Source organism: Anabrus simplex, chromosome 1 (assembly GCF_040414725.1).
Source record: "Anabrus simplex isolate iqAnaSimp1 chromosome 1, ASM4041472v1, whole genome shotgun sequence".
Lineage (NCBI taxonomy): Eukaryota > Metazoa > Arthropoda > Insecta > Orthoptera > Tettigoniidae > Anabrus > Anabrus simplex.
The window spans coordinates 1,624,927,109-1,624,999,197 of NC_090265.1; positions in this window are offsets into that span (position 1 = coordinate 1,624,927,109).

Consider the following 72,089-nt stretch of genomic DNA (forward strand, 5'->3'; position numbering starts at 1 on the left):
AGGATATTGGAACTGCGCGTCCTAGGATGACCTCTCGTGAATTCGGAGGAGGGGTGAGACGGATATAAATACATGGTCGTGGTGACGGAAATAACGTACTTGTGAAGAATTGTTCGAGCCGTTACTACGCCAAGGTGCGTCCTTACTCATGAAGAATTGTCGAAGCCGTTAATACGCAAGTATGTGTGTGTATTCACTCATGGAGTATTGTTTGAGGTGTTATAATGTTACGTAGCACAGTGATCTATGATGTGAAGTAGTTCGTATTACAGTCTTGAACAGTCTAGTAGCAGGAGTTCGAATATCTACAGAACTTATTAAATCAAGACCGACGGATAGGAGTGTGAAGTTCTATCTCAAGAATAGGATGTATGTTATGTGAGAACGGTCGCGGGTGTTCAGCGTAATTTACCAAGTGAACAGTCAATTACTGATATCTGGTCAGCTGCGCGAACGCGAGACGGGAAAATCGAGTGAGCTCCGGGCCGTTAAAGGTGATATCGAGGTATCACAGGTTCCTAGTGTCCGGGAAAGGAACGAACAATGTATAAAATGTATGTGTTGAATTTAGAGTGGAAATTATTCCAAGTGCAAAATGTTATTTGTTCTTTATATAAGATTTAAAATGTGTAATACTGAAAAGTGTCAAGGATTACCTCTTCAAGCTGGCATGAATACCAGTGCTAAACCTTGGTGAGGGCTTTGCTCCTCGTCCAGTTTAGCAAACTACAAGGCTGAGATGAGTACCCCTTAATATATATTTGTAGATCGCTATCGTTAGCGGAAGGAAATCATATTGTTTAATTACGGTAACTTGATTGTGAAACGAGCCGTTTCTGGCTCGTATAAATTCAGAGATAGATAGACAAAGGGACAAATTAATATGTAAATAGATCAAGCACTCATCATAATTTTGATTATTTAATAGAGTAGAGTAGGGTTTACTTGTTTATTCAAGTGCTTGAATTGTTTGTAATTATATCGGAGCACGTTTCACGTAAAGGAAAGATTAATATTCATTTTAGAAGTGCTCAAATTCGTTTTGTTTCAGTTATCGGAAACTTTATAGATATTAAGGCATTTATTAGTATTATCCAGAGGTAGAGGGTTGCCAAGTGATTTTAATTGTTGTGGGACGGAATTAAGTCCATTGAAGTATCTGTAAATATCGATGATTTTTGCCGCGAAGTTTCACCTGTGGACGGAAATATAGTAATCAGTAGATGTACCGGAGTGTTAAATTAACATGGGAAATGTGTAAACGCGTTTTTAATAATAATGCTTTGTGAATAATGGCACGGGCCTGTTTTGATAGAATGAGTGGAAGTTAAAATAATTTAAATGTGGAGATAACATTTGGCGTGGTAGACTTTAATTCGGGCAGTAAATTTGACTTTAACACTAATTGGTTGACTCCATAATAATCATAAATATTTGTTTAATAGCGATAGAGGCGCTAGTATATGATGGTCACGCTATGTTGAAAGCCCAGAGTGGTTTGAGCCAAATTTTGATGTTTGAAGTCGTGCGGGACAAAAATCCGGCATGATATGAAATTGAATTGTACTGATGTTGATGAAGAAATGGATGGATCTTGGGGCCTACGTCGATATAATATGCCGATTCCGGTGTTACGAGTGGCAGAAGAGTCCACGCACCGATGATTAATTAGTGAATTAAATGTTTGGAAGAGTTCCAATGGAATAAATGGACTTCAAATGAAAAGGAAGGAATTATTTAGCACTTACAGAGATTGGATGTATTTGCCCAACTGCGAGGTGCCATGGGAGTTGAGACTGGTCTTGGGAGGACATGGTGTCCCCATAAATTAACGACAGTACGAAAATAAGGTTGCGGGTTCGAATACCGTTATTTTGTCCCAACCGAGGTAAACTCGGATCTTGGTGGTTCATATTGGGAGATAACATACGTGACTAAATTCTAAAGATGGGAATTTAAAATATAAATTTCGAAAAGAAAATAATATTCCAAGTAAATCATGTCTTAATTGATTGATTAAGTGCCAAACTAGACAAGAATTGTAAAGGGTTATGCATTAAACATAATAATAGTGAACGGCCGTGTAACAAGTGACATTAATTTAAGATAATAATAATAATAATAATAATAATAATAATAATAATAATAATAATAATAATAATAATGTGAAGAGGAATAATAATAAGAATTTATTATATTATTTCTGGAAATGAAAAATTAAATTAAAATATATTCTTCAAACTAAGAATAATTTGAAGAAACATAAGAAGAATTTATTATATTATTTCTGAGAATAATAATAATGGGGAAAAATGAAATTGAAATATTAAATCAATGATGATTACGTGTTACGATAATCATGATATCCACTGATAATAATGAAAATAATAATAATAAAAGTAAAATTAAAATATTATTTTATTATTTCGGATGATGATGTTGAATGATACAAGGGAAGTCAGCTGGCGAAATAGCGTAATAATGTCAAATTTTTGTAAATAATAAATTTGTTATTTGTAAAGTGATGGCAAATCCCTACATCTGGACCATTAGGTTAGAGTCGCTTTGTCGTTTCCTTCAGGTAACAATCAGCATATATTGGTTAGGATTGTGATGATGACGCTTTTTGTCTAAAGGGGCCTAACATCGAGGTCATCGGCCCCTAATGGTACGAAATGAAATAACAATAAGTTCAAATTCATCCACTGACCAAAATAAAATAAAAATGTCATGAAGAATGAATGGAATGACATGAACTCAACAAAAAACAAACAAACAAACACAAACCAGTGGATCAGACTCAAAAAAAGGTCGTAAATAATATTATTACTGACCAAGGGACCACCTATAAAGCGCAATGATGCTTGATGTCTAACGGGGTGCAAAATCCACGTCTAAGGCCCCACAGAATGGTACATGTCGCGAGTAATGTAGAACCATGGCATTTGTCATGTCGGAGTACAAATCAAAAGTAGCAAAGACTCGCGGTGTTCCACAGAAGGTGGTACTACTCACAAGGATTGCACTTCGTACAGGTAACGCAGACCTATGGTGTTTATCACGCAATGGCGCCACTCAGAGCCAACGCAAACTGATAAGGTTCCCCAACTAGGTGTATGCCGGTATTTCCGTGGTGTTCCTCACATAGTTGGTACTAATAACAGGCAACGCAGACCCACGGTGCCGCTCATACAGCGGTACAACTCACAGGTTACGCCCAGACCCGCGGTGTTGCTCACATGGGTACGACGCACGGGTAATGGAAACCCCCAGGCCAGTCTCTTTACTGCTAGCAATCACAAACCTATTTAGTGGTACTACTCGCAAGTACAGGCAACCCATGGTGTTCCCCGCATGATAGTACGAATCAAGAGTAGTTTCGTGGTTCTAATTATATCATCCCTTGGTCGCTCCTTGTAGTCACCTCTTACGACAGGCAGGGGATACCGCGGGTGTATTCTACATGTGCGTCCCCCACCCGCAGGGGGTATCTTGATTAGGAACCCGGGGAAAGTTTTGCAGTATCCCGTGTTGGTCTCATCTCAATAAAAGTGGAGGCGATGACATGATTCATGTGATCGCGCCCACTTGGCCAACAGGTAATTGGTCCATGACCATAAATGGTCATTGTGTTCACGAGGGTCAAATTGAAACTCTCAGAAATCAACGGTTCCATCAACCAAGTGGATGGGTGGTCAACAGTGTAAAATGTTATGTAAAATTTTCAGGAATGATTTGCCAAATTATCGGCAAACGAATTTTTCAACTGAAATAAAATGCTCCTTTAGCATTTGCAAGGAAAGAGTTCCAGGTTATTGTAGCATAGTAAACGCTTTGTGAGAGTTTAAATATCCGTCCCCATTGTAACGGATCAAACACCCCATATATATAATTAAAAACAATTGCACGCTGGACGCCAGGTTTCGAAATTAAATGTAATTTGAAACCGAATTTAGATATTAAAAGTACTAAACATAATTTAATGAGACTATCTCGGTCGTGAGGTTTCGGGTTACTAACCATTAAATACTATGTGGAAAACATAGGGAACCTTTTTTTAAAAAAAACATTATTTAACGACGTAAAAAGTTTTATTTAAAAAGATGAAATTACGTAAAAACGAGTTTTTACCAAAATTAAAAATTGCTGACTGAGATTACAATTCATTACTACACGCGCGGACTTGCGTTAACAGGGATTACTAATGCTCACCGTAGGTTGATCTTTTCGTCGTCTGCTTCCGTGGTTGATCGTTGTCGTCCCTCTTCCACCAGCATCATTCTTGGCATCTGCTTCATGGAATGGATTCCACCCTGAATCTATCACTCCCTATTGTGCTGAGTACCAAAAACATAGTACCAGCCTTACAATGTAAAATTCCACATCGGAATTAATTGAATAGAGAGAACGGAAAACATCCAGTCCTTCTATATTATTTGAACTTGTCTTTCTAAATAATCTGAGTAAGTCTCACAGAGCCGATAAGAAATGTTCAGTATAAGCACATCGTAAGCGATTCACTCAAATAGCAGAGTTGGATGCAGAATGCAGAATCAGAATCAGAATGATGAATCAGAATGGTGAATCAGAATGATCTACACAACGCCGTGTAGATCTACATAAATCGTCTTCAGATTCCCACTTCCTCCCTTGGTGTCACATGACATCTCGTTCCAATGAGAGCCTATATACGTCACCCCCCCCCCCGTCTACATATAGATGAAGTATCTGTCCTTGACAGAAAAAGCCCTCCTGATAGGAGCACGTGATATGGGGTAATTTAACGTCCCAACAACGAAATTAGGTATCTTCCTCTTGCTGTTGCGTACGTTTCCAAGAACCATCCAAAATTAACCTTCCTGGACTATTGCGAGACACCAAGTAGCCTGTTAGCGCAAGACCTGTCTTGACATTACCACGGAATATTCTAATATATTACAATTAAAAATTATATCTCGTTCTTACGTACAGTTACATAAATGATGATGATGGACGTTAATAATGAATAAAATTACATATGATACATGATACATATATATACAATTAATTCGGGTGGGCAATCAAATTATGTACATGTCGTGGTGACCACGATTATTACACCATTCCTAGGACGGAGACTTCATATTTTTCCCTTTGATCTGATTTAATATATTTTTTGTGTATTTTATGATGAGCCTTAAAGTTAATGATTAGAGTGTCCAATTCAACCCTGTAGTACTGATTGGATGGCGCCCATACATTTAATTGGAGATCTTATATCTTCATATTTTTAAAATTATTTATTAGTTGCGATAGATTCGGACCGTAACACCCCCTGAGATAAATGCTGGTTGGGACTCAGGCTTTGAGCGGGTACAGTATATCTATTTATATAAATAACCAGCCCGCGGTCCAGGCGTGCCTGACTCTTAAATGGAGAGCCCCGGGTTCGTTTCCCGGATAGATAAGGGAATTTAACTTGGATCTGAGGTCTGTATTGAGATCTTCTCAGCCTTTGTGAGAACAATAGAGGAGCTATCTGACCGTGAGATAGCGTTCCCGGTCTATAATGCCACGAATAATTACCGAGATGATTCGTTCCACTCACATCGTGTCACTTGTAATCTGCAGAACTTCAGGAAAATCAAAGGACGGATATCAATCAATCACCACTGATCCGCATTTAGGGCAGGCGCGCAGATGCAAAATTTCTCATCAATTGTTGCGGTTGCTTGGTAGGCCAAGGCCCGTCGGGGATGTAGCGCCATGAGGTTTGAGTTTTTTAAATGCATATCATGGAAAGTCTCTACGTTCATTCTCAAAATACTTGGAGATGAGGTTGCTTAATATACTGTCATATTAATGAAGCTAATTAAAGTATAATTTTAAAAAAGGTAGTATGAGAGGAGATATGTAATACATAAAGGAGCACCACTGATACATGCAGAGTAAGGACCTCAGCACTCTAAGAAACTGCTGACCTCATAGGCTGCAGATATAGCAGTGCCATGTCGCCAGAAAGACGACATCCTCAGCCTATTGTTTGGCTTTCATGACCGGGTCTGCTACGTCTCATATCAGGCAACAGCCCAGTTAGTCTCTCAAGGATAAGTGATTTCTGTTCCAGTACTTGGTCCAGAGTTAGAATCCTAGAACCGGCCGGGAATTGAATCCTTGATTCGGGACAAGGGGCTTTCCCTACATAACAAGGCTCACAGTTGATCAGTATATAAATGTATTTAATATATATATATATATATATATACCGAGTGGGTTAGCTGCGTTGAACAGTCCGTGAACTCCACCGATGGTAGCCTAGAAGGTGTTTCTGTTTAGTAGACATGATAGTGTACCTTTTCAGCTTTTGCCGGGTCGAAGCAAACAAGGAGGAATTCTTTACGTTTTGTGGAGACTTGCTTCGCGCCTTGACGAAAGAAAACACGTCTGTCCACGGGGATACTTCTCTGATAATGGTGGTTTCACTTTGAGTACAACTGACCGTTTGTGTATTTTAAAATTTCTTATTTCCTTCGACATTGGAAAAGTCCCAAAGCTGCATATTCACGCCTATAAATACGTGGCGTGAAAGCATCAATATAAATAAGTCTATGATTTTCTTTGGCTTTCCGTTTTCACTCCATGTAAATGCTGGTCCTGTACCTTAGTTAAGTACATGCGCGCTTTCTTCCCATTCGTAGTCCTTTTCTATTCCATCGTTATCTAAGACGTATCTCCAGTTAGTGCGACATCAAGGTGAGAAACATCCAGCTTGAGGTGAAAAAAATAAAATAAAAATTGAGATATTTGGTGCTTCTGCTCATGTTCATTATAGAGAATATAAATGAGCTGATATTTTTAAAACCCTCAAAAATTAAATTTTATGAGACTAAAATCACACAGCTGTACCTTAGGACGACACGCCTACTATAACCGAAGTTCTTATTTACGCCTGTAACTTCCCGAACTATTAGAGACAAATTTCTCAACACACTCTTGTTCCTCTTCAATAAAGCGCTGTCTTTTTATACTGGTAACTATAAAAACATCCGGATTTCTTCGTTTATGTTTGTAAACGGGTGTTCAGTGTCATGGTAGTATTTTGTGGTCTTGCTCTTCGCTTCTAGCCTAATTTTCACTGCATTTTCTTTCTTTTTTATTAGGGTTGTTTATAGTCGCTTTAACTCCAAGGTCTTATCGCGACTCTTACATATGATTACAGAATAATGGTAATAATAATAATAATAATAATAATAATATTAATAATAATAATAATAATAATAATGTAATTATAAAAATGTAAAGAAAAAATAAGTATAATGTAATTACATTTTGGAGTACAAGCCAGTGTCTTTGAGGAAGTTGATGACTTGATGACTCAGTGCTGGAGAAGACAGTGTCAGTTCCATTTCTTTAGGTATGTTGTGGTGTTGGCGCCAATGGTCATACAGTTGACATTCTGAGATGATATGCTTGACAGTGAGAGAGAAGTTACATTTGCTGCAGGTGGGAGGTTGTTTCTTTTCTAGGAGATAGTTGTGGGTGACCTTCGTATGTCCTATCCTTAGTCGGGAGATTAAGACTTGTTCATGTCTGGTGAGGTTTTGGAGAGGATATGTTCTCGTAGATATCATATTAATTTTTTGGAGGTTGCTAGTGGAAGTTTTAAGCCAGTTCATTTTCCATTGTTCGTGTAGTTTGATTTTGATATAAGCGATGATATCAGAATGTGGCGTGGCAATTTGACGGTCGTTGATTGGAAGACTAGTAGCTTCTTTTGCTGCTTGATCAGCTGATTCATTGCCTGGTATTCCTCTGTGAGATGGTATCCACTTAAAAATAACATTTTTTCCTGCAATCTAGATCTTGTGGTACAGCATTTGAATTTCTTTAACAAGTAGGTGTGTTGTTGATGGATTTTGTATTGAAGTTAATGCACTTTTGGAATCAGAGAATATTATGAATGAGTTATTGTAGCTTGCTTTAGAAATATGAATCATGGCCTGTTTAAGAGCATACAGTTCACTTGTAAAAACTGTGAAAAGATCTGGTAATCTGTATAGCTTACTATAGTCTTTATATTTCACTGCAAAACCATTTCTCTCATTGAATTTTGATCCATCAGTATAAATTGCACTATATGATGAGTATCTATTACAAATTTCATTAAATAACTGTTGGAATTTTGCTGTGTCAGTTTGAGCTTTAAGATTGTTGTTCAATTCCCAGTTGACTGGAGGCAACTTAGTTTTCCATGGAGGGGTATCTAGTGAGTTGTGTGGAAATAAAATGGGTGGAAGGCTGAGGTTTATTTCTTTGAGAAGATTGGATATTCTGATGTTAAAGGGTTGGGGTTGAGATCCAGTTAGTTTTCCTTTATGTCTCTTTGAAATTAGGTGTTTTTTCAAGTGTTGGTTACTTGTACCAGCTATCTTGAGTGCGTATGTCAAACTCAGCTGTTTACGTCCGATTTCAAGTGGTGGTTCGTTGGCTTCAATCTCTATACTAGCTATGGGGCTGGTGCGGTGGGCTCCTAGGGCAATTCGAAGAGCGGAAGATTGGATGGTATCAAGGATCTTAAGAGTAGATGGTCTGGCAGAACAATATTCTATACTGCCATAATCCAGTTTGGCTCTGATTGTGGCTCTGTATGTGTTCATTAGGACATGGTAGTCTGCTCCCCAGTTTTTTTCTGAGAGAATTTTCATGATATTCATTCTTCTTTGACACTCGTCTTTAAGATTTTTAAGGTATGGGGTCCAGGTGAGCTTGTTATCAAATAGAAGTCCTAGGATTTTAATAGTTTTAACTGATTCAATTTTATGTTCTTCCATATATAATTCAGGGTTAGCGATAGTATGTTTATTTTTGGAGAAGAGAATACATTTGGTTTTAGTTTTAGAAAATTTGAATCATGTGGTTTTAGTCCAGTTTTGAATATTTACAATTGATTCTTGTAATAGGAGTTGAGTCGTTGTAATGTTTTCCCTGGGCAGAAGAATATCAAATCGTCAGCAAAAAGGCAACACTTAACTGGTGAGTGGATGTTAGAGACTATACCATTAATTGCCACAAGAAACAGTGCTACACTGATAACTGATCCGTGTGGGACTCCATTGTTGATTACTACTTCCTTTGACAGCATTCCATTTACTCTAACTTGAATTCGGCGCATTTGGAGAAAATTATAAATGAAATATAGGATATTTCCAGATATATTATGTGTCATTAGTACTTTGATTACATAGTCTTTCCATACCATGTCATATGCCTTATTAATATCTAAACTGACTACTATTAGGTGTTGATTATTGAGAAACGCTTCCTGTATTTCAGATTCCAGACTTATCAAAGAGTCTGTTGTGGAGTGTGCTTTACGGAACCCGTTTTGCACATTACTGAAGAAATTTATGTGCTAGAGATACCAGCGTAATCTTTTGTTGACTATTTTCTCCATGAGTTTACACATCGCATTAGTTAAAGCAATAGGGCGATAATTTTCTGCAATTGAGTTTTCTTTCCCTGGTTTGGGTATTGGAACTACAATGGCATTTCGCCATTGGTCAGGAAATGTCTTAGAGCTCCATATGTGGTTGAAAATGGCCAGAAGATAATTTATTGCACTTAGTGGAAGCTGTTTTAGAAATTCATAAGGGACCGTGTCTGGGCCAGGACCAGATTTGCCACATTTGTCAAGTTCAGTAATTATTTCCTGCAGTTGAAAAGCATCGTTTAGATTATAGTTGGGGTCAGAGATAGCTTTCCTTAGATCAACGGATTCACTGGATTTCTTTGTATGGAGAAATTCGGGATCATAATTTTTGTCACTAGAGGTCTTGGCAAATGTGTCAGCTAATTTATCAGCGATGTTTTGAGGTTTGTTTATGAAGGTTCCATCAACAGAGTTTCTGAGGGAAGTAATGTACAAGTGATTATATTTGCCATTTATTCCTTGAAGTTTATTCCACATTTCCTTTTGTGGGGTTTGGGAACTTAGCGAGGAGACAAATGATAGCCATGAATTCTTTTTGCTTAGTTTAATTTCTTTTCGAGCGATTGCTCTATATTTCTGAAATTGGGCTTTATTTTCAGGTGTGGGTTTTCTTTTGTAGAGGTAGAAAGCATGATTCTTATTCTTAATAGCCTCCTTACAAGTGTCATTCCACCAAGGTACTGTTTTCTTAAAGGAATTTGAGGTTACTTTTGGAACACTCATGTCTGCAGATTTAACAAGAACTTCTGTGAAATCTTGAACAATGATATTTATGTGCTTAGAAGGGAAATCATTTGGAGGGGTTAAGTCTTTTAAGTGATTATTGACTGTCTGCCTAAATTTTATCCAATCTGCCTTATTTAAGTTCCATTTAGAGTTGTTAATAAATGAGTTGGCAGAAGAATTTTCATTATTGATTAGTATCGGGAAGTGGTCACTATTTCCTTGGAGTGTTGAATAAACAGACCAGTTGAAAAGGGTTGCTACGTCCGGTGTGCAGATGGTTAGGTCTATACTACTACAGGTGCCGTGGGCTATGTCAAAGCGAGTTGGAGCAGTAGAGTTCATTAGAATTAAATCAAATTCATCAAGTATCTTTTCTATCTCTTTTCCTCTTGCATCAGAACTATGGCTACCCCATAACGTGTTGTGGCTGTTGAAGTCGCCTACTAGGATGAATGGTTTAGGTAGTTGGTGGATAAGGTTTCGTAGATCGTCACCTTGAAACAAATAACTGTTTGGAATATAAACATTGCAGATACATAGAGAAGGTGGTAGATGAACTGAAATTGCTACAGCTTCCAAATTAGTGTTAACAGTAATTTCTTTGGCATAGATATTGTTTTTGATATTAGCTACTCCTCCACTCGCATGATTCACATTAGTTCTATTTTTGTGGTAGACACTGTAGAGTCTTAGATTGGCAGCAAAGTCGTTCTGAAAGTTTGTTTCTTGGAGACAGATAACAGATGGTTGGTGTTTGTTTATTAGGAGTTGTAGATATTCTAACTGTGATCGATAACTGTTAAGATTCCATTGGAGTAATGTTGCCATAATAATGATCAAAAGCAGAACGAGGTTTATCTCCATTGTTATACTGGGAAGGAATTGTCGTCACTGGAATAGTCTGGCGTTACATTGATATGCGTTGGGTCTTCACTTTGACTGGCGGATTTCAGTAGTTTTTATACTATTCGAGTGCTTTTGTTTTTTATGCTTTTATCGGTATAGTAAGGATAGAGTTTTTGAAGGGCTTTAGCAAGACCTTCTATGTCTTGTGTGTAGTTTGAAGCAATTTATGATATGTCCTTGGCACCAACTGTATTTTCAAAGAAGGACTGGAGCTGTAGGTAGCCGAGGGGGAATATTGATGGGTCGGCTTCCAGAACTTGTTTTACTGGCAGGAGCATATCACTTATTGATTTTTGCGTGTCTGTCTTGGGTTTCTTGGAAGTGTGATTTGTCTTACGGTTTTCTATTTGTTCACGAGAGGCCAGTATGGATTTGTTGCTATCAGGAGGATTTGGATTAGTTGTTTCACTGCTAGCTAGTGAAATTGGCCTTTTATCCAGGAAAATTCACTGTTGCAGGGGTGGCGTGTGTTTCCATAGGTGCTGCAATTTCTCTCTCAATTTGAATTCTGGAGGAGGGAGGATCATTACAGACTTGGCTAAGTGCTAAGTCAGGGTTGGTCATTGAAGTGGCTTCTTGAGTAGGCCTATCTTTTGGGAGTGAGCTAGAAGAGCTAGAAGTACCGATGTCTGTTTTGGGGTTTTCGACCTGTGACTTTTGTGAAATCTCTTGGAGCTGAGGAAAATTATTCGAAGAGGATTCATCTTTTGGAAGTGATACGTTGTTAGGACAATCTTTGGCCAGCTGTCTTTCGGTATGGCAAAGAAAACAAGTGGGTGAGTCGGATGATAGATAAATCCAGTAGTTTGTACCATCGTATTCGAGATGTAGGGATTCGGGGAGTTTATCATAGTCTTCATTCTGAATGTACATTTGTCTTCGAAAGCTTAAAATGTGGGAGAATCCTGGAATTGACAAACATGCTCGGATTGGGGTAATCCTAGACATGATTTTCACACCGATTTTTAACAATTCCTCTTCAATAACATAGTTTGGGATCACAGGACAGACGTTGGATAATATAATACCTTGTTTTTTGTTAGAAGGGGTCGTATTTCCAGTGATACATTGTTTATTAAGATCTTAGGGTTTGTCAATATCAGATCTTCGACATTTTTCTTACTAGAGAGAAAGATGCATATCCTTCCGTTCGATATACGTGAAACAAATCGAATGTTGCTAGGGGTTGTAAGTTTACCTATAGCTAGCACATAATCCTTGATACTGATCCCGTCATGAGATTCGATTACAATAGCTTGTTCTTTGGGGGGGGGGGGGTACGACTGTATTGCAGCAGAATAGCTTAACTTTGAATTACGTTCGTTACTAGGCCTACTTGTGACGGTTGTCATTTGATTACCTGATGCACTGTTAGGATGTGGAGGGTTATTTACGGTGTTGTTACTATTATTTGTTGGCTTGCATGGTGTCTGTTGAGGAAAAATATCATTGATTTTTTCATTCATTGAATTCGATAAATGCCGACCTCTATCAAGAGAGGTGGCCATTTTGAGTGGGTCAACAAAGGGTTTTAGGTTATCTGTATAGTTCTTCACTTCACACAAGGACCACAGAAATAATGTCAGGTATTTTACTTACAAGAATGTAGTAGGTGATCTAAATATTTACTTCTGATCACTCTTACACTAATGTAACGATTACAAACATCTATTAAATACCAAAACTTGAGCAAGGTAATTACTCGCGAACATCATCAGTCACTGCCTTCTCGATCCAGTGTGCATTTTCTTGTACTTTGTTATTTTTAGCGAAACTTGTTAAGCTAGTCCACTGAAGCTTTGTCTGTGACTTGACATTACCATAGTGTTCTTTTATTATAACAAAGGATTTTCTTGTAAATAATATATACAAACGTATGTCTTTGCATACATTTGGGATGAGGAAATGGAGATATAAAATGTTCACACAAAACAATCCTCATTATTATTAAATCGTAAACTGAAATATAGGAACGAAACACGCTCACTTTCAGTACAATAAAGATTTTAGCGGTGAAGTAAATATATTTTTATATTATCAGTACTATTTTCCACTCATATTCCTAGACAATCAGGGCCAATAAATATTTTTTTTTTGCTAGTTGTTTTACGGCGCACCGACACAGATAGGTCTTACGGTGACGATGGGACAGGAAAGGGCTAGGAGTGGGAAGGAAGCGGCCGTGGCCTTAATTAAGGTACAGCCCCAGCATTTGCCTGGTGTGAAAATGGGAAACCACGGAAAACCATTTTCAGGGCTGCCGACAGTGGAATTCGAACCTACTATCTCCCGAATATTGGATACTGGTCGCACTTAAACGACTGCATCTATCGAGCTCGGTCCAATAAAAAAAAAATTAAAAAAATAAATATGTATAGTACAAGAAAAGCTGTTCGGAAAGGTCAAAGGTGAATAGTACTTTAAAGGAAGGATGGGCCAGACGCTAAGTAATAAGAAAAGCTGACGTCTGTCGCAGGAGCAGAGCAGCAAACGCGACGTGGTGCGGCAGTTTTTGCCTGCGGGAGAAACTTGGTAGCAAGTTAATGAATTCTTGACGTAAGAGGCTTAGTGAGGCGGTAACAACTGGGCTGTTTGCAGGTAGAATTAAGGAACGACGACTCTATGTCACTCAGTTGCGCACGCCACTTCTTCTAACAACTTTATAAGGAGCACTTATTTACACAAACTCCTACAAAGTTAACAAATTAACCCTTCTCCCAATATGAAGAACACTGTCATATCTTTGGCTTTCAGGAGTATGCCGTATGTATGTAAACTGCTATTAAATATTTTGTAGCCGGGATGAGTGGCTCAGATGGTTGAGCCGCTGGCCTTCTGATCCCAACTTGGCAGGTTCGATCCTGGCTCTGTCCGGTGGCATAAGAAGGTGCTCAAATACGTCAGTAAATTTACTGGCACGTAAAAGAACTCCCGCGGGACAAAATTCCGGCACCTCGGAGACTACAAAAACCGTAAAAGTAGTTAGTGGGACATAAAGCAAATAACATTATTATTATTATTATTATTATTATTATTATTATTAACTATTTTGTGGATGTATTCCTAACAAAAGAAACATTTCACAACTTTCAAATGATCATCATCATCATCATCATCATCATCATCATCATCATCATCATCATCATCATGATCTGTTTACCCTCCAGGTTCGGTTTTTCCCTCGGACTTAGCGAGGGATCCCTCCTCTACCGCCTCAAGGGCAGTGTCCTGGAGCTTCAGACTCTTGGTCGGGGGATACAACTGGGGAGTATGGCCAGTACCTCGCCCAGGCGGCCTCACCTGCTATGCTGAACAGGGGCCTTGTGGAGGGATGGGAAGAGTGGAAGGGATAGGCAAGGAAGAGGGAAGGAAGCGGCCGTGGCCTTAAGTTAGGTACCATCCCAGCATTCGCCTGGAGGAGAAGTGGGAAACCACGGAAAACCACTTCCAGGATGGCTGAGGTGGGAATCGAACCCACCTCTACTCAGTTGACCTCCCGAGGCTGAGTGGACCCCGTTCCAGCCCTCGTACCACTTTTCAAATTTCGTAGCAGAGCCGGGAATCGAACCCGGGCCTTCGGGGGTGGCAGCTAATCACGCTAACCACTACACCACAGAGGTGGACAATGAGCATGATGCTGAAGATAATTAATTTTATAGTAACGTTACTTCATTCTTAAAGAAAGAAAAGTAGTAATAGAGGTAATACTATTAAAGGGAGTCTTGACTGAAGTTTTGAAATTCTACTATTTTCTAGTTATCGAAATCAAATTTAATATACAAGGACGTATTAATATGAAGTATCTCCACACAAAATTGAAAGTTGATTAGTTAATCGATCGCAAAGTTATTGACAAATAATTGACAAATAATATTTATTCTTATATGTTGCATGGAAAATGCTCCTTTCGGCAAAGTTTTCATTTTCTGGATTATAATTTGACAAACGTTTCTAAAATACTCATATATTTAAGAACAACTCTTGGTTTCGCAGTGTGTTATAAACTGTTGGAGGTATAATTTGTCATTATTCATTCAAAAGGCAAAAATATAGTTTCGTGCTACTCCAGGTGTAAAAATTTGTCGGTAATAATAAACACCTGATAAAATGCAGAACTAATTTTAATTCGTGTGCACATTCAAACATTATCTGACAATTTCCGGTGAATTCAATAAGAACTCTGCCGCAAGGCAGAGCTGGAAGGAGCTGAAAAAGCTTTAGAGTAGAAGAAAACAATTGAAAGTTTAAGAAACATACTTAATTTAAAACTGCCCTGGTCTGTAAATTACTCCCTCAAATGCCTTTTTCCTCTTACGCACAGCGTAGGGCTACTGAAAGGCAAATATATTCCCGCGGTATTATTGAAATGCCGGCCCCGTGGTGTAGGGGTAGCGTGCCTGCTTCTTACCCGGAGGCCCCGGGTTCGATTCCCGGCCAGGTCTGTGATCTTTACCTGGACCTGAGGGCTGGTTAGATGTCCATTCAGCCTACGTGATTAGAATTCAGGAACTATCTGACGGTCAGATGGCGACCCCAGTCTAGAAAACCAAGAATAACGGCCGAGAGGATTCGTCGTGCTGACCACACGACACCCTGTAATCTGCAGGCCTTCGGGCTGAGCAGCAGTCCCTTGGTAGGCCAAGGCCATTCAAGAGATGTAGTGTCATGGGGTTTGGTATTATTGAAATGGTAGTCCGAAAGAACTTTAAGCTAATTTTGTCTGACAGAGTGAGAGAAAGGGCCTGCACTTGCTCTATATACGCCGAACAGTTGACCGTTAAATCCGGCTTTAGAGCATTAAAATCGCGTAGGGAAAACTGATAACGGGTCTTGCAAGAGGAAGAGTTGGGAATTTTTAAGGTTAAAATTGAAATTTTATTTTTTGGTAAAAAAAAAATCAACATTTCAGTCACGACCCCCCTTAAAGCGAGTTATTATAAAAATTGCCTATGTTGGCCTCCTCGGCGTCGAGGCACCTTTGAGTGTGCGTAGTTCTTTCCTTGCCATGGCGTACTCGGTTGAAAAATCCGGGAGTATTTCGTATTTATTGAAATCCATTTAGGAGATGCTCTCTCAAAATGTCAATATTGGGTACATGTGTTGCATAAACTATGGAGGTCAAAATGTCCCCCAGAGATTTAGGAAAATGCAAATGGATCCTCCTCGACCATTCCATATTTGCAAATATCGGTGATTCAAATGACGACAGGCTCTCAAGAAAAAAGTGAAATGAGCACCTTCTTGTAGATATCGCGTCCAAGAATACATCACTTATTAAATGGTGCAATTCCCTTTGGAGAAACTTCCTATACCTGATAGACACTGCTGTGAAAACTTATAAAATGATCATGAGCGATTCACGAGATCTCACGGGAGCCGGTGTTTCAACACGGCTACGGCCGTTGGCACTGTATAACTCAGACCTCTACAAAATCCGTGTTTAATTCCCACCCAGGATGTGGCGGAGGATGATCGTCATCTGTCTCTCACATTCCAAGAGTGACAGCAATTCCCATTTGCGTCATGCAAATTCTCCCAGATTAACGTTTGCCGATTACTAAAATTTTACTTTTGTAAATATTACTATGATTTTGTACACTCGTCACAATAGTTTACATCCTAAGAATAGTAAATAAATTAATAAATTTCATTAATCAATCAGACTATTAAAGAGGTTTTCTGTTGATTGCGAATTCCAGAATTCTCCTTCATTTCCATTAGCAACCCCGTCCACTGTTTAAAATGCTGATGGAGCATAATGATATAACTCCCATATATCTCTGTGTATCTTGCGACGTATGATTGATGGAACAAGCTCACTCTATCTGATGAAGCTACCATAATTAATCAAAAACGTTCACAATGGGTACTCACTCCGTCTAACTGTATTGTGAACACATTTTTATTTCATTATTACGTGTTCAGAATGGGACAATATAACCCTGAACATGAGCGTCGAGGTTCGGTTTCCATTACGTGTATAATTCATTTCATAATTTTTTCCCATATCCACAACAAGACAAAAAGCATTGCTGTTGTAATCTGTTCATGATGAGGATGGGATTCGGGAAGAGGGAAAAGGGGTAGAGAGGAAGGGGTGATACTGCAAATAGTTTTGCCTGTACCGTGCGTGATTGTTTTGTATACAACAACAGCAAACATTTTGTGGCTTCTAGCTTTCGCTTGTTGAATGTGTTTCTCCTCTCATGCGCATGCCGACTGTTAAATGAAGGCCAACAAATCGAGTTCCATGAAATTGTCATCACGTTTCGTGGTGTGTACATGTCGCAGGCTATTGATCCGACCGATTGAGAGGCTGACGACAACTAAGCGCCCGTAGGGATTGACTACTCCCTGTAGTTCATCCTTCACCTCGCCCGAGACATCCCCTTACAACTGATTGCCATTGGCTACTTCTACTTCTCAATGTACAGTTCACTTCAATCATTTAAAGTGAAATATATTTCTAGTTAGTTTTTCTTTTCTTTCTTTCTTTCTTTCTTTCTTTCTTTGTCACTCCGTTTACCCTCCACGGTTGGTTTTTCCCTCGGACTCAGCGAGGGATCTCACTCCTACCGCCTCAAGTCCAGTGCCTGGAGCGTGAGATATTCGGTCGGGGATACAAGTGAGGAGGAGGACCAGTACCCGCGTCTTATTAAATGGTGCAATTCCCTTTGGAGAAACTTCCTATACCTGATAGACTCTGCTGTGAAGACTTATAAAATGATCATGAGCGATTCCAGACCAAACGCTTAGACTGAACATCTGTTGATGCTTATCCTGTCGTAATGCACGAAGGTTTCCATAGTCTCATATATAACTGTTAAGATAGTTGATACGCCATCACATGTAAACTAGCCATGAATGCAACGTGGTAACATAGCTCATCAAGGATCAATACAAGCATAAACTTCTTGATAACTCAGATACTAAGTAATTTTAGGATCATTAAACATTTCTAATAATTTCAGTGTGATTGGATAAAATTTGATGATGTTATTTTAATAACAAAACGTGTCATTCTATTTTAATTTTATTCTCTTTTAAGTACAATACTGCTACCATAAGTTTTTTTATACATTTATTTTTCAAACTTAATTAACTAATTAATTAATTAACTGTAAAGAGATGGCTTCAAATATTACAAATCAGGTTCATATGGATGTTTTGGTTGTTAAAAACATGTCGTCAAAATATTTGACATCCATTTGCATACACACAACATAGCACTGTTGTTTTCCATTTTCTCACCAGCCAAATGCTGGGTTTGTACCTTATTTAAGGCCTTGGTAACTTCCTTCCCACCGAGAAAGTAGCTGCGTGGTTTGAGCCGTAAGAAAAGTCCTTCCCAGGCCTATACCTGCACTATCCGAACGTCGCCATAAGATCTGTTTCAATCAGTGGTACGTAAAATTAATAGAAACAATATAACACTTGTAGATTAAATGTAACTTACAATCTTTTCAGTCTGTCAAACACACAGGTTAAATATAAATATTACACTACAACATACCTGTAAAAGAAGCACAATTTTAAATAAGGAATAAAAATACACATAGCATTAACTGCGATCAATGCCCACACCAATGACAGAACAACGGTTATCTAAACACCTCACAGTTAGTTCTAGAGTGGAGACCAAGTAGGACATTAGTAATGTGCGTTCTAGAATTCAAGTTCCTAAATATTAAACAGAAATAAACATCAATATTATTTCTAAAAATTTGAGTGTGACTTGAAGCAATCTGATGATGTCCTGCTAAGAATGAAACATGACATACTTTGTTTAATAGTATGTACTTCCATCCCTTGTTTAATAATATGATTGTTTACAGGTATGTTATAGTATAATATTTAACCTGTGTATTCAACAGATTGAAGAGAACCGAGCTCTATAGCTGTGGTCGTTTAAGTGCGACCAGTATCCAGTATTCGGTAGATAGTGGGTTCGAACCCCACTGTCGGCAGCCCTGAAGATGGTTTTCCGTGGTTTCCCATTTTCACAAGAGGCAAATGCTGGGGCTGTACCTTAATTAAAGCCACGGCCGCTTCCTTTCCACTCCTAGCCCATCCCTCTTCTACCGTCGCCATAAGACCTATCTGTGTCGGCGCGACGTAAAGCAACTTGCAGAAAAAGAAAAAAAGATTGAAGAGATTTTGAGTTACGTTTAACGGAGTCGACACTGGAAAGTATGGCTTTCTTCTTTAAAAACTTGTCGATCAGCAAATTTAACATGGCTTCCCCTGAGTTAAAGAACATTCAAACAGATTATCTTGTAAATTTGACACTAAATTACTAGAGAAGAGTTTGAATAAACAAAAATCAATAATTTTTCATGTTTTTTTTTAAATTCATTCTACAAAGATGTAGTACTTCCTGATTAAATTTTTATATCATTACTTGTTAAGAATCTCAGTCTATAAACATGTTTTTGAAGAGTACGGAACTATACTTCCAACATGCCATCCTTTTTTTAAACGCTTCTGTTTAAAACTCTGCAATCGACATGATGTGACCTTATCGGTCATGTACATATTTATTTATTAATTATTTGGCAGTGAAAAACCTTTGTAAAGCTCCCTCGTACTTGTTACAAAAAGTTGCATTAGGTTGCACATGCTTACACAACCTTTGTAACCTGCTAAACACCACTCCGTCTTAACTAAAAGGATACACAGATAGAGAGAGAGGGAAGAAAATCTCAAGCCAGAAAAATCGATAATGATACCGTCACCCGTTAAAAAAAATGGCCGAACACGATGTTGCCAGCTCGCGAATCGCATTATTATGATGAGATTTCGAGACATGCATAATATTTAATATGGGAAACCTCGGGATGTGATATGATTTAATTATAGACATCTGCCAAAATTCTAATTCTTTATAATATATTAACGTGTGGAAGAATACGCAATCGTTGCATTATATAACACGCTAAGCGTCCCTTGTACGCAGCACCTTCATGGAAGACATTGTTGGAGCATTATTTTGATAATTAATTTTGAATAAATGGCCGAACATTTCAGGTTCCGCACATAACCAGACTACTTAAGAATCTGAGTCACACGTTTGAGTGTATTACCGATGTCATACGACACGTGGAACTATTAATTAAAAAAGTAGTGGGGACTATCCATTGTCTCTTGCATGGAAGGGGGAAAGTTTATAAAAGGAATCAGATGATGACAACAGTATCCACTTCACGCGAAGGATCCAAAGCAGAACCACGGTTTGATGGTGTTCTGATCTATTTAGTGTTTCAGACTGTAAATGTACAGTTTATATCTTCGAGAATATTGTAATTGTCTACAAACAATAGTATTTAAAAACAGGTTGAAGTTATGTGATCGCAAGAACGGTATAATTGTAACTTTTTAAGTGATGCAACAAGTATTAATTTCATTATAGTGCTATTAATTGTATTTTTTGTGTTAAAGTGACGCAACAAGTCTTAATCTCATAAAAACTGTTATAAGTGTAGAAGATAACCATTGGAATATGAACGTGCTCAGCGGGAGTAGCAACGGACATGAACCCATGACCAACGTCAACACCATGGAAGCTTAAAAGGAAAGAATGAGGGTCTTACCCGGGACCCGAACCTTGGATTGTTACGACATGATGATAAGTACTAAAATGAAATAATTTTTTAATAAATCCGCGGTTATTCATTATGCAGATCACGTAAATTAGGTTAGACATGTAAATTGCATGTATTTTTTTAATTAGAAAGAGAACTTGTGAGTGGTCTTCATATTCATTTATGTTCATTTCATGGAATTTATAGTCTACTCCATGGGCTTAAATATATATATAATTAACGTAATGCATGTATTTGACGTGATGATAAAATATTAGTTAGTCAGAGTGCTTAGATTAGGTAAATGTAATAGATAGTGGATTTGTTTTTGGCACTGAGCCAAGCCGTAATTTTGTATAATTTATTTACGTGATATCCAAGCTTATTATGATAATGCATGGTGATTATGCTTGTAAAAATGGATTATCGACTGTTAACATTAGGATAGCAAGGCACTCTTATTTTCATGTAATTCGCATGATGATATATTTGTAGATGGCTCTATTAATTATATGCGTAACTTGTGACATGCCTAGACATCGAACAGACGCCTTCCTATTGAGATTAGCGTTTTCCTTTAATGTCGAATATTTTCCCTTTTATATATGAGAATAACATTATGGATATGTTTAAAATCCATATTTGATTTTATTGATTTGATTTTAAAATGTAGGAAAAACCTAGGCTGTATTCTGTAATCGGATGGAATCGAAGCTGGTCATTCTGAGTTGATGGATGTGAATATAAGAAAATGAACAGTGGATTGATATTGTATTATAGAATTATGGCAGGACAGTGAATTTATAAGCCAGTGGACCTTTGGAAATATGATATGAGAATATATAATGAAATAAGATTATTTAACAAATATGTGTTCCAAGGGAAAAGATTTGCTTTCACCTTGAGATGTTGAAAGGATATTTCTGCCACACTGGGCCATTATTTGCCAGGGCTTTGACGTCCAGAGATTTACGATGAGGGGAGAGTGAAGAAGGCTTGTCCCTTTTAAAGGATTACTGTATGCTGTATTGTTCGAGCTGTTCCACTTAGAATGAAGGCCGTGCGACACCGATTATTGTTTAAAGGGTTCTTTGACTTTTTCATGTATGATCTTATAATAATATTTAACTAACTGGAACGCCAGTATTATCATTTATTTGTTGACCATATGATTAATTAAGAAAGGCAGATTTTTTAGTCCCGTTTGTCGATGCTATCTTGGATATCATCGGTTCGAGTTCTGAGGCAACCATGGATTTTTGTTGTCACATTTTTTTAATATACAGCCAATTGCATGTGTATATTGTTATTGTTTATTTTCATACTGTGTACATATTTTCTTTTTTTTAATACATTCTTTTAGTCGTGTTTCACTCTTTATGTGGATAAAAAATCAAGTTTTATTTTCGTAATTTTTGTCATTGGATTCATTGGGATGTGGGTTCGATTTCTGGACCCGACATCAGTCATTTTATTTTGATTAGGATTATATCGACTAGCATTCATTTATTCTTTGTTTATTTTTGTAATATAATTAATTTAGCTAGGTGACCACTTCAAGTTATCTTCAATTTATTTTGTTGTATAAATAATTGCTTCTTCTGATAGTGGAGAAAGTTCGTAATGATAACCGTCGCATTTATAAGGATATTTCTGATTTTTTTAAAACGTATGTTATACAAATTATAATGTAATATTTATCATCATGTCGGGAAGAAGAAAGAGGTAAAGGAGAAATAATTTTTTTTTGACACTTTACAATTTGTATTTAGTCCATTGGACATTGCATATTCAACATTGATATACTATAAATATTCAGGATCAACCTTTAATTAATTTGATTTATCAAGGCTCAATAAATGGGTATTTAAACTTTTGTCTGCCTATCATTTTGCCGAATAACATTGTATCCCAGGTTTCCTTCCGTTCATTTATGCCTTTAAGCTAGTTATGTGTTATTTTCTTTGATCTTCTGCCGCGAACGCACCATGGCCTTGGGAGGTCGGTGGTTTGATCATTTGGAACGGAAGGGTGCAGTAGACCCTTGCACGGTCGGAAGAGCATTTGCTCACCCATCATTCTGAAATGTTTGTGTTCCTTCCTGATGAGGTGGCATTTGACTCTAGACTAAAAAGGTCCCTTTCCATCAGGCGCTTTGCGTATGGTGCTATATGGCGGTATCCCGACTTTTTTAGGGATTATCATGCAGTCATTTGGTTCTATGCGGCAAATGGCGTGGGGTGGAAAGGTTGCAATACAAGGCTATCTTTTCCATTAATTAGTACAGAGAGCTTCATTCCTTACATCAGTAGCGTTGTCGTATGAAACGTCTCTAACTAGAGTGTGACACTTGGTTTTTCGTTCTATGAGTATTTACAGTGACTCACTCTGATGATAGTTTCTAGAATTTGACATTTTCGAACAAATGTCTACCTACTTCTCAAAAACTACCGAGCGAATTGTATCAGCCTTCCCAGTCCTAGATCACAGAGTCACGTGCCCCCCTGACATATAGGCTATAATAACTGAGGTGCTGAGACCAAAAGCGGGATATGTCACTGAATAGTAGTTTGGATATATATCCATTTTTGTATGTAATTCTCCATAATAATATTCCTACACCTACATGATCATTGGGAAGATTAAAGTCATATACCAAAATACGTACCGTAATCAGATAATAAAGACACTAGCAAATTGATATAGAAAATGACTGAAAAGTACCGGTTTTTATTTAAACAACACATTTTACCGCAAATAAAGTTTCACTCAAAAAATTCGTACAATTGTATAGCAAAATGTGTTTTAATCATTTAAGTATAATAATACCCATTCCACATAAGTGGGTAAACATGCGTCATGTAAGAAAACATGCATATCAAAATGGAAGCTGTCATGGAAAGACAAGTTAATAACATTTCAGCATCTTGGCTTGTAACATGGAAGGGATAATGCAAAAGGATACAATCCAGGTTCTTTTCGTATTTGATTTGGCCGCCAGATTTCACTCGCGATCACTGTCCCAAACTTCACTTTAGCACAACACACAATTTCACCACTGGTCTAGACAGGGAAAGAGTTAATGAACAAGTCCCTTTTTAGCATCAGCAGATGCGGAATTATATAAAGATAAGAATCACAGTAATTACTCATATACGAACAAAGTGATGACTAGTCCCGTTTTTTATCTCAGCGCCTAAGTTTAAATTCGTTACTTCCTAATATATTATGACGTGTTTTAAGCTCAAAAGAACCGTTCCATCAAAACTGCGTAAAATCTAATCATAGTAAGCGCCCCCATGTGACCTCAGAGCGAAAGTTTCAAGTATCTGATCTTCAAATGTTGCCCTTGTCTATGTTTATAGGAGAAGAGAGTTGCTATAATTAGAGAATCTACATCACAAGAAAACTACGGCCGAGAAGGGTGGCAGGTAACTCTGCGGAAAAGAAGAGTTCTACACAGTTCATTGACTGGCGTTTCGGAATGGGTGTCATAGTTGAAAATATAATTATAGTCATGCTAATGGTTGCTGTGGGAAGAAAGAGGTATTTCTCTGCATTAAACAGAATAAAGAAATTCCAGACATCAGTAAGCAAGAGATCGAGAGATTTTTAACAGTTAAAGAAAGGAGGTTAGATGAAGTTTCGCAAAAAAAAAAAAAAAAAAAAAAAAAAAAAAAGAAGAAGAAGAAGAGAAATCCTCTCAGTTTCAATTAGTGTGTTGATGGGATGAAAGTAATTCTACGGGATCACTGTAAGTACCTAAGTGTTAATATATGAACAATTTTTCGTTGGGGTAATCACATAAGCGGTGTTGTAAATAAAAGTAAATAAAGTAAATAAAAGTTACATGCCTGTTCTGTGGTTATGAGTACGGTTGTAGTAAGGATGTAAAAGAGAGGGTGTATGAAACAATGGCACGAATCTCATTAGAGTATGGTTCTAGTGCATGGAACCCTCGCCAGCATCACTTGCTACAAGAACTAAAAAAGATTAAGCTGAAAGCAGCACAACTTGTTCTGGGTGATTTCCGACAAAATAATAGTGTCATGAACATGTTGCAAATTTTGTGATGGGAAGAAATGGAAGTAAGAATACGAACAGCTCGATGAAGTGGAATGTTTCAAGCTGCCAGGGGAGGGATTGCTTGGAATTACATTAGTAGAAGAATGAGTGGAGATTTTAAAGGTAGGAAAGATCATTAAATGAAGATAAGGTTTGAATTCAAGAGGACAAATTGGGGCGAATACACCGCCGGAAGAAATATCGAAACACCATGAAGTAAGGAATGTAGAATACTGAAATGTTGGAAATATATTTGTCGAGGTAACATATTTAATTGATTAAATGTACAAGACTACAGGTTAATATCCGAGCGACAACAGCCATCGCAAATGTGCCATGCTGGTCCATTAATAACCGGTGTAACAGCCTGAAAGTTGAATGCAGGCATCCAAACGTGCATGCATTGTGTCGTACTGGTGCCGGACGTCAGGTTGTGGGATGGCGTTCCATGTCTGTTGCACTTGGTGGGTCAATACAGGGAGGATTAACGCCCGTTGTGGATGACGCTGGAGTTGTTGTCCAATGATTCCCATACGTGCCCGATTGGGGACAGATCGGGGAACGATCAGGCCAAGGCTACATGTCGACACTGCAGAGCATGTTTGGTTACAACAGTGGCATGGGGGCGTGCATTATCATGTTGGGAAACACCCCCGGGAATGCTGCTCATGAATGGCTGCGCATTAGGTTGAATCACCAGCCGAACGTACACGTATACAGGGTTCGTGGGATAACCACGAGAGTGCTCCTGCTGTCATAGGAAATTGCTCCCCGGACCAGAACTACCGGTGTAGTTCCAGTGTGTCGACGCCGGAGAGAGGTGGAATTCAGGCGCTCATCTGGCTTCCTTATAACCAACATACGGCCATCACTGGCACCAAGGCAGAAAAGGCTTTCACCGGAAAACACAATGGACCTTCACTCCATCCTTCAATGAGCTCTCGCTTGACACCACTGAAGTCGCAGACGGCAGTGGTTTGGGTAAGTGGAATGCAAGCTGTAGGGCGTCTGGCTCGGAGCCGTCCCTCAAGTAACCGATTTCGAACAGTTTGTTGCGTCAATGTGGTGCCAACTGCCGCTAGAATTGCCGCTGCAGACGCAGTCCGCTGCGCCACACCCATATGCCGAATACAGCGGTCCTCCCTCTCGGTGGTGTCACGGGGACGTCAGGAGCCCGGTTTTCTTGCGAGCGTACCTTCCCGTCAACACTTCTACCAGAACGCATGTACAGTGGAGACATTCCTGCCAAGTCCTTCTGCAATAGCGCGGAAGGAAAATCCACCTTCACATAGCCCTATTAAACGGGCACGTTCAATCGCAGTGAGCTGGTGATATTAGCCTCTTCGTCGTCGTAAATGCATTCTTGACACACTCACAGTCACTCCGTCCAATCACACAGGTAACCAACGCTCTCGGACAATACAGCCCGTATTTAAAGCAAACCTGATGTGGAAAGTCATGGGGTCACTACTAGCGCCATGCTAATGCGATTATCGGGAATTATGAATCAACGTCATCTTTCAGATATATAAACACGGCTACCAACATTCGTTAATCTAGATCAACCCCTTCTTGATATTCGGATATTTTTTCAGCCAGTGTACTTGTTTACAGGAAAAAATAATTAGGGATTAGAGGGAAGTGTTTGATATACTTCCAATCACTTTTAAATCATTTAAATAAAGACTAGACAAACAACTGATAAGGAATCTGTCACCTGAACGAATACCCTAAATGCAGATCAATGGTGCTTTATTGATCGACATACACATAAAGTAATTGCAAGGTAAGTCTACGTGTATCTTGGCACATTTTCATTTAATGTTTATACTTCTGTGTGTACTTAAGATTTAAATAATCCATGCCTTTATTTAAACCACAATGTGACTCACCCATACGAACCTTCACGAGTCGCCACTGATCCTATCTCGTCGTCGCCATAAGACTTGTCACCTGACTGAGCTGATGGCAAGAAGGGATAGTCGTTTTTCGTAATGAATTATATCTCTATCAAATACTCCGTAATTACCTAACAGAGTAGTTGATAATGACTCATGGACTCAAGAGGCGCGTAGTCCAGTCTTTCAAGTTGACGATGACTGGAGATCTGAGCGTCTGTGAGGATGGAGACCAACCTAGGATGAAATATACTCTTGAAAATCACACAAGTGCCCAATCCCCGAGCTACAGGAATTAAATAATGAGGGTTGAAATCTCCATCCGGGCCGGGAATACAACCCGGGCAGCTTAGATCAATGGCCGTCTTGTAAGCAGTTAGCCACGGAGCCGGACCATGGAGTAGGTGTTAGCTTCCACTGGCTTTAATATTTAACAATTTGCTTTTACTTCTCACCGACATAGATATGTTTTATGGCGACGATGGGGTAGGAAAGGGCTAGGAGTGGGAAGGAAACGTCCGTGCCCTTAATTAAGGTACAGTCCCTACATTTTCCTGAAGTGAAAATATGAAATCACGGAATACCACCTTCATGGCTGGTGACAGTGGGATTCGAACACACTATCTTTCGAATGCAATCTGTTAGCTGCAGGACCCAAATCCTCGCAGCCACATGCTCTGTGTTGTAGTGTTCCAGTGAGCTGACTTATGTTCGTGAAGATAATGTAAGTTTACAGTTTCCAGAAAGCCTCCTAGACTTCAGTGCACACGAATCTCTCTCTCTGTCCCTCATTCCACTGCAGCATTCCGCCCATTCTAGGGGGACAAATGTCTTGGCGAGGCTCGTGTGACAATTCACCAAGACGTTTAGCAGAAATGAAAATAGCCACGTCACGTCACATTTTAGAAGAGGACAGTGTTAAGAATATCCTCTCGCAGCAGAATAACTTTTTTCATTAAAACAAACTAGCTGCCATATTTCCTCTCTAAATGTTGCCTGCATTGTGATGAGTGCCTGGAGCTTTTACCTTCCTTTCTCAGTCTGTTATTCTTACCTGCAGAGTAAACGGGTGAGGGATAATTTGACACAAGTGAGCGTTGCCTGGGAAACGCTAGGGACGGGGTGGGACAAGCAGGTTGTTAAGAGCAACCATGGGGCTCTTTCGGCTGCCGAGTGGGGATGGAGTTAGTCATTCTTTCAATGCGTACGGGGTGGAGAAAAACGTGACTCGTTCTTATCACTCCATTTCCACGATGAGTCACGACGAAACGGGACGTATCTTTCGGTATGGCCTTCTCCTGCCGAAGGAGCACAGAGTTAGGAGGGAAATTCGAAGGCAGCGCGCAAAAACTGCCGACAAATAAGCGGGGTCCCTGATTTTTAACGTAGGATAAGTTTTATTCGGGGACCTACTTGACCAAAAAGGATACACGGACAGAATTATCCCAAACAGTGTGTACTTTGTTGAGGTCATAGTTCCCATAAACCATTGTCAGGTATAACTGCAGGGTGCGAAAAATAATCCTTTCTACTGTATATATCAAACTTACGTGCTCGTGCTTTGCTACGGAATGAGCAGGCCGCAGACGACTGTGAACGCTCCTCGGCCATATTCCGTTACGCGTGCACACTGCTCATTCCAATAAACGCCTCAGAGTAGGGATCGAATACCTTAAATACTATGATGAAGCAGTGTGTTACGTACCAATAGTTATCAGAAAATTAATGAACAAGAGGAATGCCGTGCTAAAATAAAACAGTTATTTAACTCCCCCAGCTACTTTCCGCCAATATTCAAGCAGGGTGTTTTACTCCGGACGCAGCAGTAATCCCATCTATCGGAGGTGAGTGGCAGCAGAAGAGACAAAGCACATCACAACAATCAATGGTGAATGTAATGTTACTGTTGATCAATCTGATGAGATTTCTATACTCTAGGCCTTTACATTTAGTTTTCTTCCGAATCCAGTATATTAGGGCACCTAGCGTAAAGAGAGTTCTCTCTTCTTTCATGACTGCCTCATGTCTTATTCTTCAAGGGATCGTTCCTTCGCGATTTTTTCCCGCATTTTTATAAACACCTTCACAATTTTCCTTGTCGATATGGACCAATGACCAAGTGGTTTTACGCCTGAAGACAATCACGAAAAATAAAAAAACTATTGCCAGTTAACACGATTGAACAATACTTCCATGTTCGCAGTGCTCGGCGTTGATATGGGTCCGTGGTAGAGTGTCGGCCTCCGGATCCCAAGATAGCGGGTTCAAATCCGGCAGAGGTAGTCGGATTTTTGAAGGGCGGAAAAAAGTCCATTCGACACTCCATGTCGTACGATGTCGGCATGTAAAAGATCTCTGGTGATACATTTGGTATTTACCCGACAAAATTAATTAAATCTCAGCCATAGACGCCCAAGAGAGATCCGGTTTACTCTAGGTCCGCTAGATGGCAGACAGAGTAAACCGGAACGTCGAAATTGACGAGCAGACAGCCAGATGGCGTCAAATCGAAATGTCTGCAAACGGTAGCTGAGGCCATACGATTATTATTATTATTAAGAAACAAAAATCTAAATTAATTAATTATGTTACCATAGTCGGTGCGGTAAAACTGTATGAACATTAACGCTCGGAAATTGTATTCTCTGTAACTTTTCTTACGTAGCTACGACTTTTCGATAGGATCAATGACACATGAATTTAAAATTAAATTTTAGTTCCCTTCCCCTAAACTACCAGTTCGTGTAGCGAGTATAAAGTCATTTATAGCCTAGATTATAGCGCCTTCTTTCCCGACTTAACATACCGATTTTCATTAATTTCTGTTCACCCATTTCCTCGTGGCTCTTAGTTGGTTAGGACTTAGCAACAAAGATCGAAATTCAAGAATTTCTCAGTTATCATAGCCGGTACGGTAAAAATGTAAGGCATGAGTGATCGTAAGTTTAATTCGAAATAACTTTAGTTATGTAGTATTTATCTTTTTTGCTAGTTGCTTTACGTCGCACCGACACAGATAGGTCTTATGGCGACGATGGGAGAGGAAAGGGCTAGGAGTGGGAAGGAAGCGGTCGTGGCCTTAATTAAGGTACAGCCCCAGCATTTGCCTGGTGTGAAAATGGGAAACCACGGAAAACTATTTTCAGGGATGCCGACAGTGGGGTTCGAACCTACTATCTCCCGAATACTGGATACTGGCCGCACTTAAGCGACTGCAGCTATCGAGCTCGGTGTAGTATTTATTGATAGGACCATTAATAATATAGATATTTGAGAATTACATTTTATTCTTTCACCTAAACTGCCATTTCACTCAGCGTGAATAACATATTTATAGCCTGGATTGTAGTGCCTCTCTCCCCGACTTCGCATAGCGATTTTCATTTAATTCTCTTTAGCCATTTTCTTATGATGTCAGTACATACCTACAGACAGACATAAATGACGGAAAATTAAACAGTGAATATCCTCATTACTGTGGACACGATCGATAAGAAAAAAGAACACCATTATTTTGAATGTACAGATAAAACTCGTAACTTATTTTATATAGAGAGAGATGTTTCGTTTACCTATCTTAACAATGTTCTTCGAGCAAACGAGACCATAGTGTTAGAACACAATAGTGATAGGAGTGACCCATTTTATGTAGTTATGTTGCATTAATAAAACTATATACCGGGCGAGTTGGCCGTGCGGTCAGGGGCACGCGGCTGTGGACTTGCATTCGGGAGATAGTGGGTTCGAATCCCACTGTCGGCAGCACAGAATATGGTTTTCCGTGGTTTCCCATTTTCACACCAGGAGAATGCTAGGTCTGTACCTGAATTAAGGACACACCGGGCGAGTTGGCCGTGCGGTTAGGAGCGTGCAGCTGTGAGCTTGCATCCGGGAAATAGTGGGTTCGAACCCCACTGTCGGCAGCCCTGAAGATGGTTTTCCGTGGTTTCCCATTTTCACACCAGGCAAATGCTACGGATTTTACTTAATTAAGACCACGGCGGCTTCCTTCCCATTCCTGGGCCTTTCCTACCCCATCGTCGCCATAAGACCTATCTGTGTCGGTGCGACGTAAAGCAACTAGCAAAAAAAGAACTATAATGTTCCTGTTTATTCCCTACATAGTTTTTACCTAGGATAAATGAAAGTTCGTTTGAAAATGAGTGAGTAAAATCGGATCATAAAATATTATAATATTTTTCATTTAGAAATTTCTGTCGTTTCGTTGCTTTGAAAATATATTCCACACATTATATTTCCATCAAAACTGTTCAATTGCTTTTAAACGTAAGGTTGCGGCTTAACGTGACAACGATTCTTTTAGAAGGGTCACCGTAAGGTCTCAGCTATTATATTTTGACTTTGCTCTACTTAGGTTAGTTCTTGTCAGATCGAATGTTCCATTTTTCTCTACCAGATGGCAGAGCGACCACAATAATCTTAGGAGGCCTATTGTTCAGTTCTAACTGATTTTGCTGGATAAATATCAATTGTGCCTCTATTAGTGGGTTTCTGATAAATTCGCCCGCATACACCCCAGGTAGGTGGGCAATAATTTCACTGTGGAGATTTCACTCTCGTACGCAGACACCCAGATACCATCATGCCTCTATAATGAGCTTCTGATAAATTCACTCGCATACACAACGTCCGGCCGTCAGTGCGTAGGGCCTGACACATCCCACTCTGAGCAGTCTAGTGTCAGGCCTATGACGAAACCCTGGTTTTATAGAGCAATACCTTGTAACCCACAATGCTCTTCCGATCTATTTTCCTCCTTAAGACTGGTGACGCCTTCCAGCCGTACATGGAGATGCAGTCCATCAGAATAACGTTCGTTGTGTACATTTTCATGTGCTAATGTGTAAAGGAAAATGAGCGCAACGAACTTTGCTCTGATGGACTGCATATCCATGTGTGACTGGGAGGCCTGACCAGTCTTAAGGAATATAATGGATAGAATGTCCAGAAATGAAAGCTGGAGTTGAACAAGTGCGAAACATATTCATCAAAATTAAAATCTTACTGTACAGCAAGCAGCACAATCTTGATCTTAGAGTTCGCATTCACAAATTCTGGAATGGAAGGGCTAACTGAAACATAGAACGACTGTAAATTCAGTGTTACAGAAGTGTTCTTTGCACATTGTCGACTAAAAGCATCAGAAATGCCCAGGTGATGGAAAAGATGAATGCAATAATTGGGATTCTCCTTTGTGGCAAGGATTGCAAAACATGTATATCTCGGTCATATCATAAAGCGAGGAAGCTACATACTCTTACAGTTGATACTAAATGGTAACACTGCACTCAAATGTGAACTTGGGAGATGTCACATACTTTAAGCTGGTAATCTGCGGGTTTGGTACGACAAAAGTCCGAATTTACTGGTAGAAATTGCTAAATTTAAAGTTCACAATCCCAAAATGATCGCCCGCTTATGACAGAAAAAGACACCTCACGAAGAAGTGTAAATTTCTTCCCGCTCAGAGGCGAAATATTTCACAGCTGCTGTTCATTACTAAAATAGCACTAGACAGATTTGAGATACTTGGTTAGATAATGAAAACGATTCTTCGTTGTACGTCAAAGCTGACTAGCGTATTTACATTAGCGTAATTTGAATCATTAGAGGACTATTTTTTGTTGATCTCGTTCGTTTGGATTGATCGAGAGAAAGGGCTGAGAAGATGAGCTCTTGGAAGGGCGGTCGGGATAAGCTATTCGTTATCTGAGCTCCGATACTTGAACAGCGTCACGCACGCCATGCTCTCGGAGCCTCTAACAGGTGGGTGCAGCGGAAAGAGACTAGATTAATATACGATGCCCAGTCGGACAGAACTCTAGCAGACGTTTCAGAATCATTGTAATAGGTTTAATATTCTCAACAAACTTAAAGAGGATATAATATTATGGCCGTTCTTCCAAAAATACTATAGTATATAATAATAATAATAATAATAATAATAATAATAATAATAATAATAATAATAATAATAATAATAATAATAATAATATTAATAATAAAATTGAAGGACATGGTTAATGCAGAGGCTTAGCTCCTAGACTCCCATCTGGATGGCGGTAATAATAATTTCGTGTGGCTATTTCTAGCCGAGTGCAGCCCTTGTAAAGTAGACCCTCCGATGAGGATGGGCGGCATCTGCCATTTGTAGATAACTGCGTGTTATTGTAGTGGAGGATAGTGTTATGTGTGGTATATGAGTTGCAGGGATGTTGGGGACAGCACAAACACCCAGCCCCCGGACCATTGGAATTAACCAATGAAGGTTAAAATCCCCGACCCTGCCGGGAATCGAACCCGGGACCCTCTGAACCGAAGGCCAGTACGCTGACCATTCAGCCAACGAGTCGGACTGGATGGCGGTGATTGTATTCCGATGGATTCCGTGTTAGAACTTTCGTCAGGGAAGTCACTTGGCGTCAGGAACGGCATGTGGCCTTAAAACCCCAGTAAAAACTGAAGATGATCCAAGTTCACTCCAGTGACCTCAGAAAGAACTTAGATAATCTGAATAAAGTGAAAGAATGTTAGCAGTCTCCGATATCGGTCTTACGAGGCGGGCAGGCAGTACATTATTGTCAGACCTCCCTTATGTTGGATCATCCTTAAATGGCAACCAGTGTGCTTGCATTACATCCTGCAATCGAGAACTCAGAAGGGAAGAACCTCCCTTTATTTATAAGGGATCCCTCGTGAACTTCTTCACGCCAGCGGGAATACAAGCACAGCTAAAGGGATAACATTCACAGACTGCTAATTTTTAGAAATATTCCAACCTTCCATGGAATTAAATGACGAAATGTGCTGCTAGGCACGACGTCTCGTTAATTAAGATCATCGTATAAACACTTGAATGAGCAGATAACACTAATTAATCGAAGTACATCGCTCAGTGCAATAATTAGTTCCGAGTTCCTTTGGTTGCTTACTCACCCCTCTAACTTGGCTCTTCCGCAGGTAAAGATACAGACGACTTCTTGCGTGCATGATGGCATGGTCGACCTGTATTCTAACAATTACGTTACCGGAAAGCATGTTTGCTTCGCTCACCCGCGCCGCCCCGTCTACCTTCCCTATTAATTAGTCTCGATGGGGAAGCCAATTATACTAATAGGCTTATGCTGTGTAAAACAGGACCGGTACGCTACCTCTAGGTATAATCACAAGTCAATTTCAATTATGGATTATAACAGAATACAAACTTCAGCCAGATACTGGAGTTAATTGCCTGACGAACTTGTCTTTTGATCTGTGTTATTGAACTCTCAAAGTCGATAGCATCCTCAGACATTGTAATCCCAACCCAATTTGATGCTCCGTCTTGAGACAGTAAATATATTCTTAGAAGCGCGCCCTCACAATCTTTACAAACTCTGCCCTAACTTGGATGAAAGTTGCAAGCGAGGGCATCAGTATCAGATCTGAATCTCTTTCGCTCTCTTGCTATAAGACGCACAACACAATTGGTATGGCGTCACCAATATCCGCTGGTAGGAGGGTGAACGTATGAATGATATTGAGTATCTGAAACAAGAAAGGGGTAGTTTAATTTGCACCTACAACAATTTTCGGAGAAAAATATTCGATACTTTTTCAAGTATAGGTTAAAAGTAGAAATATAATTGAAATAGTAGTCCCAAGGAACTGCAAGTTATATATTTTAATTTTATGTCGATAACATTAGCAACAATACATTTCACCAATAAAAAATTTCGGATGAATAATGATCGAAACATCTGAGAACCTGCCCACTCCGCATGATGAGGAATAGTGTGTTTGGAAAGCCATGAGTAGACTCATAGTCAATGTGGTAAGATACAGGGACAACATTAGAAACACGGAACACATCCGAATTAAGCACATGTGACTACGGATTTGAGTAAACAACTTATGATGTACAAATGCATTATTTGTCCCACTCTATACTTAGAACGTCAGATGAAGGCTAAACAGTATTGGGCTGAAGCTGTTTAATGCGGACTGATTTCGGTGATATTTGTACAAGTAAAGCACGGAAATTATGTAGACCACGGTCTAACAGGGTAAAACTAGCGTTACCCTAATCCTCAGCGTAAAGGTAGGGAATTATACAGAAAATACAGCTTTATCTGGGTAATCTACTGTCGTTCAATCTCTCTTTGTATAAAGCCACTCAAGTGCATTACACAAACAATTTTTTATGTTACACATAAAACTTCTGATGCAGATTGAGGTTGCAGTAGAATGAAGTAAAATTTAAAAGTAATATGTGCCGTGCTATGGCAAATACACTAAACTGACATAAAACCAAACTCAAGAGAAATCACAGTTGAGAGATTGTTATTATTTTTAGAAGAAGATTGTACGAGGACTGTAAATAAAGTAGGTAGTGGCAACGCAGTCCAGACACTCGCATGCGCAAGTAGGATAGGGGAGCGGTCAGAGGGCGCTGTTGTCGTTGAGTACTGTGCATTTTACTTTCATCCAGTGGTAGTGTTGTTGTTGTAGTGTAGCGTTGCACTGAAGAGTGTAGATTTTACCTGTATAAATCATGTTTTCGAAAGGTGATCAGCGTTCGTGGATTAAAATCGAGGCAAAAATGTATCAGAATGTTATCGAGGATAACGTGAAGCCTGTGGCGAAAATGCATTACCGGATAGGACGGTTGCACGAAGGGTCAAGGCATTTCATGTGTGTCGGAATGAGGTCTTGGAACACCCTCCGTACTCACCAGACATGAGTCCTTGTGGATTCGACCTGTTTCCGTAGTTGAAGGAACCCCTCCGACGCCGCCGATTTCCTGACGCGGCATCAGAACGCCTTGCGAACGGTCCCCAACCTCCTCCCGACATTTGGCAAAAGGTAATAAGACTTTGCGGGTGACTACAGTGAAGGAATGTAATGAAATTGTACTGATTGTGCTTGTTGTTGTTAAAGGGGTCTAATATCCAGGCCAACGGCTCTGCAGTTGTACTTGTTAGTTACTTCCATTGCAGCCCTCGTAACTTTCAAAAGGAAATTTACAGAACTTAAGTATAACAATCAGGTCATCGACATTTTTGTACTAAATCATTTCAAATAGTCAACTTTCTTTTCAAACATAAACATTTTGACACATATTGAGATCATAATATAATTAACGTATGCTCCGAAAACCGTAAAAGTATTATTGGAACGTAAAACAGCATTATTAACTTTGTGTGTGAGACAAGAATATGGGGTTCTGAGGAATGTTTACCGAGCTGGATAGCTGCAGTCGCTTAAGTGCGGCCAGCATCCAGTATTCGGGAGATAGTAGGTTCGAACCCCACTGTCGGCAGCCTTGAAAATGGTTTTCCGTGGTTTCCCATTTTCACACCAGGCAAATGCTGGGGCTGTACCTTAATTAAGGCCACGGCCGCTTCCTTCCCACTCCTAGCCCTTTCCTGTCCCATCGTCGCCATAAGACCCATCTGTGCCGGTGCGACGTAAAGCAAAGAAAGGATGTTCAGTAATCAGGAATGACAGAAATGCAATTAAGATACGGATAACGGCTTGCTTGCTTAGAAAACCTTCTTCGTTGCCTATTCAGGCATGAAACCCTGGCCCGTTTCCTTTCTCAACACTGCATGGGCAGAATCCTGAGAAGTAAACGACCGGCATTACCAAAGCACACATAGGTAGTTCGTGATTTACCCATGTAGAGCCCGAAATGAAATTGAAATGAAATAAATTCCGTGCCTAATGTTCAGGAAAATTTAACTGAGCGCCATGTTTATTTCGGATGAGCTCTGCCAGGAGACCGATACCTTTTTCTAGTGAAAACAGATTTTGCCTCATTATGCATTAAATATATCTCGTATGTGTTTTATCTCCTTGTAATTAATGTGTAGTAAATCGAAACACATGAATCTGGCAATGAGTAAATAACGAGCATATAGTCTCATACTCGATACTAAATTTTGGAGACCTCCACAAAGGAAAAGCTTGTTTCCTGTCTTTCATTCTGTGAACGAGGTGGCAAAAATTCTTGGACAAACAGTTGACCCGTCATAGTCAGGCAGGTTAAAAAAATCACCAATTTCATCATTGCTGCTGTGTACAGACATTAAAATACCTTATCATTTCAGGCTTCATTTTCAATAGAGGAATAACACATTTGAAAATCGAATTCGGAAAACAATGCACTATCCACAATATAAAAGAACCAACAACGCTATTCAATCATTTACTTCTCAAAATTCTCAACGATATGTTTGAATTGCAAAATGCTGCTAAATGCTGGATTTTCCATAGATAATTACAATGCACTTTTTCCAGGGACCAGCTCTGTTGAAAACTACATTAATATCAATGGAAACTATGAAACTCACTCATACACAAAGGGTGGAACAGGTTTCACAATCAGCTTCTTAAGGTCAACTGGGAAGCTGGCTGAAGTGAAAGACTCGGTGTAGGAAACCAAGTAATGCAGACAAGGAAGCTGATCACACGACACTCCAATATATCCACACCAACTGTGTGCGTAGCAAGTGTCTGGAAAAGCCTGGAAAGCTAGTGCGCATCAACTGATGAGTCGTGTCGCTTGTATAGAAAGTCCAAGGCCTTTATTTCGAAATGAAGACGTAAAATAGCTCATGGCAGAGTGGTGTTCGAACGACGACATGAAAGAGAGCTCACGACAGAGTGGTGTGAGTTAAGTCGATGAAGTTTGTAGTTTGAGTGTGGAGTTCTAGATCTAGAAGACGATTATGGCAGTACCATAGCATTTACACTTCAACTATTACTATGGCTACTTCAATAAATCGTACGCGTCTGATTCACTGCCAGAATGAGATGATATGTTTCTGTAATACAGAAAAGGCGCAAAGTGTTTAGAATGTGACAAAGAACGCCAATACATTAAGAATTTTAATTTACAACGTCATTATTCTTTACGTCACGCAAATGCATATGACAAATATTGGGGAGAGGGACGTGAATAATTGTTAACGAAATTAAAGGGAAGAGCTGATTTTCAGGACGATCGAAGCAATAAATCTTCTGTTCGTCTCATCTGTAGAATAGTTTTGCATATATCAAGAACAGTACGACAGTTTACTGAAGGAGGCATTGCTAAAAAGATTAGTTCAGATCAGCGGTCATCAAACTGGGGGGGGGGGGGCGCCGGCTCTGATTGAAATATTTATATTTCATATTCTGCAACAAATATTACTATCCTCAGATTCTCACATCATTAACCTAGGCAGGAAGCTCTCCGTAGCTATTCAAGACTAATAAACTCCTGCCAGAACGTATTCTGAGATGAGGTGCGAGAAACATTTCCCACACAGCACCCTTTCTCCCACCACCCGGAGAGTTAACACCTTACCAAACACTTGACAACCACTCATGAAAATAAGCCGCTTGACATTGTGACCGCCACTTCCTTCCAATAAGAGATTCTTCTATATCTGCCATTGTCGACTCGATTTCAGGCAGACCTTTGCAGTCAGTTCAAAGACAGTGAGTGAAGAGGTGAATTATATAGCGTGTTTAGTGGAAGTGGTTAGTGTTGTATACAAGATAAGGTATACTGGAACACAACATAAATTTATTGCTTCAATCTGACTTTATACAATATATACATGAATTTAACTTAAACTTTTCTTGAAGCTGAGTAAATTCGCAAGTAATGAATCTTGATAGTAGACTGAGAGTCTGTAGAAATGTACACTTTATACACATTAACTTTATGTACACTCAAAGCTATCTTGATGAGAGAGTTTGCAAAAAGGTAGAGTTCATGATAGTCGAAAACTATCGGTTTTATAAGCGTAACTTGCCATGAAAGTTCCTACTAACATAATGCAGTTATTTCTATTGGCTTGTCATGAAATGGCATGAATATTCACAATTAGAGAATCTAATGTAGGTGTCGGAGCCTGAGTGAGGACTGAGGATGTGTAGAATACAGGCATTGGGGCTCGACGTGGCTGCAGGAACGGGACTGAGGCAGTGGCCCGAGGTGAAACCTCCTACAACCAGAGTTCAGTCCACCTGGCCGAGACACATGTTTAAGAGAGATAACCTCCGTGTTCGACGTTCATTGTAATCTGGTGCTGGACAATGGGGAGTCCTGCTAAGTGGCTGCAAGGTGCTCCTTTTATAGTGCAGACTGACGTCACAAGTAAGCGCAATGGAGTCGTCTCGTAGAGTCTCTCATAATCCAAGCTGCGGCGTGCGCGGTGCTGGCTGGCGCAGAGCTAGGAGCGCGAAGGACACACAACAGTTAGCACGATTTGCAATAAACTGACACAAATATCGCCATACCACTGATTAAGTGTCTTATTAGCAGTGCTAAAAATAGACCCCATGGGAGTGATTTATCGAGCTGCCCTCATTCGAAAATATTCACTCCTAAAAAAGAACAAGATTCGAATTTAATCAAAGTAATTGTTCGACCAAAATATGGCTTCCGATTGAGATAGATAGAAATAAAATTCCGGAAACTCAATCGTCAAAAGTTATCAGTGTTTCGCCCAGAGTGCGGCATGAGCTCATCAGTTGGATACCGCACCTTTTCCAAGACACTGGCCGGCTAGCACGCCGGTAGCGACACCACTGCAAGCCATACATGTGATAAGCACAATGCAGTGCCGACGTACTAGGGGAGAATTGCATCTCCACTTGCTATATTGTCCTCCCGGGCTAGCATGACCAAAATTTTGATTGGGGTGGCCTTTCTTACTCTACTGGAACGAAAGGTTTGCTAGCCCGAGAACGCAATATGGCAAGTGGAAATGCAATTCTCCCCTAGTACGTCGGCACTGCATTGTGCTTATCACATGTATGGCTTGCAGTGGTGTCGCTACCGGCGTGCTAGCCGGCCAGTGTCTTGGAAAAGGTGCGGTATCCAACTGATGGGTACATGCCGCACTCTGGGCGAAACACTGGTAACTTTTGACGATTGAGTTTCCTGAATTTTATTTCTAAAGTAATTGTTCTTTTGCTTCTACTCCTCTTCACACCGGCAACATTAATTCTACACCCAAAAGCAAAGTGCGTAAATATCAAGACGATTATCTGACATTAGCCTACGCTTTACCAGCATTCCTTTGAATAACCAGGAACGACCTCAATGCGACCTTTGTTTGGAGATTTTAACTACTGACAATTTGAAGCCTGTGAAACTTAAGAGACATTTGCAGACAAAACATCCAGACTGTGTAAGTAAACCTACGGAATTTTTTAAGCGTCATAAGCAACAAATAAAAGGACATGTTAGATTCCTTGAAAGGCACGCAACAGTTTCTAAACAAGCGCTAAGAGCCTCCTTCGGGGTACTGTATTCTATTTAATTGCAAAATCCAAATCACCACATATCAATTCCAAAAATTGCACATGCAGCCGTTGTTTTATATAAGCAAGTTGTAATAGTTAACTTTCAACACCTTGGACTAATACAAATGCATAATTATTTTTGCAAAATTTTGTTGAACCGAGCGAGTTGGCCGTGCGGTTAGGAGCGTGCAGCTGTGAGCTCGCATCCGGGAGATAGTGGGTTCGAACCCCACTGTCGGCAGCCCTGAGGATTGTTTCCGTGGTTTCCCATTTTCACACCAGGCAAATGCTGGGGCTGTACCTTAATTAAGGCCACGGCCGCTTCCTTCCCATCCCTAGGCCTTTACTGTACCATCGTTGCCATAAGACCTATATGTGTCGGTGCGACGTAAAGCAAATAGCAGAATAGCAAAAAAAATGTAGTTGAACTCTGATGTGCTCTAAGAATATTAAATTGTGTATTATTATTATTATTATTATTATTATTATTATTATTATTATTATTATTATTATTATTATTGTTGTTGTTGTTGTTGTTGTAACTCAGAGGTGTTCACGCTGGGCATTCCGTCCCGCGGGCGCCCAGTTCTGTACGTAGGCGGGCGATGAGCGCAGCGTATGCTATCCAACCACAGTGACGTTGTGGCGGCTACGTCACAGACCGTGAAGGTAGGGCGGAGTTCTCCCAGCCACTGTCGATCACTGCTGCGATACCCGAGTTAGAAACGGAGGCTGAAAATAACGAACGAAAGAGGGCAGAAATCCTGGTCATTTCCAATTTATGTTGTAAGAAATAAATAGAAAGTAATAAAATGAAATAAAGTGCAACGAAAGACATCCAGGATAGAACAGAACACAGCTGAAGAATCGAAAGAAAGTGTGCGGAGAAAACCAGAGAATGATAATAATGTGATATGTGTCATTATAAAACAAGGACAAAGGGACGGATTTCTGTATCTGTTTTAAAAATTAAGGATATTTCATACAAATACTGAGACAAAGAGTAATGAAATAAAAAGAACAAATACTTTACATTTTGAAAGAAGTTATGTGTTCGGTTAAACTGGTGGTCATGATCTCATTCACAGTTTGCTCAAGTGAATCCCCTCGTTCTTTATCCCTCGTAGTATTTTACGTTATGTAATCGAGCAGTGAATTCAGTTAGCTGTATTATTATATAGTGTGATAAGTTGTTCATACGGTATGGTTTTCAGTCTGTATGTATTAATTTTCAAAAATGAAATACTGATATGATATAACAATATTTTCACGTAGCTGTTGCTACACTGAGGCAGCCCTTCTAAGGCAGGCCCGTCGACGAGGATGGACGAAATTTGCTCCTTTATAGGATACTGCGTGCAATTGTAGTGGAGGATAGTGTTATGCGTAGTATATGAGTTCCAAGAATATTGGTGACAGCACAAACATCCAGTTCCCGAGCAAAGGGAACTAACCATTTAAGGTTAAAATCTCCGACCCGGCTGGGAATCGAATCTGGGGTCCTCTGAATCGAAGGCAACTACGCTGACAACATTCAACGCCGTGAAGGAAAAATAAAAATACGGGATGGACTTGAAAGAACTACGAAGCAACACTGAAGAATTAGAAGAAGAAAACGAAGAAACTGAAGGGTTTTCTTTTAAGTTCCGTTGCTTTTGCTTATTTCCATCTTGGTAAATAGGTTTCTGTCTTCAAACATTTGCTTATTAGGTGCTTCTCCCGTAATTATTATTCTTGCTCTTACTTAGTGTTCTTATTCATACATTTGGTTTATTTTTATATAATTTTCTCTGGAGTAGAGACTTTTGAGAGTGAATATACGGACATGTTGTGTGATCTGTAGGGAAATAGTACAATGAGTTGGCAACCTCGAATGACGAGTAAAGTTGTAAAGAAAGCACAATTAATGTTTGTCTCTTCTGAATACATCCTTGATACAGTTGGAGGGTCCCCGGTCCAGCTGTCACACGGGACGGTGCGGTAATTGCACGATTCACGACGCTAACAGTCTTTCCGTTAAGAGCCTCCACCGCGGCTGTTGTTGCCAAACCCAGCGAAAGATTTTAAAATTAATGTCGCGTCTTGGAGAGCAGCGTGGTGTAGAATTGAATTAGCCGACCCCTTGCCACAAGCCCACCGCTGCACTTAGTCTCCCGGTATCATGTTCTAGCTCTACATCCTCAATAGGAAGAGGAGTAGACGTTGCTCTTGGTATTGAAGAGACAACGTAAAATATGTTCGTCTGTTTGCATTGCCAATATAGGATACAGGGTGGGGCACGATATGATTCACCATTTGTTTCTTTCATAATTTTTCAGTCGCATTACATATTTAAGGATTTTAATAAATTACTCCTCGGATTTTATTTCCAAATTCTTGGCAGAATTCATCGTAGCGGCCTTCGGTTGAGAGGGCTTCAGTTTCGATTCCCAGCTGGGTCGGTGGTTTTCAGTCATGCCTGCTTAATTCCTTTGTCTCAGAGACTGACTGCAAGAGTGAATACATTCCTACACATAGGATTGGTGTCCTGAAGGACGCCCTTGGTGGTCCTTGTCTTTCTTTGGCTGATACCTTCATTTTTCGAAGTGTCCGCCTGATTACTGTTAATAGTGGTTCTTCGCCTTAAAAAATAATCACCACCACTACCACCTTCAAAGCCACCAATATATCCGACAATTTTAAACACTGAAAACCAATAGCGCGTTACGCATCAGTTCACACGCTAGCGTAATGGACTCCGCAGTCGCTTAGCTTCGAGCCTCAAAGATGCTTCCCAAAATTACGCCCCTATGAACAATGCACATGTATTACGTCATACACCATTTTCCCTAGTCAAATGTGTAGCCGCCATCTTGTTTTCAAGTTTAGCTTCCACCAACCTAAATATCAAAGCGCCCTCTACTACTTTTTCTGTAACGGATTGAGCTGTTAGGTTACACTAGCCTTAGGTCCAAGAAAAATCTAGTATTTGATTTCCTGGTTATGTTGAGCTTCAGTCTAGGAAAGTTCCAAGTGCGATGTCCGTTCTTCTTTTGTTCAAGGGAGTCCTAGACTTGATCTTATTGTAGGTTAGATATTATGACTAATGTTATTTCTGTTCAACCTAAGTAAGGCACATGTATTAATGCTTACACTATCTCCTTAGCCTCCTGCTGCCATCTTTTCTGAGTTCAGCTTCCAACGTTACGGCCCCTATGAATAAGGCACATGTATTAAGCCTTACACCATATCCCTAGTCTTACGTGTAGCCACCATCTTGTTCCGAGTTCAGCTTCAAACGTTACGACCCCTATGAATAAGGCACATGTATTAAGCCTTTCGCGATCTCCCTACTCCCATGTGCAGCCGCCATCTGGTTGCAAGTTCCGCTCCAAGCCCGGGGAGGTTAAGTTAGGTTAACGCGTGGTCAGCGGAAGATTAAGCCTGGGCTTTTATCCAGGGTGTAGGGAAGGGCAACCAGATATGTTTACGCCTGGTCAGCGTAAGGTTAAGCCAGCACTTGTATGCGGTTAGTCCAGGTATCGGACTTAAATTCTGTTAAGTTAAGCTTACACACTTTTGTGGCTATTCTGGGAGCTTTGGTTCAGCTTCGAGCTCTAAAGATGCTTAACAAATGTTACGCTTCCTGTGAATAAAGTACATGTATTAAGCCTTACGCCATCTCCCTAGTCCAATTTGTAGCCGCTATCTTGTTCCTAGTTCAGCTCTGAGCCTATGAAGTCACCTTCCGTTATTACGCCCCTATGAATAAAGGATACGTATTAAGCCTTATAGCTGCCATCTTGTTCCAAATGCAGCTCCAAGCTCCCCTGGGGTCGCTTTCCAATGTTACGCCCCTATGAATCAAGCATACGTATTAAGCCTTACAGTCGACATCTTGTCGCAAGTTCAGCGCCAAGTCCGGGGAGGTTAAGTTAGGTTAACGCGTGGTCAGTGGAAGATTACGCCTGCACTATTAGCCAGGGTGTAGGGAAGTGCAATCAGTTAGGTTTACGCCTGATATTATTAGGGTGCGTGAGTATGTGTGATAAGTCATGAACTCTTGCGGGCTAATTTCCGACACCAGACTATTTTCTTCTAATTGGGTACGCATGTTGAGTATTCAGTACGAAGATAGGTTGGATTCGCTAAATTGTTACTCGGATTTGTGATTGTGTGTGATATGTCATGTACTCTTGCGGAACTAAATTCTGGCACCAGATTATTTTTTCTAATTGCGTATGCATATTGAAATTTCAGTACGAAGTTGGGTTGAATTCTTTTAATTATTAGGTTGCTTGATAGTGTTTGATAATTCATGAACTCTTGCGGGACTAAATTCCGGCACCAGATTATTTATTCTAAATGTGTATGCGTGTTGAGTGTTCAGTACTAAGGTGGGTTGGATCCTATAAATAATTATTTGGGTGCATGATTGTGTATGATAATATATTATTATTATTATTATTATTATTATTATTATTATTATTATTATTATTATTATTATTATTATTATTATTATTATTATTATTATTATTATTATTATTATTATAGGGATGTGTGATTGCCCGCGATAAGTAGCAAACTTGTAGAAACAATTAACTTTGTATTTCCTGGCTCAGCAAATGAGTTAGGCCTACATCCAAATCTAGTCAACTTGCTCGTGCAGTCATGTTTTTGCTGATATGTGCATACTAGGCTAATTGCAAAAACAATGAACTTGGTATTTCATATCTCAGAAAATACTTCCAAGTCCAATCAACTTACAGGTGCAGTATTTTTTTCTTATATATGCATTCTAGGCCAAATGCTAAAACAATGAACTTGGTATTTCATGACTGTCTCAGCAAATACTTTCAAGTACAATAAACTTGCACGTGCAGTCAAATTTTTTGCTGATATGTGCATACTAGGGTAAATGCTAAAATATTGAACTTTGTATTTCATGTCTCAGCCAGTACTTCCAAGACTAATCAACTTGCTCGTGCAGTCATTTTTTTTATTTTTTATTTTTTGCTGAAATGCAAATACTGTCACGAACTCACTTTGGCAGCATTCTCACTCTGCATTAACGCCATCCATTTCAGCTCGGGCTGAGGATTTTCATTCTTATACGCTTAAGCTCTATAGTTCTAAGTCCAAGAAAGCTCCCGGTTCGAAAACCCGAGCCAGTGATTTTTCCTTTGCTCAGAGTTAGATGTTTGAAATTTCCAAGTTATATATTTGAATAGCACTTCAGTTTTGAGTCCAAGCGATCTCCAGGTTTCAATCCTAGTCGGAGTGGAGATTTTTAAGTTCCGCAGCTCTAACGTTCGGTGTCTTGAATTAAACAATAGCACTTCAACTTTGTGTTTAGGTTCGAATCCCAATTCGAACAATAATTTTTCAATTTCTTGTAGCACTAAAGCCAGCTGTTTACATTAAACGCACAAGCCTTTAACGTACAGTCATGCGTGTTTGCTGCCCACGTAGAGGAGCCACGGGTTCGATTCCTACTCGGGTCGGCGATTTTTAAATTTCTTGTAGCTCGAAGGTTGGGTGTTTTGAATTTAACGCACGCTTTCAATGCGCAGTCATTTACTTAGCATGATACTCAGCAGTCCAAGGGGAAGAGCCCTGATTTCCATTCATTGTTTTGCGTAGTGCGAATAGTTTTTCGGTTCCGAACACAAAGTTTTAATCTCTATGTAATGTCAACAATATTGCAAGCTACTATGAGTCTCTAGAGTTCACATCCATAAGCACGAAATGTTAAAATAAAAAATCAGTGTTTAAAACGTTAAAAACCGGGCGAGTTGGCCGTGCGGTGTACTTCAAAATGGATTTCGACTGGCATAAAATAACCGAGCGAGTGTCTACACAGTATGAATACTTAGCTGTGAAACTTGAATTCGGGAGGTAGTGGGTTCGAAACCCATTATCAACATATTTAAACATCGGTTTTCGTGGTTTCCCGTTTTCACACCAGGAAAATGCTGGGGTTGTGCGTTATTTAAGATCAGAGTCGCTTTTTCCGCAGCTCTACAGTTTTCCTATCCTATCGTTGCCGTAAGACCAATCTCTGTCGATGCGGCGTAAAACTAAAGGTAAGAAATAATAGTACAAAAACATACAAAATAACCGCGGCAAGCAGAGTTACGTGCGTTAAAGTAATATAGAATCACTTCTATTCGACAAGCGATACGTATCACCTATTTCAGACCCTTTAACGACATCTACAGAGAAAATTAAACAACATATACATTTCGACTATGGAAATAAAAAGTATTATTCTTGAAATGACTGATACTAAAAAGTAGAAACTAATCCAGTGGTAACTAAATGTGAATCATCCTTCATGTCATGTCCGTCGAAATTGAAATGTGGGCGAAATCAGGATTGAGAAAATGTAATTATTTAAACAGTACGAGTATGAAGGGAAGAGAAGACTCAAGCGAAATACTATATTTTAATCTGTGTTTATACACGACCGTATTTCAACAGGGCATGAAAATATTGGGTTTTAGATTAACTTCGCTAGCATAGTGCGGAGAGAGAAAAATATATTAATATCCAGTGCAATAAAAATTGTACATATTTTCAATTAAAATCTAGAGCAGTGTACATTTATGACCTTTTAACTGTAATATAGCCAGTATTTTATATTTTATTGCATTATGATCTGTTTTATCGCCTGTAAATTTGCTGGTATTACAAAAAGTAATTAACTAGGATGTTAAGTGTTGATATGCATATAATTATATGCTCTGTAAGGAGAGGATATTTATTTACTAACCCTTGAGAGGAAAATCAGTTTGCACGGGTATGATTACACATTTATCGACCCTTTACTAAACATTTCACACAGTGCTTGAAGTTTTGGATAACCATATTCTGGTTTGATTCCTTGGCTGTTCGAACTCTTTGGGCCATTTTAATTATCAATAACACCAAGCCATGAAAGATGAATGTTTAGCAGGTTTTCGAACGTCCGTGAAGGACTCGAAGATCGGAGTGACTTACAAGAAACTTATCTCACTTCGAGGTCGGAAAATAACAACGTTGTAGACTTCTAATTGGAGCTATCTCTTAAGGCAGGACATTCCATGCGGGCAGCTAGGGGAACTCGGGGCTCTCAGGGCTGAACGCGAGCCCGAAGAAGAGAGCGAGTGAGTGAGAAAGTGACGAAGGAGATGAGTTGTAGAGGGAAATAATTTAGGAATTACAAAAATTATCCTCTGGAAACATAATACAACACAATTAAGCTGTTCCTTCTTTCTCTGCCTGTAGGAAGATACCTCGCGATTCTTTTATTTCACCAACTTCGTGACATCATGGAAAATTGTTCGAGTAGAACGGACAAACATGACCTACTTTTGTTCTTGTTCACGGGCTCATAACTGAGAATGTGTATTGACAATGAGATGTAGAACGAAACATGGCAACTAATTTTCATGCCAATGAGTGGATACGCAGAAAATCTTTTGTTCTAAGCTCTTAAAAAATAAAAAGAAGCCTTCTGGAATACTGTAATCTTTTAAAATTGTGTTGTATTGAAGTATTATCAGTTCTCTTTGAAGTTCGATTGGGGCCCGCTCAAATGTTACAGAAAAGGACGTCATAAAATTATTTAATACAGGCATCATTTCTTCGATAATATTAAACGACTGTTGAGTTGTTTAAGGGCTTCAGAGTAACTATTAATATTGCAATCCGACAAATCCTATGTTTTTAAAGATGGGAGTACTTCTGAAAATATTCTCCTACAATTATTTTGCGATCAATGAAAGTTTAATCTTAAGAGGTGGATTCTGTTCTACTTTGCGCTGATGAACACATTTTTGCCTTGCAAGGTCGGCAGCCCATCAGCATAGCCGGAGTGATAGAGAGTTGTAGAGAGTCAGCCATGGACACAAACGGCGAGGGGTGTCAGGCTGTCTAACCCTCAAACGCTAAGTTGGAATGACCAATCTTCAGGGTGGCAACAAATCTGATAAATCTAATTGTGAAAGCCAGGCGGTAAGGTTGATGAAGTCGATCGTTTTGATCCAGTGGGATCACCAAATTTACTGCCTCCCTACCTGAGTGGCAGTCATCTTGCACTGAGTAGGTTTTATTAAACCCTGTATAAGACATTTACTTATGCTTAGTTGTGATGACAAAAATATAGGCAGCGGGAAAGTTGGCCGTGCGGTTGCGGGCGCGTAGCTGTGAGCTTGCATCCGGGAGATAGTGGGTTCGAGTCGCACTGTTAGCAGTCCTGAATATGGTTTTCAATGGTTTCCTATTTTCACATCAGTCAAATGCTGGGGCTGCTCCTTAATTAAGGCTACGGCGGATTCCTTCCCACTCCTTAGCCTTTCCTATCCCATCGTCGCCATAATACGTATCTATGTCGGTGCGACGTAAAGCAAGTTGTAAAATAATATAGGCACTGAATTGAGACTCCTTCTGGAATTCACTCTTGGGCTTCAAACATAAACTGTTACATCTTGAACTTTTTTTAAAGAAACAACCCTTTTGAACGTCTTAATTTTTACGAAACACAGCCGTGTTTAATGACTGACTGGTCAACGTTTGTATTTCGTGCCTCGGTGCACGGGGTCCGATTTCTGGCGGGCTCGTGGGGATTTAATCGTAAACGGTTAATTCCTTTGGTTCCGTGACTGAGATTTAGTGCTGTCTTCAATATTCTTGTAACTCACACACAACGTTATCCTCCTAATACGCAATTTTTCATTCATGGTTGATGCCGCTCACGCTAATCGAAGGGGCTGCCTTACAAAGGTAACATCAGGCAATAATAACCAAATGATGTTATTATTATTATTATTATTATTATTATTATTATTATTATTATTATTATTATTATTATTATTATTATTATTATTAATGAAGCATAGTACTAATGTACTGAAATGTACCAGGAACACAGCTACAGTAAGTTCGAAGTATGAGAGTTACCAACTTGGCGCGAGGTGAAGAATAGGCAAGCCGCCGAATTCCACTGAGGAACGCAGCAGTGACGTGGCCGCCTCGGGTCGGCTTCACACAGCGAGCATGACCATATATGGTGATGTTCCGATCCATATGTAAAGTCTATTTGGAGTTAAGATACTTTCATTTTTGCACCGCCAACGTTGAGGCCATAATAACAGCTGTGAACTATCAAATTCTTTAGCAAATCTACTTTGTACTTTAGGAGTTATAGAGGTGGAAATATCCACGTTTCAAGATGCTTCAACGGCTCCAGCTATAAAACCAAGGCGATCTAGGATACAAACAGGCAGTACTACCCCTCCGTCTCTGCGATACGGGTGACGGGTGGAGCTCTATAAGTGCGGCAGACCGAACCTACAGTATGTCCAGTCGGGACTCTGCATTTCGGTGGGACGATACTCTGACTCTCTAGTGCTCGGTTCCAGTGGAAGTGGAACATAGTATTTCTCTTCAAGTGCCATGTTAGGACTTGTGTTTTATTTACAAACAGTGGCGTTCCAAAGCAACATAGAATTTTCCCAAGTGTTAATATTTCTCCAAGTGTTGTAATTTTTCCATGTGTCATATTGAACTTGTGTTTTCGTAACAAACTGTGGCAACATAGAATATTTCCGAGTGCCACATTTGACTTGCGGTTTCGTAACAAACTGTGGGAACATATGTTGATGCCTTATTTGAACTTGTGTTCGTGAAGTTCCAAGAGAACATATAATTTTTCAGTGCCACATTTAAACTTATAGATTCTACTTCTTCATTCTTCAAGTGCAGTTAAACTTTAATAATTATTTATAGACAGTGTTCACCAGTCTTTGAGTGCACGTAATTTCAACAATCATTTACACACAGAGTAGAACATTCTGCGAGTGCCATTTAACTTGTTTAATTTATAACAAACATTCTAATATGTCTTGAATTTGCATCAGCTGTGAATAACACGTTCAACACTGTATTCCAATCATAAAATTGACAAAGCCAGTCCGTTAGGAACAGTGATAATACAATTTAGCGATCTAATATAATATTTCAGACTGTCGTGCCAATATCGGCGGACTTACGTCGCGAACAAGACATTGTAAATTTGTACATAATTTTCCCAAGTATCAATTCGACTGCCATGCAATGTGTGCTCAGTTACTTTCTTTACAAGTGTCAGTTTCATTAATATCTGGCTTATCCGACTTATAATGAATCAATGCAGTATTTAAAGCAAAAATTAATTTATACGACAGTGACACAAGTAAGTTGAATACCATACGGGGGACTTGTGTGCTCGTCACGCCTCACCTCCCAGTATTCTCGTGTGAGATCGAACCCCACAACTTGTGCACCTAGAAATTCGAGAACTTCCAGATCCTCCAGAAATTCGGGAAATTCTAGAACGTCGAAAACTTCGTATCAGGGACGGGCGTGGTCCCTGTCTAGACAGAGCCCAGTAATCACCCCGGAGTCCGGAGGTTCCAGCCTGCTACAACTTGTGTAAAAGGTGATATGAGTGTGTTTCAAATGAACAATAAAGAATATAAATTAAATGAACTAATACCCCTCTCCGTACCAACTCCAATGCTTACGTACCCCCCCCCCCCTTAGAAACATTTCATGCTCCTAAAGCTAGTTCCTGTGGCTACAGACATTTTTCTTCCTAGTACAATATATATCGCACCCCAATATGCGTTGTGTGTAGATCACTACATCTCATAAGAGATTTCTCTTCATCTGTCTTCGTGATGCTGAATCAAACACCCACACCAGACTGCGTAGCTCATACAGTAGAGCACTGACATTCTGGTCTAAGTTGGTGGGTTCAATTTCCCTTCAGTCCGGTGGTTTGGAAGTGCTCAAATACTCCACTCTCGTGTCAGCACATTTACAGTTTCAGAGAAATAACTCTCGTAGGACCAATATTTGTCGCACTTCAGCTTATCCGAAAACAGTAAAACTGTTAGTGATACCTAAAACCGATAAAATATAATATTATCAAACACTCTCACACTTACCTACCGACTCCATGGCTAAATGGTCAGCATTTAGTTTTTCAGTTCAGATGGTTCCCTGTTCAGTTTCCGGCCGGGTTGGGGATTTTAATCGGGTTTGATTACTTATTCTGGCTAGGGAAATGGGTGTTTGTGTTTATTCCTCTTCATATTCAGACAAAAAATCCGCATTACCAACCACCGAAGAAACACACAATAGCGATTACATCCCTCCGAATAAGTTTGGCATCTAGAAGGGAATCAAGCCGTGAAACAGGGTCAAATCTACATATGCAACACAGCTCGCACAACACAGCTCGCACTGCGACCCCACAAGTGTGACGAAATCAGTAGAAGGCGACTCCCACACTTTCCTACTATGGAGTATTTTCTGTTTAGTCGGGTATCGAAATTGGTACTACGGAGATCTGGACAAATAGCGTCAACAATAATCAACTAGGAAATAATTTCCCTTGACACTTGATGTTTTGGTTTGCAGATATCACATACCTGTATGGTTTCTCTATTAATTAGTAAGGGTGTGAATCATGATCTACTACATAGGCTGCTGTAAACTTTGGTGGTAATTTCTCTCAATTAAATAGTTCACAGAATTTAACGAACTTAATTAGATGAACACTCACGGCTAATCTGTTTATTCTGAACAGATCTGCATCATAATGTACGCCAATTTGCATCTCACTCACTAAATCATTATTACCTACACAAAATACTGTAGTGGGTTTATCGTTGTATATATTGTTGAAAACGCTAAACAGGCCTTTTCCTATAGGGATTGTGATTTTTAGTGAAGATGATGATGGTGAGTGACTCTATATAGATGATGAGGAAGAAATGGAATAGATCCATCTACAGGTAAGTGATGCAGTGTCGGGATCCAAATGCCATAACCGAGCATTGAAACCTGGGACAGAAAACTGGGTATTTGAAAGACATGAAATATTCCCTTAGGGAGGACGTTGGCATGAATACGACTTCTGATGACACATTTAGTGTTTACCCGGCAAAATTAAATAACGCAACAATGGTTTGCCCATTTCAGTTCCAGTGTCTTTACCATCTGGTAGAATAAAACCTAATATCAAAATTTAAACATAGCAAGCCCTATTTCCTTTAATTAGGAAGCCTACATACGGCAGGTGAAACAGTAGATTATTATTATTATTATTATTATTATTATTATTATTATTATTATTATTATTATTATTATTATTATTATTATTATTATTATTTCCGGCTCCATGGATAAATGGTTAGCGTGCTGGCCTTTGGTCACAGGGGTCTCGGTTCGATTTTCGTCAGGTTCAGGAATTTTAACCATCATTGGTTAATTTCGCTGGCACGGGGGCTGGGTGTGTGTGTCATCTTCATTAACACTTCATCCTCATCACAATGCGCAGGTCGCTTATGGGTGTCAAATCCAAGACTTGCACCCTGCGACCCGAACATGTCCTCGGACACTCCGGCACCAAAAGCCATTTCATTTCATTGTCATTATTATTATTATTATTATTATTATTATTATTATTATTATCCATCTTATAACTACAACAAGAATCTCTGAAAGCGATCAAACACGACGTAAGAGGGATGACATACAGAGTTCACAGCGGTTAGAATCTTGATATTTTGCAAAGGGTAACTAAGTTAATAGCCTAGACTACAATATCCTTACATAGTTAATTTCTGCAAGAGAGAAAACTCGAAACTGTCGACATGAAGGAAAAGTTAAGAATTACAGGTATAGAAAGGTGGTAGAAATCATAAAGGAGTAAGGAGCGATAATAAGGGCATGGCCTTAACTATTGTGTCCAGGCATGTGGGTAAGGCAACATTTTGGCAACCTGCTTATGAGATTCGACGTTCCATTTTATAGTACAGATGAAAAAGAAACCGAAATAATATTGAACAACTCATCACTGAGTTCTAGTTAATATTTTTAGATAAACATCCAAAGGGACCCCAGGGATTATGTGTGATATCGTCCGAAATGAAGTGACGAATAGACTTCGTTCCGCTTTCTAAAACCCGACTATCTCACCTAGGTTTTAACGCGCAATATTCAGATCCAGATGCCTGTATTCTAGCAAATGTGCGGCCAGAGTGATATTATATACAAGGTAGCTTCAAAAATAAAGTAATAAGGGATCACGCTGAAAACTGTGTTTTACAGGCTGATACAAGGAAACCAGTAGTACGCAGTGATACACAAGTCCGTCAAGGCATGAAGGCATGCTAAACGCCTGCATCGTCACTGAATCACTTACCAGCCATGGACTTCTTCAGCGGTCCGATGACATGGAAATCACTGAGTGCCACATCGAGGATGTATGGAGGATAGTTAAGATGTTTGATTTCGTCACCAAGGGATTGACAGTGAAGGCAGACAGTCGTTGTAAAATGCTGGGGAGTTTGAGGGTAACAGCTCACATTAAACGACCTTGACTTCTCTCATCAAACGCACGACAACGCCAGGCCACACGCTGCCATCAGTACGCGTGAATTGTTATGGCACTTCCGATGGGAAGTATCGGACATTCCTCCGTACAACTTCGACCTGGCACCGGGTGATTTCTATATCTTCAAACCGTTGAAGAAGCATCTGGCTGGTAAGCGATTCAAAGATGATATGGACGTTCAGCATGCCGTCATAATATGCCTAGACGCAGATTTGTTCCATGTCGGCATCGATGCCTTAATTTACCACTGGAAAATGTGCTTGGACAATACTTGTGGCTACGCTGAAGACTAATGTGTATCATTGCCCTACTACTGCGTACCCTAATATCTATCGGTAAAATGAATTTTATCCGCGTGAGTGATTGTTACCTTACTTTTTGAAGCTACTTAGCAGTTCGCAGTAAGGAGGTAAGGGGTAAATTAAGAATGGACTCGTAGTGTAATTAAGTGATGGCCTAAATTACAGTGGTGCATTATTATGAATAAGTTTATGGCGAGATACTTTAAAACTGTGAGGTGGTAGATACGAAAATGTTATGATATAAAGAACATTGGTTCTCACCTGAAGTGAGTTCCACTCCAAGGCTGATTGGCCATCGTATTGACCTTCAGGCCTGCGGAGTCCTTGGGATTTAAACCGAGAAAGTTTAATTCCCTTCGTTCGTAGACTGGGCGTTTGTACAATCCCCAACATTCTTGTTGATCACATAGCACATACAACGCTACTGTCCGCCTTAATGACACGCAGTTTCCCACAACGTCAGAACTGCCCGCCATCGCCAGAGAATTTGCGTTATAAGTGCTATACCAGACTATAACAGCCACACAGAATTATTATTATTATTGTTACGGAGTTATCCGTGGAAGGCAGAGGTGAAAGAAGGTGCGGGCTGGAATGGGTCTAACTACAAGTCTTAAAGATGAATTTAAAATTTAAATAAAGGTTATATTTTCAACAGATAACAACATTTAACAATTTCCACTAGGTGAAATAACAACGAGAGGCAGGTACAAGAATAATTTTACAAATGAAAGAACAAGTTTAACCTTCGTTACCAGCCCTGGGCTCCAAGCCCCACTTTACATCCCTTGAGCTATTAACCCAACTTTACCAAGGTACAAATTTGAACTAAGGGGCAGAAAACCCCATCATACCAAGGAGCACTTGCTCCTAATTACAATGTTAAGCCTCCTAGAGGCACACAAAGATCAAATTTAGGAAAGAGCAGACCCGCTCTCAATAGTTCAAGCCTATCAAAGGACACAACAAACTCTACTTCTAACTGCCCTCAAGGCACACTTACAAAGGAACAGGGGTATCATGTACCCAACCTACAGGGCCTTCGCATGAAGAAGAAAAAAAACACAGGTTAAGTTACTGGCCCAAAGTACAAAAAGGACTGGAGGCGTGAACTTGCACTCCTAAATATACATTTTAAAACCTAAGTAGCTCTAGGCCGATACACAGGGGTTAATCCCAAGCTAGGGAGGTGACTCGTATGAGAAAACTTTAATACATTAAGGAAGAGAAGAAACGGTTATGAAAACGTAGTCACCTCAATTTCAAAATGAAGGGGAGTTCGAGAGGGGAAAGCACTCTCTATCCCCGCTTTACAGTTAAAGAGATTTGTAGTTTTTACATGGACAGAAAAGGAATTTACATTTTCAAGTGGTAGGTTACATATTAAAGGTTTCGAACCTTCCCCGAGAGTTAAACTGCTGAGTTAGCAAGAAATAAAGATGTTAAAAGGCCATTACCTTGTTGAAGAACTGCTGCCTAAAGAACGGGGCGCTTCCCGCCCCCCTGCTACATATCCACACATTAAGCTAGATGTTACTGAAGTGGCCCCGAGACAAGAAAATCAGCAGTTTTTATACCCTCGTGGAAAATTACCTTATTGGTGGAAAATTAATTACAGAAATTCCTGATTGGCGACATTCAAAACAGGCGGAAAGAAAGGGTTAATATTGCCAACCCACAAATGATAGAACAACATTTAGTAAAGACAAAACTTATGAATACAAAATTTCTTCAAGAAAGTTCATTCCATTACACCAGAGTGCATTACCATAGTTTTTGGTAGAGACATCTGTTAGAGAATGTCCACACTTCTTGATCAATGAAAAACAAAAGCAAATCAAAACACACAGTGACATCTTCTGATAACCAGTAGAGTTGATTCCTTTTCTAAAGTTCAGGGTTTCTCCTGTGAAGAGGTGCTTTAAGGCGGAAAATTCAAATTTGCAGCGTAGAGGTGTACCAACCGGTACAATTATTATTATTATTATTATTATTATTATTATTATTATTATTATTATTATTATTATTATTATTATTATTATTATTGTTGTTACGGAGTTATCCGTGGAAGGCAGAGGTGAAAGAAGGTGCAGGCTGGAATGGGTCTAACTACAAGACTTAAAGATGAATTTAAAATTTAAATAAAGGTTATATTTTCAACAGATAACAACATTTAACAATTTTCACTAGGTGAGATAACAAAGAAAATCAGGTACAACGCAACTTTACAAAAGAAGGCACAATTTAAGGGGTCTTTACAAATTGTGGGCTACGAGCCCAAATTCGTCAATCCTTGAGCTCTCAGCTCACAACCACAAAATACCAAAGGGCAGAACGCCCCTAATTACATGGAGCACTAGCTCCCAGCAATCAAAATGTCACGCCTCCCCGAGGCACCTTTCAAAATACCAGAAAGAGTTAACCCGCTCTCAATCTTTCAAGCCTATCAGAAGGCCATAAACAGACTTTACACTTAACTGCCCTTAAGGCATTCTTATAGATAAACAGGGGGAACTTGTACCCATTCTACCAGGCCTTAGTGGACCAAAACTACGTTAATTTTAAATAGCCCAAAACACAAAAGGAATGGAGGCGTGAATTAGCACTCCCAGATACACATTTTAAAACCTAAGTGGCGCTCGGCCGATTACACAGGGGCCAATCCCAAGCTAGGGAGGTGACTCGTATGAGAAAACATTGACACATTAAGAAAAAGAAGAAACGGTTATGAAAACGTAGTCACCTCAACTTCAAAATGAAGGGGAGCTCGAGAGGGTAAAGCACTCTCTATCCCCGCTTTACAGTTAAAGAGATTTGTAGTTTTTACATAGACTGAAAAGGAATTTACATTTTAAAGAGATGGGTTACACATTAAAGGTTTCGAACCTTCCCCGCGACTTAAACTGCTGAGCTAGCAAGAAAAGATGTTAAATGGCCATTACCATGTTGAAGATCTGTTGCCCGAAGAAAGAGGCGCTTCCCGCCCCCTGCTACATATCCACACGCTAAGCTAGATGTTATTGAAGTGGCATGGGGACAAGAAAATCAGCAGTTTTATACTCTCGCGGAAAATTCGAGACCTTTCATGAATGATTACGACCCGCCCACAAACGTTTATTGGCTAACAGCAAAAGTTACACACAAATCGATGAAGAAACACCTTATTGGTGGAAAAATAATTACAGAAATTTAGGATTGGTTAAATTCAAAACAGGCGGAAAGAAAGCTTAATATTTCCAACCCACAAATGAAAGAACAAAATTTAGTAAAGACAAAACTTATGAATACAAAATTTCTCCAAGAAAGTTCATTCCTTCACACCAGAGTGCATTATCATAGTTTTTTTTGTAGAGACATCTGTTAGAGAATGTCCACACTTCTTGATCAACAAAAGCAAATCAAAACACCCAGTGACATCTTCTGATAAATAGTAGAGTTGATTCAGTTGTTACAGTTCAGGGTTTCTCCTGTAGAGAGGTGTTTTAAGGCGGAAAAATCAAATTTGCAGCGTAGAGTTGTACCAACCGGTACAATTATTATTATTATTATTATTATTATTATTATTATTATTATTATTATTATTATTATTATTATTATTATTACCTGCTGTTGAAGTTTGCACCATGTATAAGCTGAAAATTGCAATGGGGAAAAGGCTGTGAGGACACCTTCGTTCTTACAACTGATACTGTGAACCTCAGAGGTATCCCCCACGAACCGAAATCCACCTTATCTTCCGTAAATGTACAGGCTGCTACTAATATAAACAAACATGCTATAGTAATAATAATAATGATAATAATGTATGTATGTTCAGTCTTCAGCCCTAAGGCTGGTTGGATCCTCAACGGCTGCACCATCAGCTGTCATACATGGCCTAGGCATCACTGATGAGGCGTACCAGGGAAATGAGGAGTGAGGTAGTTTCCCGTTGCTTTCTTCACCGGGCCAGAACTTGCTATTATATATCAGTTTGCCAAGCCCACTGAAATGCATGCACCAACCAACCCTATGAGGAGCATTTTCACACCAGTCATAGCAGGGACTGGCTGCAGAACGAATGGCATTACTAGCATCGCTCATACCTCAGTCACTTTCAAATTGTCAAAGCCAAGGAAGGATAAGACAGAGAGGGATCAATGAAAATAACAAAATTGCTCTAGCCCATACCAGAAGACATAGTGCACTGTAAACACTAGGTTCTTCCAGCAAAGGAATAATAATAAAATTAATAATAATAATAAATATAATAAAAATAATTTTAAAGGAAATTGCCGAAGAAACTGGTTTGCAGATATCGTTTGAGAAAACAGAAGTAATGACTAACATCAAAGAGGCTCCACCAAAACTCCATACAAAATACGGGGACATCACCCGAGTAGACAAATTCAAATACCTGGGTGAGATCATCATGAAAAATTGACTGGACAAAGAAGCACTTCAGGAGCGAGTACGCAAACTGGAAATAGCCTTCCAAACATCCCGCACAATCTACAACAAAAAATGCCTTTCCCAAAACACCAAGATACGTCACTATGAAACAGTTCTGAAGCCAGTAGTTCTATATGCAGCCGAAACCCTGTCTCTAAATGCCAACAAAGGACTCCTTGAAGAACTGGAGAAAAGAGAACGCAAAATTGTGAGAGGAATCTTGGGATCAAATTACAGAAATGGAATCCATCAAAAGAGATCCAACAAGGAAGTCTACAGCAAAATAGAAAAAATTTCCGACACAATCTGAAAAAGACGGGCACGATTTTACGGTCATCTGAAAAGAATGGACGGAAGAAAGTTAACTAAGGAAATCTTTCACTTTTTTGATTCAAACCCCAAAACCACAATCCCCTGGTTTAGAAATACCAAAGAACACCTGCAAATGCTACATATCTCAGCTGAAGACGCCCTTAACAGAGATCTCTTCCGCAAGAAAATATTGACGAACGGGCTAAACCGAGACGACAGAGGAGCGTAAGCAGGCCCACTCACAAAGAATGAGGAAAATTTGGGCTCTAAAGAAGGCCAAGTTCAGTGACAAATGCAACAAGTTTTAACGTGGTCCTTGATGGCCCCAGCGAATTATAATAATAATAATAATAATAATAATAATAATAATAATAATAATAATAATAATAATAATAATAATAATAATAATAACTGTTACGGAGTTTCTGAGGAACAGAGAGGTGAAAGAAGGTGCTGGTGGGGATGGGTCTATCTACGATATCAAAGATTAATTTAAGACTTTAAAATGAAGGTTATATTTATTTTCAGAAATTAAATGTTAGGCTAACAATCAAAATTCTTCACTAGATGAAAGTACAAAATGTCACGCACAGAGCAATTTTGATGCCAGAATAGAAAACCCCAAGGACTGGTAATTTAAAGTTTTGAGCTTCAAGCTCCAAATTTACAAATTTATAACGTCGCTAATATTGCGCTTAGTTGGATAAGGAGAGATATCTCCTAAGACACAATTTTGAAGAGCGCTTTGCTCCAACCGTTAGAATTAAGGCCTTCCAAAGGCACCACTCAAAGGTACACAGAAATTTACTACAGAATTTCACAAGAGCTTACATGCTCCACAATTTCGTCCAAGGAGACTGCGGTCCCAAACTCTTACGGCCTACTCAAGGCAACTTTACACTATACCTTTCAATTAATGACCTCTGTAGGCACAACCTACAATTTACAATTTAGATTACACAGGGGTATCTCGTACCCATCCTACTGGGCCTTCATGAAAAGGAGAACAGGTTAAATTACTGGCCCAAACTCAAAATGTATGGAGGCGTACACTTGCGCTCCTTGACAACCAAGTTTAAAACCCTACTTGGGCTCGCGGCCGATGATGCAGAGGCTAATACCAAACTACTGAGGTGACTAGAAGGACAAGTTAATTATTGATTTACAGGAAAAAACAGTTACAGAATCATAGTCACCTCAAGATAAATGGAAGGGGAGTTCGAGAGGGTTACACACTCTCTATCCCCGATTTACAGTTTAAGTCTCTATGAAATTTTACATTAGCAAGAAGAAAGTTTACCTTTTGGAAAACAGACGATTACATAGTTAAAGGTTGGAACCTTCCCCATGGGCCAGTTTGGGGAGAGAACTACTTAGATGGAAAAACTGTTGGCCGTTAACTTAGCTGATGTTCTGCCTGCCGAAGATAGAGGCCCCTGCCTCCTGCCTTAACACACTCAGTAACTGAACGATCAATAAGACAAGTTAACGTTAAAAATCCGTAGCTTTTGTACCCGAGAGGAGTGTTCGAGAAGGCTCTGGACTAAATCCTGACACACTCCCTCATTTTATTGGGTAATCAAGAGGTTACAAGAAGCCTATGATTGGCTGAAAAATAAATACAGAAAATTTATGATTGGTTACAAACCAGCTCTGGCGGGATAAGAAGAAAGTGTTGCAAACCTTGAAGTATCAACATAACGAAAGTCAATTTAGTTGAGAAAACATATAAACACAGAACTTCCTTAAATCTCTAATTATTCCACTTTGCACCAGAGTGCATGACCTCAGTTTTTAGTAGAGCCATATACGGAGAAAGGTGCGAACTTCTTGATGTATACCAGAACAAAACAAAGAAATCCAGTCAGTTCAGGAAACTTTAAAATAACATATTACTCTGTCATTTAAAAGTGACATCTTTTGCTCAAAGTCCCAACTTCATGCACTAGCTATTTCAAGTTTAGTATGACAGACAGCGTTCCTTAACGCCCTTCATTTAAATGAACGAGGATGAGGTGTACCTCTCGGTACATTAATAATAATAATAATAATAATAATAATAATAATAATAATAATAATAATAATCGCAAGGGCTCAGATACAATGTGTAAACATTATAATTTTACGCCATCTGGCTGTCTGCTCATCAGTTTCGATGTTTCGTTTCATTCTTTTTCTCTGCTAGTGGCTTTACGTCGCACCGACACAGGTAGGTCTTATGGCGACGATTGGATAGGAAAGGGCTAGGAGTTGGAAGGAAGCGGCCGTGGCCTTAATTAAGGTACAGTCCCAGGATTTGCCTGGTGTGAAAAAGGGAAACACGGAAAACCATATTCAGGGCTGCCGACAGTGGGATTCGAACCCACTATCTTCCGGATGCAAGCTCACAGCTGCGCGCCCCTAACCGCGCGGCTAACTCGCCCGGATCGTTTTATTCTAGGCCTACTAGATGGCAGATGAAACCGAAGCTCTCTTGGGCATCTGTGGCTGAGTTTTATTGAATTTTGTCGGGTGAACACCAAATGTGTTACTATAGATCTTTTACATGCCGACCTATTACGTCATGGAGGGTCGAACGGATTTTCTCCCGATCCGATTACCTCTGCCGGGTTTGAACCTGCTATCTTGGGATAAGGAGGCCAGCATTCTACCACTGATCTACATAGGCAGCTAATAATCAATACATGAGTAAGTAAATAAATAAATACGTAAATGAATAAATAAATAATATAGAAACACAAGAACCAGCAGCAGAACCTACGGGACCAACAGAGGGAGGCCAGTAGTCAAAAGGTGACGTTTTGCGAGCGGAAGAGACAGAGAGCAGAAAAGCATAAGCTAAACGTGATCCATATATGGCAGGAACGGATTGAATAATAAATTAATATTACATACTGCGCGTGAGCTCTCAGGTATAAATACTGCATATCATTTTGGTGATAGTGGAGCATTAAAATACTCCAATATAACTACCAGATCTATTTTAACGGATAGTTCAATGAAACATTTTCAGGCGCAATATGCAGTTCAATAAAGTGATTAATTGAAAACAGATAACAATTGTTAAGTGCGTTACTGAACGCTTCAAGAAGTCTCATATTCAGTTTTAGAACGCTATTTTATGCCTCCCGTTCGTTCATTATTGTCATGAAAACTACTTCCACTCCACTTTAATTTCCCCTGACCTCCTGTATTCTCTTGGTTACTCCTCTTCAAATAAAACCTACATTCCAGTTTATTACCACTGGAACATTTTAAAGTGGTATTTGGCAGTCGTGATTTACGACGCAATTATAGACGGCTCCTGAACCCCGATTAAAGCTCCCTTGCATACAGGTTTGTGAACTCTCAGTTCAGATGGCTGATAAGCAATGTCTCTTTTCCCTTCCTCGTAGTAATGACTTTATTTACGCAGCATTGCATATAAATGGTCCCATGTTTCCGTTTCTTTGAGAACTACTCATACGTACTTTATAGGAATATATAGGCGCGCTGAGTGCAATGGATTGTTGAACGGTGGCTTTCTGTGTCCAAGTAGACGATTTCAATCCCGGCTCAGTTCAATGGTATCTGAAGGTACTCAGATACGCCAGCCTTATGCCGATAGATTTATCGGAACATAAGAGACCACGCGGGACGAACATCTGGTGTTTCGGCTCCTCTGAAGGTCGAAAAAGTAGTTTGTGGTACGTAAAAGTAATATTATTCTTTTGTTACTGGTTTTGCACCCACCGTCGCAGGTATTTGGCGACGATGGGGTACGAAACGGTTAGGGATTGAAGAAAATGACTGTGGATTTAATTAATTTACAGACGCAGCATTTGCATGGAGTGAAAACGGGTGGCTAGCGAAATCCATCTTCAGGGCAGCCGACAGGTGGGATTTGAACCCACTAACTTCCGAATACATGCTAACAGATACTTCGTACATTGCCCGAATCGGGCAACCAACTCATTCGGTAACTTTATTATTATTATTATTATTATTATTATTATTATTATTATTATTATTATTATTATTATTTACTTGATTCTTCTGTTCATGTGCGACACTTAGAATATCATTTGGGATTTAATGGCTGTCACCATATAATATTAGAATGATTTGAAATTCCTGACCGGAAACTGCAATGGGCATTCTCAAATCGTCCACTGCCATCGGCATTTGCGTAGGTGAATAGTTGATGATTGTAGTGATTCGCTGGGAACTTCAAAACCTACTAGACTACGTTATTCAAGCCCTGAAATCATCGAGATGCAGAATTATCACAAAAATGGAAGCATGCAGAAAGGAAACTTCGGTCTAATCCGGGCCCAAATTCTAGTGCACCGGGCGAGTTTGCCGTGCGGTTAGGAGCGCGCGCTTGTGAGCTTGCGTCCGGGAGATAGTGGGTTCGAATCCCACTGTCGGCAGCCCTGAAGATGGTTTTCCGTGGTTTCCCACTTTCACACCAGGCAAATGATGGGGTTGTACCTTAATTAAGGCCACGGACGCTTCCTTCCAACTCCTAGGCCTTTCCTATCCCATCGTTGCCAAAAGACCTACTGTGTCGGTGCGACGTAAAGCCACTAGCATATATATAAATTCTAGTGCGCATAGCCAGTGCCCGCCATATTGAAACAGGGTAAAGTGCTGTCATATCTAATTTCGAGTAAACGCTTATGTCATGTCTGGTGAGTTTTAATTTATAGAGAATGAACAGCTGTAGTATGCACATTCAACTCAACACAAATAAATTTGAATATTACATTTGTAAATATTTAAAACTGTACATGCTTTACAGTGAGTAATTGTAAGCAAAGAAGGCAGTTAGTACTGTGCAAAGGAAGACAAGCTTTTCAATCTTTCAGAAATACTACCAGTGGGGTATTCTGGGATCGAAACGTGGGCTACCACTAGACTTAGGTTATCCCCCTTTTGATGGCTGGTTTACTAAACGCCAAGCCTTCAGCGTTTCGAGCTGCAGCCAACAGCCTACGGAGAAGCCTGTTGTGATGTGAAGGCTGCTTCACAAGCTACTGCCCTGGCCTCTGCTACTGCCAATGCTCAACCCCTGATCAGTGGAGATGGTAGCCTAAGGTTTAGCAAATTAAAGTCCAGCTTTGTGGCTAAATGAATATAATGCTTGCCTTTGGTCCGATGGCAACGGGTCAATTTACAGAATCAACCCCTCGTACTGTCAATTCTCCTGGCTTTGGGACTGGGGTTTATGACGTCTTCGCCATTCATTTTATCCTCATTAGGTCTCCACCAAGCCTATACAGATGCCACGCACCATTGTTATTATTAAATAAAAATCGTTCACTGGTTAATTAACTTCCTTGGGAGATCAGTGGTGGTGTCCGACCCATGATCACGGGTTCGATTCCAACCATTTTCCATTTCTATTTTAGGAGATCTACCTATAAAAAGAAAACTATTTTACTCCCATAACAGCAGCCTTGTAGTGCCGTCCTACAAGGATGTAGAAGTAAACGGAAGTATATAAGATGAGAAACGCATGGTTTTAGTTAGCAGTGGCGATCTGACAGACCGAAGCCTAGCACACTTACAGTATACCCCCGGTCCCCGCTCCGATCCGATATACAGCAGCTAGCCGCCTGGGCGAGTAGAGGGGAGAGGGACGAGAGTCTGGGCTGCGATATCAGTCTCCGATGCCTTGCTCTCAGACATACGTGCGACGTTTTTTCTTACTGGTTTCAAGTTTTGAAAATGGAATAATGTGTCAGATGCTTACATTAAAATGTGCTTTAGATTTCCATCATTCTCAATTGAGGTTTGGTAGCCCTCAGTATACGCCACTGAATACTACCAACGACAAGTAAAATAGGTTTATTAATGAATTATCCGAAAAAGGATATAAGGAGGAAAAATCTGTACAAATCAAATTACCTATAGCCTTGTACTAATAAAATGGTGAATCCTACACTTTTCCAGTACGGATAAGTATGTAATTGTTTGTTAATTGAATATATTCGTAAATCTACTGCACATTGTAGATAGACCTACGGTTAGGGGCGCGCAGCTGTGAGCTTGCATTCGGAAGATAGTGGATTCGAACCCCACTGTCGGCAGACCTGAAGATGGTTATCTGTGGATTCCCATTTTCTCGCCTGGCAAATGCAGGGGCTACAGGACCGCGTCCTTCTCTCTCCTAGGCCGTTTACTGTCAAGTCATCACCGTAAGAGCTAACTGGCGGTGCGACGTATAGCAGGTTGTAAAAAATATGTCGATAGTTCCTAACAGGCTTGACCTTGCAGACGATAGCAACAAAGTCCTTTAGGATACACACAAAATTATGGGCTTCAGCAGCTTTGAAGGTCATGTATGATATCAGAGTCCTGAACAAACAATCTCCTGGGCCTATCAAGGCACCATTTGGCGCTAAGATAATTCCTAACCCTCCTTAATGGGTAAATATAACTTAAGACAAACCTTGAGAGAACTTCTCGCTATGGAAATGGTCAAGTATATTTTCCTCGAGAAGTTATAGGGGTATACGCACTTTAAACTATACTAGGAGATTTATAAAAAGCCCTTTCTAATGGAGTTCTAAAGGTTGAAGTTAGTTCTAATTTTTATGTACAAGCAGCTATAAAAAGCTACTGGAAGAAAAGACGAAGAAAAGAAATAAAATCTGGGCTGAATTCTACTCGACAGAAGCCATACTGTACAGATCATAGACTGACAGGAACCAGAACCGTCTTCATTTCTTAAACTCACTGGCGATATATGGCTGTCATCATAAAATTTGCGAGACAAAATTCTACTATTGACCCAGCTCGAACCGTGTCTAAAAACTGTCTGACCGATACCAATTTGTTTATTGTACCAACAGTGAAAATATAAGAGAGGCTACTGCGTTAAATGAACTGAAATTTACACCCTCACATTAAACACTTATCTATGGTAGCTGGGAAGTGAAATGTTATAGGTACTGAAGAAACTGGATATCAGTTTGTGACAGCAGAGAGGCCATACATTTCTTACATTTGTCTCCTTCTCCACGACTTGACAGTTCTTGACTGCGATGATAGGAAATGCCTAGAACGATGAGTACCATTAGTCCGGAGTGCAATAATGGCTGTAGATAATTGAATGTTCATTTATTGAGTTATAATTAGGTACCAAAAGCCGTGGCTGAGCGCGCGCGTGCTCGGTGGAGAGCTGTGCAAACACTTTGTGGTGGACGCGGCTTTTGATGTATTTATTGGTAGCTGTGAGTGTTGACCGAGAGTTAGTAACACACTACTCCTAGTCAAATGCATCACACATGTCTAGCAAGGACATCCCTGTACTTATTGACTGACATTCCAGTGGTGTGGGCTTGACATAAAGACCATCCGACGCATTACAGAATACCCTGATACTTAAAACAGTGTTTTTTTTACAAGTTGCTTTACGTCGCACCGACACAGATAAGTGTTAAGGCGACGACGTGAAAGGAAAGGCTTAGGAGTGGGAAGGAAGCAGCCGTGGTCTTAATTGAGGTACAGCCCCAGCATTTGCCTGGTGTAACAGTGGCGTTATCGTGATAAAGAATTATAGAAAATTGAAATGTGAAATGAAAAAAAAATACCTAAGGGCACTGTGGCTGCAAAAAAAAAAGACAAAAAAGAAACTGTTCTTAAATTAGTTTCATCTCAAAATTTTGTCACTCCGTATTTATTAGTATTTCAGAACGATGACAAATCTAGCATCTTTCTCGTGACAATGCCGAGTCCACTAGATGAAAGATTACGATACGATCCTTAAAACAAGGTTAAATATTTGTATGTATAAATGTATAAAATAAAAGATGCGGGTACTTATCTCTGTCAGCTCTACTACATCCGTCCATATTTGCAGCGGAGATAATCGATCCTCACTTAATTGGTTAGAATATTTTACCCAAGTTGAGGTTTTTATTCGGGTCTAATGGTATGCAAACAGAGAAGATCTGAGAGGTACGTCCTGCGTATGCATATCATTAACTCTATTTGTATGGAGAAAGTTTCACACCGCACAATTTACAAGAAGGGATTGCAGTTATTTCGAGCTTGATAATCTCCATCAGTTACCAATACAAAGAGTTAAATATGTCTATGGTTACGCATTCAATATAAAATAATAATAATAATAATAATAATAATAATAATAATAATAATAATAATAATAATAATAGGTAAAAAGTCACAGATGTATTCAGGAAATGGTGGGATCGAACTCTACCGTCGGCAGCTTTGAATATGGTTTTCTGTGTTTCACCATTTTTACACCATAAAAATGCTGGAGCTCCACTTCAATTAAGGTCACGCCACTTCCTTCCCAATCCTAGGTATTTCCTATCCTATCGTCGGTGCGACGTTAAAACACTTTGAAAATGAATTACAGGCAAGCAATACAGACTCAGAAACGAACAGGAAATTAAACAATGCACATACATTCATGGTGACATTAGAAAGCGCAAACAAAATCCTACTAACGCATCAAACTAATGAACTCTGAGAGACTCATTAAAAATTACAAAAAAAAGCAGTTCTATAGAAACAATAGTAATGAGAAAACAATCACTATAAATTAAATTGACGAAATCGAAAACGAACTTAAGTTAGCAGAAATCACACAAAAATCTAACCAAAACATTCTATCTCTATATCCAAAATTCTTGGATGGCAAAATGACGAAGAGGAAAATCAGAATATAAAGACCAGAAAAACTTTGACTAAGGAGAGAGAAGAAATCCTCAGCATAAGGGTAAATAAGTATTGGGTCAGAGAAAAGAAAACTTATGTCACTAATTTTGCGTGGGTCTAAATGGGCTTATTTTACTACTACAGTGAGTTTCTCTCAGCGGTTGGCCGGCAGGCGTGCCCAGCTTATCTGCCTCCCGTCCAGTCTTCACTTCCTGTTACACAGCGTAGCGACAGCACGGGAATGCCCGCACTTCGCAATTCAGTCCGTGCTTAGAACAAAGTGTAGATCTGTCGCTTCAACTGTTCTCGAGTTGTGAAATGTTATTTCGGGATATAATTCTCATAATGCCTCCACATGTGAAGAAAGGGTATTTATGTACGATAATTATGTGAAAACCTAGTCCTGCAGGGAAGTCGTTAGGCGATTTGTAACTACAACTAAAATAATAATAAGAAGAAGAATCCTATGTAGGAGGATGCATAAAATACTTCCACGTTATATCCTGCCTGTTACAAGAGGCGACTAATATGGCTTACTCTCCGAAGGATTCTAATATGGGAATGAGCCTTCATTTGGCAACCACGGGTCGTCGGGCTATCATTGTATCTACTTACTTGTTCCAGGCTTCACTCCTGCCCACCCGATGGGCATGGAATGAATGAAGGCCCATCTAGAGGCTAGGATAGGAATTGTGCCGGCTGTCGAAGCCTGTCGCACTCCTCTGGGACAATGATTAATGACTGGCAGATGAAATAAAATTATATTGGAGAGTGTTGCTGGAATGAAAGATAACAGGGTAAACAGAGGTACCCGGAGAGAACCCTGTCCCGCCTCCACTTTGTCCAGCACAAATATCACAAGGGGTGACCAGGATTTGTAACACGGAACCCAGGGTGAGAGGTTGTGTCTTGATTGCGAACAAGAGATTAGTGTTGACGTGAGATACATAAAACAGATACAGTTTTCAAAACAGTCTCATATGTATTTTTTGTTCTAGTAGTATTAACATTAACTGGTACATTCGGATGTTTTGGAAAACCTAACCATATTTTTAAAAATATTTTTCTTTTTGAAAATATTTAATAATTTAGTTTGAGGTAATCTTACCATTAAGAAGATTATCCCTTGTATTGTATAACATAAGTAGAGGGGTAGTTGTTCATGGTGGATTAGTGAGAGTTGTATTATTACTATTATTATTATTATTATTATTATTATTATTATTATTATTATTATTATTATTTCATTTTTGCTAGTGGCTTTACGTCGCACAGACACAGATGAGTTTTATGGCCACGATGGGATAGGAAAGGCCTAGGAGTGGGAAGGAAGCGGCCGTGGCCTTAATTGCCTGGTGTGAAAATGGGAATCCACGGAAAACCATCTTCAGGGCTGCCGGCAGTGGGATTCGAACCCACGATCTCAGCTCACAGCCACGCGCCCCTAACCGCACGGCCAACTCGCCCGGTATTATTATTATTATTATTATTATTATTATTATTATTATTATTATTATTATTATTATTATTAAAAATAATACATAAAAAAGGGAAATAGTTTATTTGGAAACAAGTGGGTTTTATCTTACATGCTTTTAACTTTTTATGTGTATTACGCAGTATTCCAATCGTGTGTACCAGAACTTGGTGTACCAAGTAGTGCTGCAGTAGTGCTGAAGCTGTTGAAGAAAGTTGTAAATGTAGATTTTCAAATACTGACTGTAAATATATCATTTATTTTAGGTGACGGAATTGTTATATGTTAGGTTAATTTAGAATGACAAGGCCTGACCGCCGCTTTCTTTATTTCCAGAACTGGTTTGTGAATACATTCAAATCTCCCTGGTAATACTTAAAGCGGCTTTGTATAGAACTTATCAAGGCTGTAGGTGCCCCTAGTGTTGCATACTACTGCCACAATCCACCTTGATAAGCAGCGTGACATTTATAATATTATATATTCTTGCTCATTATATTCTCGCTTAAGCGCCTCTACTTTATGCCTGGCCGCAATCTCGACTCATTAATGCGTATCAAAACCAAATCATCCCCTTCAGGTACCCACTTGTTCGCAATCTGGACTGTTCTCAATCAGGACGACACCGGGTGAGAGGCCAGCCCGCTGCCGCCTGACCCACGGAGGTTTAATTGTCTAGTTAGTATGACTTTGGAATGTTATCTTTTTAAATTCTAATCACATTTACACATCATAAATATCCTGAGTTCCAAATTCACTTTCCCCCACTGGGACTGTATATGAGTCTGGGTTTACAGCGGCGCGGAACTCACCTGACGACGCTCGGCCACCGTAAGTTTGAGACGCTCTCGATAAGACATTTGGTACTTTACATGGATGATTTCGACTTTTTGGTATTCTGAAAAACCCCATTATTCTCTCGAATGCATTCCCGAAAATTTTGAATCCATTTATTGCCCATATAATGCGACGTTCACGGAAGAAATAAATTATTTGCACTTCTTCGCACTACAGTTTTCTCAAATGTTCACTATTTGATTAGTTTCTTACTGCACAATTGTAAAACTCACTATGATGAACCGTAGGTCACATTACACGAGCCGCGCGGCACGGTCATTTTAGTTCCTGAAGATGGCAGCTTCTCCGATGACGCCATACCGAAATCAGACTCTTGTTCCTGAATACACTGCTCCTTTCTTAATAAAATTAGGTACTGGAACTTTTTAACGCTCACCGTCTGAAATAAGGCTACAAAACTGTATTCAACGTCAATAAAAACTATGCTGAATATTTCACGTCTGTTTTATTCCTATAGATTTTCAAGTGTCACAAATTTGCTCGGCAGGATTTCTTTATCGGCAAGTAAGCCAACAGCACAAAGATGTTCAGTATTAATAAGTATAAATGCTACCGGACTGCGTGATCGGTTCTCCCACCAAACGTGAATTCGATCTCCCATCAGAATGTCATAACATTCAGAAAATGGACTTTTACTTCTAGTGAGGCACATGAGGTGTTCTCCCGGACTAATAGAGAAATGTGTTCCAGGTCAATTATTGGGGGCAAAGGTGGCTGAGCATAGGAATCCGTGGCTCACACAGTAGAAGCATTCAATCCCTCATCAGTCCGGGCGTCTTATCGGTGAATTTTCCAGCACCGACGTTGCCACGTAGCTGTAAGCCCGCATTCGGGAGATGGTGGCTTTGAACTTCACGACTGGAAGTCCTAAAGATGGTTTTTCGTGGTTTTCCATTTTATACCACGCAAATGCTGGGATACACCTTCATTAATTCCACGACTGTTTCCTTCCCGCCAATGGCCATTTCCTATTGCATCGTTCACGAAAATAGTCAGTGTGATATTAATCTAATAACTAAAAACCAAAAGTGATTTACCAGCACGTTAAATAATTCCAGAAGCACAAAATTCTGACGCCTAGGCGCTAAGGAAAACCATACAATAGACGTCTCCTTGGCTGAATGGTTAGCATAGGGCCCTTCAGTTCACACCCGGGTTTGATTCTCGGCCAGACCGAGGGTATTAGCAGATGTTGGTACATTTCTCTATTCGAATTAATGCACACAACAGTCACACTAAAAACCAGCGCAGTGACACGCAATAATGTGCACATTCCTCCATATAAAGATTAGTGTCAGGAAGGACATCCAGCCGTAAAACTGAGCTAACTCTATACAAAATGCTGACTCCATGTAATTTGTAAAAGCTCAGGAAGAATAAGCGGAACGTAAAATTATTGTATTATTATTATTCTTCTTTAATTTAATGCCGCGATTACGGAAAGTGGAAATTCTCAAAATTATGACCTACAAGATATCTTTTCCCTGTAAGATGATGGCTTCCCTTTTGTTGTGCACATTATTCTGTCCTAAGCTGGAACTAGCCATCTTGTGAAGAGAAAGACGACTAACCGACTGCGCCATAAAGGTCAGGTTTCAGTTCGTAAACATAAACCACTACTGTAAATTACTGACATGACCATGAATATAAGTTCACCGGAGTTCTATCCAATTATCTGAAGAGTTCGCTATAAACCGAGAATAAGTGAATGCAAGGATTTATTCCACTCTCATCTTTAAGGCGCTTGTTAACTAATGCGCTGGAAGTAGTTCCACATACGCATTTTGCATTACAAGATACTTCAATATCCTTACGTAGAAGGCTTTGATGCTATATCCCTTTATACCTTGGATCTCTCATCCGATTTTCATCTTACCAATGCGTTAGACAGCATTGCTCTCACATGTACGTGAGTGCATCACTCAAATTAAATGCCTATACAAAAAAAATACCAAGAATACTTTCAATTCGCAGTATAACAAAAAATTGCAGCGAAATTTAAAGAATGGATTCCTATACGTAAGAAGAAGTTTAGATAGTATTAATATAGGTCCGAAAATGCTTTATTTTTGGGTTATCTGACCTTCACATGATGTGATAGTATGTGTTGTAATAGGGCTATTCCCTCGGATTTCATACTCCCTGCTTAATCACATACCTCAGCCCGTTACCCAGGGTGGTGTCAATTATAATGTAAAAATAATAATATTGATTTTATGTCCCAATCATTATTTTTTAGATTCTCGGAAACACCATGATACCCGAATGTTTTCCCAAAAAGGGAAGTACAGCTAGGAAACCATCATGTGTCAGTACGAAGCAGAGTAAAACAAAAGGAGCCCTACCGAAGGAGGAAAATGAAATGGCGTATGGCTTTTAGTGCCGGGAGTGTCCGAGGACATGTTCGGCTCGCCAGGTGCAGGTCTTTTGATTTGACACCCGTAGGCGATCTGCGCGTCATGATGAGGATGAAATGATGATGAAGACGACATATACGCCCAGCCCCCATGCCAGCGAAATTAACCAATGATGGTTAAAATTACCGACCCTGCCGGGAGTCAAACCCGGGACCAGCACGCTAACCATTTAGCCATGGAGCCGGACACCGAAGGAGGATACCAGTAGAAGAGAGGAAAGGGCCACGAGGTGCGCCAACATGAGACTCCGTATATTAC